The following is a 65,304-nucleotide window of genomic DNA, read 5'->3' on the forward strand; positions in this document are numbered from 1 at the left end:
CTCAATTGAGAACATCAACAAATTCCCTGAAAAGATGCATTCTTAATGTTTATATTTAAAATGCATAACATGCCTAACATAATCAGCTTTGTGCCAGTCTAGATATCCCACTGTCATTCAATTTTGCTGCTCAATTCCGAGAATTGCCATAGCCATCCTTTCACTTCTCATAATTGAATGTCTAATATGCAACTCACTCTCTTCCCAGAATTGGCTACACAGGTCTCCTATTCACTCAGGTCCCTAAGTTAACTAAAGAAATCAGAAACCACCCACCAAAGCAGCCTGGAGAAAAATAATAAATAATCCCTAAAATTCTCTCTCTCTTTTTCTTTTTCTTTTTCTCCTTCCCTCCTTCTTCCCTTCCCTCCCCCTTCAGATTCCTTTGCCTTTACACTCTCTTACAAAGTTCTTACTGTCACACCACTTTCTATTCCACGCACCACTAAGAAAAAACAAAAAATGTTGCCTTCTATAAATGCTGCAGTTCAAAACTGCTGCCTTTCTTCTTAAACCCCTATGCTATGAACCAAAACTACTCATTTCCTTGATGATTAGCTTTCTATTTGTCACTAATTGAATTTTCCACAAGCATCAATTTAATCTGGTATTTCCAACTTTCTTTTAGCAATAACACAATTTGTTGGGGTAGGGTGGGAGACAGAAAGAGGATAGAAATCTAGCACTTAACTAAATAATCTGTAAAGTACCGTGTTCCAGGAAACAGGAAAGCACCTCAACTTTGTCAGACGATATCTTTTTCCAATTCTATGGCTGGCAAATAGCTTGAATCCATACTGGCCTGACCAAATTTTAATCTGACTTCAGGTAAAATAAATTATTTTCAATTACTGGATATATTTTAGAAGTGTCTTGGAGGAGGTTAAAAGAGAGTGATCCCGACAGAGGGATCCTATGGGAGAGGACAAGAAAAATAAAGAAATTGGGTAATTTATTCTTTTAATTTCATTTATCTATATCTTTGATAAAGGTTCAATTTTGTTAAATATAAAAAATATTCTTTCATTTATTAACTGCTTCCAATCTCTGAAATCTTCATATTAAAAGGACCCTGAATTTTAAGTGATTTCTAATGGAAACCAAATGGCAATAAACTTGAAGAAAGGATAGAATGGTATAGTCATTAAAAGGCTACTGAAAAAAATATGAAATACTTTTATTGAAATGACCATTCACATTGCCAGAATCTTTAGCCTTCCAGTAAATTTATAGCTCTGATTCCTGTTTCCAAATTTAGATTTTTATCAGCACCAACAGGCAATGTAGCCATAGGAGTCACATAGCACATTGGGTATGTAGTTGAAATTTATTTTCCTATCACTTAAAGTTCTATCATAAAAAATAATATTTAGAAACAAAATAATATCAAATGATATTGACTAAAACCTCACTTTATAACTTATGTTTGTGCAGTAACCTGTTTAGAACACATTGGACTTTTTTGTTCAAAATCAAATCTTTTTTTTTTTTTTTTTTGTGGTTTTTGGGTCACACCTGGCAGTGCTCAGGGGCCACTCCTGGCTCTATGCTCAGAAATTGCTCCCGGCAGGCACGGGGGACCATATGGGACGCCGGGATTCGAACCGATGACCTTCTGCATGAAAGGCAAACGCCTTACCTCCATGCTATCTCTCCGGCCCCTCAAAATCAAATCTTAATCCTGATGTTCATGTTTCTATGTTGGGTGACATTGGTGATTTTACTCAACCTCTCTGACCCTCCAGTTTATTATCTTTAAGTCCTGCATATAGATAGTGTAATGATCGAGTTGAGTAAACATCTAGGAATGATGCAATATGATAGGGAGCACAAAACAAATAAGAATCTTAGCATACTCTGAATAAAAAAACAAAAACGAAAAGAACTAAAATGGCAAATTACTATCAAGAAAATCTGGTGGGGCATCTTCACAGTGTAGATATTTCAGGCATAGGATCATATAAATCAAGATGTCATGGAAACCAGGAAATTAAAATGTTTTCATTTCAATAGAACCAGGTGAGTGTTTTTAGATAATCTGATTCCTCTTTGTTGTTGCTTTTTGTTTTGGTTTATTTGGTTTGTTTTGAGGCCACAACCCAGGAGCACTCAGAGATTACTCCTAGTTCTAGGCACAGGAATTTCTTCTGGCAGGTTCTGAGCTGCCAGAGATCAAATTCAGGTTGGTTGTGTGCAAGGCAAATGCTCTATCCACTGTACTATCACTCCAGCCCCTGATTACTCTTTGTTTTTAATTAATTTATTAGCATGCCTTACCATAAATGCAAAATATTAATTCATTAGTGTGGTATTCTTTATATATTCTATATATAGCCCACCACCATGCTTATCTATAAATCAAAAGTACATTTCTGTAATTATAATAATAGTAAATTAAGAATATATTTGTATGAATTGGGGTGAAAGAATGGGTGTTAAACATCATCTGACCACAATTCCTCTATCAACAATTTTAACTGCGTGTCTCATGGTGATAATTAATAATTAATATTGATTAATAATTAAGTTATAATAAATGGATAATTGTTCATAATAATTGATACGTAAAATAAAATAAATGAAATTTTAAAATGTCATTCTATATAGGAAAATTTATTAAAGCCACAAAATATGCAATACTTTGAAATTTAGTTAGAACTGGAAAACTCTTCTCTGGAAAATGTATGTGAATGGAAAAGTTGGCATGGAGATTTGGCACCATTCATGTACTATGGAATAATTTTCACTGTTACCTTGTTATACGAAACTGCATTTTAGCTGGTTCCTTGATGGAAGGGTTGAAAAAGTCACTCTACATTCTAAAAGCTTTTCAATTCCAAATCTCCTTGAGCAGATTCTTTTAAAATCCTTTTACAAGAAAATGATCAAATAAAGCAAACCAGGAACATTTTCCATATATGACTGACGCGGTATTTCACATGCTTTACTCTTTGATGTCTCATCAATTTTTCATCAGAAAAAAAGATCATCCCTTTAGATTTTCTTTTGGGGTCTTTTTTGGGGGGTCTATAAGCAAAAAGACTTCAAAAATTATAGGCCAACGATAATAAAATAATAAAAATCAGAAGCATGTTTCAAATGAAAACTGGAAAAAGGAAATTATATAAGTTCTCTGCTTATTTTGATTATAATCAAAGTTTTTAAAGTACCAGAGAGATAATTTAGAAGTTAAGGTCTTTCCTTTGAAAGCTGCTAACCCTATCTCAATATTTAGCACCACATATTGTCCCTTCAACACTGCCAGGAATTAACCCTGACAACTACCAAGTGCCACGCCCCAAACAAAAACCCTCACAAAGATATTAAAAATGAAAGTTTGCCAATACAGAGTGGTCTTTCATAGAACAATCAAAATACCCAAATTTACTCGAATACAAAAATAGTCAGACTTTGGAAATACTATTAATGCTAATTAGTTAGCGTTAGTGATATTACTATTAATGCTATTAACTTTTGGTGCATAATTAGGTTATTAAATATTAGAAACCTATCATGATAAAAAAAACTGGGCATAGTATACCTATATACAGCAATATGTTCAAAATATTAAAATATTGACAGACCATGAGATCAATGGAATAGACTTGAGTATTCAGAGAATGTTCCCCATACATAAAATCAATTAATCTTTGTTGAAAGGACAAGAAATGCCAAATGGAGCAAGGAAAACCTCTTCAAAAGGTGATGCTGGGACAATTGGTCAGCCACAAGCAAAAATACCATGCACATCCATCTAACACCATCCATCTAACACCATGCAAAAAGGTCAAATTAAAATGGATTACTGATTAAAGACCTTGATATCAGACACGGAACCATAAGGTATATAGAAGAAAATGAATGTAAAATACTTTATGATATTGAGAATAAAGGCATCTTTTAGGAGGAAACACCACTGTCCAAGCAAGTGGAAGCAGAGATAAACAATGAGAAGTTTCTGCAACTCAAAAGAAATGGTGACTAGGACACAAAGGCCACCACAGAATGGGAAAAAACTATTCACACAATAATACCCATCAGATAATTGGTTAACATCTAAGATATACAAGATACTGACAGACCTTAACAAGAAAAAAAATCTAACCTCATCAAAAAATGAGGAGAAGAAATGAACATTTTTTCAAAGAAGAAATACAGATAGCTATAAGCACATAAAAAAATTGCACCACATCACTAATCAAAATAACAGTGAGGTACCCTTTCACTTCACAGAGTCTGGCACACATCACAAAGAACAAGAACAACCACTGCTGGCCTGGACATGGGGAGAAAGGAACTCTTATTTGCTGCTGGTGGGAATGCTGTCTAAGCCAGCCTTTTTTGGAAAACAATATGGAGATTCCTTAAAAAAAAACTAGACATTGAGCTCCCATATGATCCAGCAATACCACTCCTAGGGATATACACTTGGAGCACAAAAGATAATACAATAATACCCTCTGCACTTCTATGTTCATATGTCCGACAACAGATGAGCGGTTAAAGAAACTGTGATACATATACAGCCATATTATGCAGCCATTATAAAATATTAAGTCACAAATTTTCCTATACATGGATGGACATGGAAAATACTATGCTGAGTGAAGTAAATCAGAGGAAAGAGATAGACATAATAGTCTCATTTATCTGTGGCATTGAAAGTAATAAAAGACATTATTGTAATAAAACCAAGAGACAATAGAGATGAGGGATGGAAGGACCAGCCCACAATATGAAATTTACCACAAAGAGTGTTAAGTGCAGATAGAGAAATAACTACAACTATCATAATAAGGGTAGTGACAGAGATAATTAGAATGCCTGTCTCAAAGACAGGCAGGGATTATGGAAAAAGGAAGATTGTGGGCTTTGGTGGTAAAATAGTTGCACTAGTGAAGGGAGGGTATACTTTTTCTGACTGAAACCCTACTACAAACATGTTTGTAATAACGGTGCTTAAATAGAGATATCATTATAATTAAAAAATAAAATATTACAATTTTGGAGCTGGATTAATAGTACAAGTGAGTAGGGCACTTGTCTTGTACATGGCCAACTGACTTTTGATTCCTAGCATCCCATTTGGTCTCCCAAGTACTGCCACAAGTACAGACCCGAGTTAGGAGTAATCACTGAGCATCACTGAGTGTGGCTCAGAAACAAGCAAACCATCAAATAAATAATTAAATAAAATATTATATTTTTGGTATCTTAGGGGCTATATCCAAAAACAGGGCCTACTGATGGCTTTTTGCTCAGTGATTACCCTAGTATTGCTCAGACAATCATATAGATTATATATGGTACCTAGGATCATATAAAGATCAGCTGCATACACAACACTTTAACCCCTATACTCTCCCCACCCCCCCAAAATTTGTCCCAAATTAGGACCTTATTAATAAATTACATTCTTTTTTTTTTTTTTTTTTTTTTTTTTTTTTTTTGGTTTTTGGTTTTTGGGCCACACCCGGTGACGCTCAGGGGTTACTCCTGGCTATGCGCTCAGAAGTCGCTCCTGGCTTGGGGGACCATATGGGACGCCGGGGGATCGAACCGCGGTCCGTCTCCTAGGCTAGCGCAGGTAAGGCAGGCACCTTACCTCGAGCGCCACCGCCCGGCCCCAATAAATTACATTCTTAATAGATTATTCTACACTAAAAAGGGAACCCAAGCACACTATTGGGATTATCAATTGACGTGGCCACTATAGTAAAACTTCTAGAGATTCTTCATAAAATTATAGCAAAGTCTTCCTAAAACTCAATTACCAAAAGATTTGTAACTCATAGTTATTTAACTAAAAAAAATTTAAGTAATGTTTGCCACAGAAACAGGCTGAGGGAAGAAGGGAATGAAGAAGGCAGGAGGAAAACTGGGCACATTAGTGGTGGAAAATGTGCACTGGTAAAGGGTTTTGGACATTGTTGGACTGAAACTCAATCATGAACAACTTTGTGTATCTCACAGGGTTTCAATAAATAAATAAATTTATTAAATGTAATAAATAAAATTTTATTAAAAGTTTTAATTTTAATGAAAATTAAAACAAAGCTATAATATGATCTCACAAGTAAAGAGCCAAAGGAAATTAAATCACCCTGTCATAAATATATCTGTCATAATAGCTAAGTATGGAAAATGTAAATTTTGATCAACAGATTCTGACCAGAGTGGTTTTGAAGTGCTTGTGAAGAGGTTGTATGTACAATGGGGAATTCCTCTGTCTATGTTTTCCCTAAGCTATAAAAATTTTTTCAAGTGAATTTATCTACAGTAGGAGATGTCAACATAAATCCATATTAAATATTTATTACCAATAAAATAATCTTAGTTCAATTAAATGCTCTTAATATATTATGTAAAGGAGTTTTCCAAAACACATGGTGACAACATGCCTTCTTTAATGTTAATTAAAACATTAGGATTCTTGGAGCTGGCGACATACAGCAGACAGAAGGTAGGGCCTTACTTGCATTGCATATAGTCCACCTAAATTTGACCTTGAGCATCCCATACGGTTCCCTGAGGATCGCCAAGAGTAAACCTTAAGTATCACCAGGTGTGGACTGAAAAAAAAAATAGAACTTATGTTCTCTAGCCAGCCTCACCCTTCATTTCCTAGAAATATGTCAACACCAGACTTCCAAAAAGAAGCTAGAGGAATAGTATTTCACTAAGTCAGCTCAATAGAGAAAGTACCTAAGGGCTATTACTTTCAATAGCCAGCAGAATTTATATCTTTACTTTGATGAACTTGAATAGTATGTTATTAAACCCTCCCTGGAAAAAATATTTCTTTCTCTCTACATAGCACATATTTATTTTTCTCCTCTTACTTTATCAGCAGCCATGCACCTCCATGATTGATCTCAACAGCAAATGGTAGCATGTGTTTTTCCAGAAGCTGTATAATATGTCTCCTGTTAAATCTGGCACGGGCATCAAAGGACCACAATCACCCTAAGGAAGAAAAAACAACCAAACCAGCCAGGGAAGATATTTATAGCAACATTTAAATTTTTTTAATTTGTAATAACTTAAAAATTAAATGGCCTCAATAATATAGAGCATTTCCAAATAGTTGAGTGTGGAATGATCTCCTGCCTAAGGCTGTAAATCCTGACTCCATGCCTTGGGCTTGCTCACACATGATTATGTAATCTTTATTGCCATCTTCTGAGGGATTTGCTTTTATATACAAATAAGTAGCACTCTATCAGTGTAACTCCTCTCCCTTAAAGAGTCTAAAGAAAGCCTGGAGCCTTTTCCTTGAGTCTCCAGTGAGGAAAGCTGATCTAAGGCGATAACCAGTTTAACTTAGCCTGGGTCTCTGAGACAGTAAGAGCAGGGAGCATTTAGAAAATGACAAATAAAAATCATATGCACAAAACAAATAACTCCTTATCCATTTAAAAAGCAGAAACTGAGCAAGAGATATACCTCAATGGGCTAAGGGCATGTTTTGTGGGCAGGAGATAGGGGTTTGATCCTCAGCACCACATAGCTATAATTCCACTCTTAGATTTCTGTTTGTGGTATAAGGCTTTGAACATGGAAGACATGAGATAGATACCACTGGAAATATTAATCTTTAAAACTGACATCAATCAAGTCCACTGCCCACATAAACAAGTCTGGAGGCCTTTTCATTATGGTACAACCAGAACAGAGAGCATTATGAAGAACAAGTAATATGTCATGTCTTTATTATCACACAGCAGAGCACAGTTATTCAACAGGCAGACCTGAGATCATCATTTGGTTCCCTAATCACTACTAGAAATTTTCCCTTAGAAAACAGCTGGGTGTAAGTCCTGAGCACTACAGAGTGTGACCCAAAACAAAACAAAACTAAAAGTTCATCTAAGCCACATAGAACTCAAGAACAGATACCTCAAGATATAAAGAGGAGTGAACATATTTACCCTAGAGTTATTAAGGTTTTGAACATTTTTATGACAGAAAACCGATTTAAGAAAATGCATATTTACCTTCTTGACACTTGGTTTTCACTTGGTTTTCTCTGATCACAGAGAAAGCCTGAGTACTCAACATAACTGTAACCATCTATTTTCACATACCAGAAGGGAAGCTCAAAGAGAAAAGACAAAACCCAGCATCTATGATCCCAAGGACAGAGTTAGAGGGAAAGATGTAAAAATTATCTAGCTCAGACTTGGGTTTTAGGGAGGAGCCTATGTTTGTGGCTAAGCTTTGGCTCTTAAACAAAACATATAAAGAAAATACTATAGTGAAGGAGAGATTGAAGCATTGGAAGCAACTAGGCTTGAGTACTCAGAAAACCAAACCGGTTTTGCCCACACCCAGTAGCTTCAACTTCTTTTATAATAAGGAATGCAACCATGTACTCAAGTGTTCACTTATGCAACAAATATTATTGAATGTGCGTCATGTGGTGAATAGACTGTTCAACAATAGCTACACCCATGAATAAAATAGATAGTCTGAGCTTTCCACTACAAAGTTAAGTCTATTGTGAAAGCAACAATTGAAAAAAAAAAAAAACCAAACTCAAATCTTTTATTCTAAATTACATGAAGTATTATAAAGGAAAAGGTCAAAGTTGGAATGCTGCACTGGTGAAGAGGGTGTTCTCTTTTTATATAACTAAAACCCAACTACCAACATACCTGTAATCATAGTGCTTAAATAAAGATATTTTTAAAAAATAATCTCTGGGGAAAAAGAAAAGAAAAGGATAAAAGTAAAATCTTTTTCTCAACTAATAAAAAATAATTCAATACACACATACATAAAAGTAGTTCCAGGTCACCAACTACTTTAAATTATGAGATCAAAATTACTTTTCTCTAGAAATATATCAGAAGATATATCAAGTAAAGAAAATTTAAAGTCATTCTTGGGACCAAAAAAATAGTACAGAAGTTAAGGAGTTTGGCTTTCATGCAGTCAACCCTGCTTACCTTTCTAATGCTTTTACAGCAAATTTCCAGCTCCATAGTTCCTGGAATGCACAGCTGAGGGAAACATGCAAATTTCATAAAATTGCCAGTCCAGTAGGTCCACAGAAGATTCGATGGGAAACTTGTTAGAAGACCATCAAGTTTTATGAATGAAAACAATAACATAAATGGTTCAGATAGCACCATCAGCCCAATATATCCTCAGACAATGACTCTAGTATCATCATTGTGAGATAAACAATTATCACAAATTGACTTCTATTCTTCTATCATTTTCTATCATTCCATTGGCTTTAATATCGGATCTAACAATATGTAGTAAATTTGTGATTGAGAAGAAAGAAAGCTTGAGTGAAGGTGGGAAACTGTGAACATTGGTGGAAGCAAGGTCACGCTGATGGTGGTATAGATGCTGGAACATAAAATGCCTGAAACAACTATCTTAATAAAAATTTGTAAAGCACAGTGTTATAATAAAGAAGATTCTCTGAGGTATAGATGATGTTATATATTACTTTAATAAGTATATATTTGTGGTTTGTACCAGCTCCTCTATTTGTTTATTATATGCCTGTAAAAAGTAATTGGTCTGAAAAAGTAAATTTTCAATTTGGGAAACATATTAGTTCAAAAATAAAGATGCTTTATAAAATTGCTAAAATTAAACACTAAAAGATAATCTTGACTATCTATAAAAGCAGGTATTGATCAGTTAGTAAATTTCTTCAAGAATATATTTTACTTACTCAAAATAATGAAGGAATATCAAAAGAGCATAAAAGCAAATAAAATTAGGTTTTTTTAAAAAAGCCTATAAAATCAGAAATCACTATATTTATATAAAAATATTTTTACTGGGGCCGGCGAGGTGGTGCTAGAGGTAAGGTGTCTGCCTTGCAAGTGCTAGCCAAGGAAGGACAGTGGTTCGATCCCCCCAGCATCCTATATGGTCCCCCCAAGCCTGGGGCAATTTCTGAGCGCTTAGCCAGGAGTAACCCCTGAGCATCAAACGGGTGTGGTCCGAAAAACAAAACAAAAAAAATTTTTTACCTTAATGGTATGTTCTTTTAAATTAGTATTATTCTTTAACCTGCCTTCAGATCACTACTTTATGTTTGAATATGGTCTTCTTTTATATACATTTGGAAAGCTTTCTATTTTTTCTCAGTTTTCAAAACTTATATCCTGAGATAAATGCTCATGAAACTATAAACAGTTATAAACATTATTCTTATCTCTTTCAGCTATCAGTAAAAAAACAAAAAGAAAAACAGGATATTTTCTGTATGAGGCTTAATGAAAAACCTAAAATTTTATTTATTCAAAATCTGTGAAACAATCTAAGAATAAATGAAAAAACTGTTTTTATATAACTCATTTGCTATTGGTTTCTCTACTTTCGCATTTTATAGTTTGAAACACGATCGACTACTAACTGTTCACCCTAACTCTTACAGATATTTTTCCATTTTTAATTTATTTTAGATCTTATCTCACTGAAATATTTGGTTTTCAAGTCTCAGATAATTATGTAAGAAAAAATTTATCAGAGTTCTGCCCTAGACAACCAATTGATATCATCCAAAGTTTAAAGAAAATTACTCCTATACAGAACTATTAAACTCTGGATAAGAATTAGGGTCAAACTTATCCTTGAAGTGGTCTACAATAACTCCTAAAAAACTTCCAAACAAGTGCTTGAATTATACAGATTTACAAAAGTCATTTGCTTGTGGATAAAAACTGAAAAAAAGAAAATAGTTTGTGTACTCTGAAAAAGTATAGCTATCAACATTTATTATTTTCCTCATGAATGAATTTCGAAACTCACTGAAGAAAATAAAAAGATCTCCAAGCACTTGCTAATGCTGTGGTTTATCCCAAGAGTTGTTTCAGATCTGATCATATAATTCTTCATTCCTTTTGTTTGTGACCCAGTTACTCATGCCCACTCAATGTCTTTCGTATTGGATCTTAATAAAGCTTTTCAGCAGGACTTTTGTTCTTAAAGGTTAAAATGTCCCATGAATCACTACCTCACTGAGAAAGAATGCCCTGGTCATAGGAACAAACTCAACCCCCTCCTGGGGGGAAGAGAGTGGGAAGATTTGAACTTAATCTGATTTCTACCCCTAGATGAGAAAAACTTGGTCAATTGTTCTAACTTGAGTCTCTGTCCCAAATATAATTTTTTTGATAGAAGAGCAATTGTCTAATATGCCTTTCTTTAGTCCAAAGAATTTATTGCTGGAGAAAAAAAATGAGTCATTCTAAAACCTGTATGGCCCTCTTCAAAATAAATCCAGTAAGGGTTCTAAGAAATTCAGGCAATCTACAGAGAACAGTTTTCAGTTTTTGAAACCTAACCCCCAAAACAACTGTGACACCTCTTAAAGAAATTTTGCACTTGTGATTTTAAATCTATGTTCTGTAGAATCTTCTTAATGTTTCTCATAAAACTAAATTGAAAGTAAGTAAGGAGATTTAAGGGAGAAAATGGAGTACTTAGCAATACTTAAGGCACAGTGAATATAATAGCACTTAGTATGAAAAAGGTCATGAGTTTAAGGTCATTTTGAAAATTCTCTAATTTAGAAATACTTTATTTTAAAGAAGATTTAATGTGTTTGTTCATTCTAGGAACACCTAATAAAGGTATACAATATTTTAAATAATTTCACAAGTATTTCTAAGGTAGATTGTTACAGTTATTGTCATTCCATTCCCATTCGATCTGTATTTTCCAAGAGGAAGAACTACTTCGCTTTCAGTGCTGATTTGAAACTGTGTTGTATGATTTGGTCACAGAAAAATGAGTGACTATTTCTATTTGTGTAATTTATTTAAGACCCCTCTGTACTCCATTTAATAGAAGACCATGTCCCAGATAATGACTGCTTACAACCGGAATATAGAATTTATAGACACGTGAAGCTTTGTTAATGCCAGCAAAATTATAACCAATAAAAGCATTCAAGTAATATAAACTAGAAAGCAACATTGTTGTTCTAAGACTAAAATTTAGGAATGATTTGCCATAGCAAATGCTAATTATTTTGATTAAAGGCATTGGTGGTGGAAAGGTTGCACAAATATATTTGTAATCATGGTGCTCAAATAAATATATTTTTAAAAATTGAAATAAATAAAGCATCTACAGTTTTATCCCTAACTAGTTTTAAACTGTATAAGATAGCTAAAATAAAAATTTACTAATAGTTTTATAATGACTTTAAATGTAATATGTACTGTTAAATGAAACTACCACTTTAAGAAAAATACCCCATATGCTATATTTCCTCTCATTATGGCAAATATCACTTTTTACATTCCAAAAGCAAATGTTTTACCATTCAAATAAAATAAACAACGCAATAACAAGCTACTGCTTCCCACAAGGAGGATCATTTTCCTTTTGTTCATTAGTCCAAATACTGTTTGAGTATATAAGAAATGCTAATGTATATTCCTATGTTCATTATTATTTTCAGAAATCTTAATGTAGTCAAAATTAAAATTCAGGTTTACTTAATTATACAGTAAGTTTTATCAAAGGTCTTCCAACCAACTGAATGAAATGCTTTTTCAGGAGACAGTCAGTTTTAATTCATGGCCCTAACTGTGCATTTCTCCTCATGTCTTCTAATCTAAGCTTTTTATGCAGCTTCTTTCCTTCTACCCTTCATGATCCCTTGCTGCCTTTCTTTTCTTTTTCTTCTGTTTCCCAGCCAGCCTCTTTTATTCTTCTATTTCAAACCTCAACTCCTTTTAGATGTGAGTGGGTCTGACTATCCAGGTGATATTACCATATGGCATTGGAGGGAGGGGGTAGCCTCACACTGTTGCTTAAATCAGATATTTAAAAGGAACATGTGAAGAGATGCCACAAACATAAAGGAGATCACAAGGAGATGTTATGAAAAATTATATGTCAATAAATTATATGATCTAGGAAAAATGCATGCATTCCTAGAAAGATACAAAACTATCATGAGTGGAAACTGTGAACAGAACTATAACTAGTAAGAAGAATGAATCAAACATCAAAAACCTCTCAAAGAAAACCTCAGAACCTGATGGCTTCTCACATAAATTCTACCTTATGTTTAGAGAATTAAGGTTCGGGATGTACATAAGTGGCAAAGCCTATACACGATATATATGATATTATATAATATGATAGGTATCATAAAAATGATACCTAACACCATAACAATAAAGAATACTGGGTCAGAAGTATAGTTCAATATATTAAGGGTATATTATTCATGTTGGAGTCCTGGATTCTAACCCTAGCATTACATAATTTCTAAGAACTACTGGGGGGTGTACATAAAGCAAACATCTTTTAAAATTTAATTAAAGAATATAAATTCTGGGACAAAGAGATAGTATGGTGATGCTGTGATTGCCTTGCATTTGACTGACATGAGTTGGACATGGAACTTCATATGGCCCCCAAGCACTGCTCAGGAGTGATCCCTGAGCACAGATCCAGGAATAAAACTGAGCACAACTGGGTGTGGCCCTCAAACAAATATATATATGTTCATATACAAACAGTTGTATACCTATGTGTATATAATATGTGTATCTATAGTTAAAATCAACCCCAATTTAAAAAAGATTATTTACGAATTCATTAATAATCATCACTATAATGCCAAAGTCAGAAAAGACACACATAAAAACATTAATAAGCAAAAATAACCAATGTGTATTGAAAAAAATCTTCAACAAAATAGTAGATAATTATATTTCACAGTGCATTGAGATAAATGATAATCATAACCAAGTGAGATTTATTCAGGTGAAACAAAATTGGATCACCGTAATAAAAATCATGAAAATAATACTTGAGAATATAAACTACATGATATTTTTGAGAGATTACAATTTATACTGTTAAATTGAATGACCTAAGTAACAGATTCTTAACATCATGTAATCTTCCAAAATTAAGTAAGAAGGAAATAGAAAATCTGAACAAGACAATCACAAGCAAGAAAATATAAATAGTAATTAAGAATATCCTCACGAACAAAAGCCCTAGTCTAGATGGTTTGACTGGTGAGTTCCATAAATCTTTCAAATAAGATTTTTTTACCTTAACTCCTTAAGCTCTGCCAAAATATTATATAGGAACAGAAATCTTTATTCATAGATTCTATAAAAATAGAATTCTATAAAAATAGATTCTATTAAACTAACATCACATTAATACCCGAAGCATTCAGAGAAAGTGCTAAAAAAGAAAGATTTCAGACCAATTTTTCTGCTGGAATCAAAAATTCTTAAATTAATTCAACAGCATATCAAAAAAATAATCATATACTGTGATCAAATGGTATTCATCCCAGGGAAGAAAGGGTGATTCAATAAATGCAAATGAATTAACATGATTTTCCATGTCAATAAAAGCAGATAAAAATCCTATGATCATATCTATTAATGCAGAAGTGGCTTTCAACAAAATCCAACATCCCTTAATCACAAAAAATCAAAACATCATCAAAATAGGGGTGGAAGAGACTTTCCCCAAATTAGTAATAGATATCCATAACAAACCTGTAATCATTCTCACTGATGAAAATGGAAATTATTCCTTCTGAGATTAGGAACAAGACGTAGATATTCACTGTTTCTACTTTTATCCATTATAGTATTAGATGTCCTAATAACAAAAATCAGGTAAGAAAAAGAAATTCAAGGAATCCAAATTGGAAAAATAGAAGCCCAATTATTATTATTTGCATATGACATGATAATATACATAGAAGACTCTAAAGTGTCCATTAAAAAAAACCCTGTAAATTATAAACAAAAGTCCTTATCAAAGGGTAAGCAAAAGTTGCCAACTACAAAGTCAAGAAACAAAACTGTTGCAATCAGAAACTCAATAAACTAAAGAGAAAGATAAGAGTTTACTCCATTCAAAATGGTGTTCAAAAGCATCAAATACATAGGGAAGCTATAAATCACTTTTAAAAAGTAGACTCTAGGAAACATAAAAATATTCCATGTTTGTGGAAAAAGCAATATTGTCAAAATGACAAAACTATAATAACTAATTCAAAAATAAGCTCTTAAAGGAAACTAAATAGGGGAGTAGGAAAGAATCTGGGAATACCAGTGTAAGGAAGTTGACACTAGTAGAATAATTGGTATTGGAAAATTGCAGGTCTAAAATTCCACTATGAATACTTTTGTAAATTACAGTATCTTAATAAAGATATTAATAAATTTATAAACATCTACTAATGCAGAAATTTGAAGAGGTTACACACCCATTTATAATAAACACATTTATAAAACTAGAGCATAAAAGGCCACCTCAGGGGCCAGAGAGGTAGCATGGAGATAAGGTGTTTGCCTTTCATGCAGAAGGATGGGGGTTTGAATCCTGGCATCCCATATGCTCCCTGTGCCTGCCAGGGGCGATTTCTGAGCATAGAGCCAGGAGTAATCCCTGAGCACTGCCGGGTGTGACCCAAAAACCAAAAAAATAATAAATAAACAAAAAAAAACACCTCAACATAATAAAGATATGAACAATTTTACAGACCCACAATACTATATGAGTACTTTTTATACTAATGAGCAGGACACAAAGCTGTACATGTTTGTTATCACAATTATTAAGTAAAAATTGACTTTAAATTCAGTTTAATGTACTTGAAGGTAAATAAATGAACCAACAAGAAGTCTATATGAATTGAGGAGGTAATCAAATCAACTTTCAATCATTTTATATATAATTCAAATGAGAGCAAGGGGAGAGGAAAGCAGTACTGCTGTACATGTACCAATTTACACATATGTCTGTAGTTCAAATGCCAGGATATGAGATAATTAATTATATCAAAGCTTCTAAAAATCAGTATTTAATTGTCACTCTATTATCACTAGAATTGTCTGAATAAAATACAACAGACATATTTTTCTAACTATTTTGGAGATCTGTAAGCCCAAGATGGAGACAAGTTTTATTTCTCCATAAATCTTTCTCATTGATTCCTCAAAAAACTGGAGATCTATATGATCAAGCTACACCAGTCCTAGGAATATGCACTAGGAATAGAAAAGCACAATACAAAAAATGTCTTCTGCACACCTATTCATTGCAGCATTATTTAAAATAGCCAGAATCTGGAAATAACCAAGATGCCCTTCAAAAGATGAATGGCTAAAGAAACTATGGTACAAATACACAATGGAATATTATGCAGCCATTGGGAGAGATGAAGTCATGAAATGTTCCTATACATGGATGGACATGGAAACTATTATGCTAATTGAAATAAGTCAGAGGGAGAGAGACACAGAATAGTTTCACTTATCTATGGGTTTTTTTTTTTTTTTGGTTTTTTGGGGCCACACCCATTTGATGCTCAGGGGTTACTCCTGGCTAAGCACTCAGAAATTGCCCCTGGCTTGAGGGGACCATATGGGACACAGGGGATCAAACTGCGGTCCTTCCTTGGCTAGCGTTTGCAAGGCAGACACCTTACCTCTAGCGCCACCTCACCGGCCCCTATCTATGGGTTTTAAGAAATATAAAAGACATTATTGTAATAATGCCCAGAGATGAAGGCCAGAAGGACTGGCTTATGATATGAAGCTCACCACCAAGAGGGGTGAATGCACATAGAGAAATAATACACTAACTACTACCATGGCAATGTTAATGAGTGAGAGAACTAAATGGCTGTCTCAAATATAGGCAGGAGATTGTGGGAGGAGGGAGATGGGGGCATTGGTGGTGGGAATGTTGCACGGTGAAGGGGGTGTTCTTTTTATGACTGAACCTCAACTACAGCTACGTTTTTTATAACAGTGTTTAAATAAAGATATTATTTTTAAAAAAAGGAGAGATAAAGTCATGAAATTTTCCTATACATGGGTGAACATGGAAACCATTATGTTGAGTGAAATCAGTCAGAGGGAGAGAGATAAACACAGAATAGACTCCCTCATCTGTGGATTTGGGGAAAAATAAAAGACATTATTGTAATAATACCCAGAGATAATAGAGATGAGGGCTAGAAGGACCAGTTCACAATATGGTTACCTCAAAAAGTGATGAGTACAGTTAGAGAAATAATTACACTAACAACTATCATGACAATATTAATGAGGGAGATAATTAGAATGTTTGTCTCAAATACAGGCCAGAGGTGAAGGAGAAGGACGTGATATGGAGGGCATTGGTAGTGATAAGGTTACACTGGTGAAGGGGTGGGGTGTTCTTTTTATGACTGAAACCCAACTACAAACATGTTTGTAATCATGGTGTTTAAATAAAGATATTATTTTTAAAAATCTTTTTCCTTCATTTTAAGGTCTTTTCTCTGTGAAAATTTATCCTTTTTGTTTTTTTTTTTTTCTAATGGAGGTTATGGAGGAGAATAGTGTGTGCATAACCAAAAGTGCTCAGGGGCTATTTTTGTCTTTGTGCCCAGGAATTCCCCTGATGGTGCATAAAACTCTGGGAACCAGATTGTGGCAAATTGTGTCCAGGTCAACTGTATGCAAGACTTTCCTTCCTATATTATCTCTCCAACAAATGAATCCTTAATGCATCTCACTGTGTGTCTTAAAATCCTCTACGAGAAAGTCAATAGAAGAGTTCAGTGAGATAGGACAGCAAGCTTGCCTAACAAGTGCTCACCCAGGTTGAATCCTCAGCATCCAATAGAGTCCCTTAAGCCCTGCCAGGAGTGATCTCAGAGCACAGAGCCAGTAGTTTGTAGTGTATCACTGCATATAATGCAAAATAAGTAAATAAATAAATCAAATAGAATAAAAAGATAACAGAGTGGTTTATGGCTTACCTGACTTAACCATAATTATTTCTCTTAAAATCATAACTCCAATAGAATTATATTCTGAAGGGAGAGAGGGGTAAAAGAATGAATTTAGGAAGAGTCCAATCAAATCCCTTACATTCACAAATAGTTTACTTTCCTACTATCTGTGCATATATATTAGTCTAAAAATGTTTAAAGGAAAACAGAAGAGCAATGGGAAAATAGTTCAGGTCATATGCTATCAACCAGAAAAAGAGAGAGAGAGAGAGAGAGAGAGAGAGAGAGAGAGAGAATGCAATTGTTTTATGTCCTCAGTCTAACAAGCTACTTCTGATTTAAACCCTATTTTTGAGGCATTCACTATAGGCAATTTCACAAATTATACATTTCTATGGGTAGAGCCTTTTAGTTTGCTTCCCTGGTTAGGTAATTGGTTAACTCCTCTGTTTACTTAGTAGCATAAGAAGAAAAAAAAAACATCAAAAAGCAGGTTGCCAGTGCCAAGTGTAAGTTTGGAAGAATATCTCTATAATTCTGTAAGTTTATTCCCCATATTTCACAACACACTTGAGGACGTATAAATAAAAGAAACCATTTCTTCTAAAGCTCTTTAATATTCTAGTTTCCAGACTTATTCTGAACTATAGATCTGTATGTATTCTTTTTGTTCTTTTTTTTTGATAGATGAGAAAGAGAGAGGGGGGAGGGAGGGACGGAGGGAGGGAGGGGGAGAGAGGGAGAAAGGGAATAGGGAGAGAGGGAGAGGGGAAAGCAGAAAGAAAGAAAGAAAGAAAGAAAGAAAGAAAGAAAGAAAGAAAGAAAGAAAGAAAGAAAGAAAGAAAGAAAGAAAGAAAGAAAGAAAGAAAGAAAGAAAGAAAGAAAGAAAAGAAAGAAAGAAAGAAAGAAAGAAGAAAGAAAGAAAGAAGAAGAAAGAAAGAAAAGAAAGAAAGAAAGAAGAAAGAAAGAAAGAAAGAGAAAGAAAGAAAGAAAGAAAGAGAAAGAAAGAAAGAAAGAAAGAAAGAAAGAAAAAGAAAGAAAGAAAGAAAGAAAGAAAGAAAGAAAGAAAGAAAAGAAAGAAAGAAAGAAAGAAAGAAAAAGAAAGAAAGAAAGAAAGAAAGAAAGAAAGAAGAAAGAGAAAGAAAGAAAGAAAAAGAAAGAAAGAAAGAAAGAAAGAAAGAAAGAAAGAAAGAAAGAAAGAAAGAAAGAAGAGGGAGAGAGGGAGAGAAAGGGGAGAGAGGGAAGGAGAAAGGAGAGGAAGAGGGAGGGAGAGAGGGAAAGAAGTGAGAAAGGAGTGAGAGGAAAGTAGAGGGGGAGGGAGAGAGGAGAGGGAGAGTGAAAGAGGGAGAGCAGAGAGGGATAGAGGAAAAGGAGAGAGAAAGGAGGGAGAGGGAGAGGGAGAGGGAGGGGGATAGGGAGAGGGAGAGGAAGAGAGAGTTTCTCAGATCTGTATGTATTCTTAAATATTTTAAACTCCAAAGGTATTTTGTTTGAAGACCGCACCCAGAGGCACTCTGGTCTTACTCCTGACTGTGCAAAGGGATAGTTCACAGAAGATCATATGCATTGCTGAGATTTAAAATGGTCTAATTTTATGATCATATGCAAGAAAAGGACTGAACTACACTACTAGCTCTCTAGTCACAAGGCATTTTAAATGTTCTAGACAAAATATACTTTAATTTTGTTCCCCTGGAACCAGATGTGGGTTTTTTTCAATATTCATTTTTAATTATTTTTATTTTACATTTAACAGCCATTCATTTTCTCTTTTTAATTTTTTACCTGAATTAAATTTGTAAGAAAATTATATTCTAGAACACTTTGACTAATTTTCTCAGCTGTCACTGACAAGTAAATATTTATAAAGAGACCAGCTGGATAATAGGCAGCATTAACTAAAAACAAAAATATTAAATTCTTGACAAAATATAGCTTATGGGCTGTTTTCTTAATTTTCTCAGTAGTTGAAATAACATTACCTTATAACTTTATTTAACCATGGAAGTGTACACTATTGAGGCTCAACATGTGCACATTCTACATAAAGTTTACTACTTAAAGTCTTATTATGTTAACTGATTGCTGTTCCTTCCTGTTGCCTTTTATTGTTTACTCTTTTTCCTTCCTTCTTGTAACTACTGTTTGATCTTAGAATAAAATTTCTGTTTTTGTTGTATTCAGTTCAGTTGTTTCTTTTACCTACTTGGAAAACATGAGTGACATTATAAGGTTTTTGGCTTTCTCCACGTCTTATTTTCATTGGGAATAGTCAATATCCTACATATCTATGCATATCATTATGGCATGGTTTTAGCTTTTACATAGCTGAATAATAAATACTTTTATATGTGTGTGTATCTGTGTATTTCTTCTTTATCCATTTGTGAGTCAGTAGCCACAGATTAATTTATTTCTTGGTTACTTTAATACTGAAATAAATAGGGGAAGACCTGTATCTGAGTTTTGTTTGATGGTCATATCTTTGTTCAGGGGTTATTTCTGGATCTCAGCTCAGGGAGCATTGTAATGGGGGAGTTGGAGGAAGTATATGAGTGTTGAGTAACATGGTTATATATCCAAGAAAAGAAATATAACCTCTGAAAAATCATATAGTAATGAACCTATTTCTTTTGAACAACTATTCTCAGAGGCTTCATGTTCTGACTTGTTTTAATTTGCAGTTTATAATTTATCTACTTAAACACCATAGTTTTAAGATTGTTCATAATCCAGTTTTATTCCATGGATAAATTTGTTCACAATTCGTACAATGTACACCAACCTTCACCTGTACATATTACTTATCACTAATGTCCTCAGTTTCCTTCTCACCCTCCCTGATGCTCTCTTCCCTCCCACACACAATCCCCTGCCTGCTTATAGGGCAGACATTTGTCTCTTTCTCACTCTCTCTTTCCCTCCATTTTTGACACATAGTTTGCACTGATATTAATGAAGGAGTTCAATGCCTATAACTTTATCTCCTTTCAGCACCATGATCTTGTCCAGAGTGATAAGTTCCAACTACCATTTTCATAGAAGAGCCTTGTCTACTTTAACTGGACTCTCTGCTCTTTATGACAGATTTTCTATTATGAACTGGTCCTCTTACTTCTCATCTTTATTTTCTGGATATCACCACAACACTGTCCTTTATTTTTCTTATATCCCATAGGTGAGATGAGTGAGAATATTCTATGTTTATCATTTTCCCTCTCCTTTTGACTCATTTCACTCAGTCTAAGAGTCTCTATGCCCATTCATATATAAGCAAATTTCATGATTTTATTTTCTCTAACAACTGCATAGTATTCCACTATGTAGATATACCACAGTTTCTTTACCTATTCATTGATTGTCAGGTACCTAGGTTGCTTCCAGATTCTGGCTCTTGTAAATAGTGCTACAATGAACATAACACAGAGGGAATTTTTATATTGTATTTTTTGTTCCTTAATTATATCCATAGGAGTGGTATTGCTGGATCATATGAAAGTTCAATTTCCAGTTTTTTGAGGAATCTCCATATTGTTTTCCAGAAAGGCTGGATTAGAAGTTATTCCCATCAGCAGTGAACAAGAATCCCTTTCTCCCTTAATCCACTTCTGCACTGGTTATTCTTGTTCTTATTGTTGTTTTGATTTGTGTCTCTTCAATGATTAGTGATGTGAAGCATTGTTTCATGTGCCTTTTGGCCATCTGTATTTCTTCTTTGAGGAAATGTCTGTTCATTTCTTCTTTGGAACCAGTGCAGTGTTCTGCACCAGCACCAAGAATCTACCAGAGAAGTCCAAAATACTGCCCTGGTACTAATTTGCTCCAGAGTGGTTCATATGACACCTTGATGACTTGAAAACAGTGAACACTAGCTTTCAGGGAGGATTTCCCTGCCTTGCCACCTAAAAATGAAATAAAACCAGAAGACACCTCATGACTCTCTGACTTTGACATAGGATCTGAGCAAAAACCAAGACCACTAAATACAAGCCTGATTGAGACAACCATAAAGGAGGAGAATTTTTCCTGAAACCATGAATAAAAACTTTGGACTTAGTCAACTTAGTGTGCCTGGAGCCTGTAGTTGGTCTTATGGCAGGATGCTTCATGGGTAGGGACACTGTTTTTCAGTAAAAATGTTTTCTTTTTCTCTTTCCCCAATTTTGGTTGTGCATATCCAAAAAAAATGCTACCTTTTTGATCTTTTAGATTGGGTCACCTTCTTTTTCATAAAACTTTGAGACACAAATTATGAATCACTTTTTTTTTTTTGGTTTTTGTTTTTTAGGTCATACCTGGTGGCACTCAGGGGTTAGTCCTGGCTCTGAGTTCAAAAATCGCCTGCCAGGGTGATATGGGGTGTCATATAGGATTTAAACCACCATCAGTCCTGGATTGGCTGCATGCAAGGCAAATGCCCTACTACTGTGCTATCTCTCCAGCCCCATAAATTATTTTTATAACCTCATATTTCTGCATTTTTTTTGTAAAATTAAGTAGGTGGGGAATAAGGGTGAGGATCAGGGGCTATGTGGTCTCCGGTGCATTCGAGTTGATAAAAAAGGACAAAACTAGATATCCAAGCCAAAGTCAACAACAATGGGATTAAGAAACACAAACTTTAACCATCTAAGTATAGAATGCACTCTGAGAACAATGGTGGAGGGAGGTCGACACTGATGGTAGGATTGGCCCTAATTCAACTATGAAATCCGACTATGAAGAATTTTGTAAATCACAAACCTTTCAATAAAGTAAAATTTAATTTAATTTAAGAAACTTTCTTTCACTCTTAAGATTTTTAATTTGCTGTAAGAGCATTATTTTTGCTTTTGACTTTGGAGCTGTCCAAACTTTTCTCTAAAGTTGTGTCATGGAGCATATTACCTGTTTTCTTCTCTTATGTACACATAATTTTTCAGGTTTTAAATGCAAGACTTCAATCTATTTTTATAATGATGCTAGAAAAAAGTATAGTTATATTCCTTTAAAATGACTATTAAGTCTTCCCAACATCATTACTGAAGGAAATTTTTTATTCTTTTATTTTTACCCCCTCCCTCCCTTCATTCTTTATTATAGGTTCTTAGCTCCTTTTAATTCAATCCTATTTTATTAATCTATGTATTTTATATGCTGTCTAAAGTACTATTATTTTGTAGTACAGTTTAAAGTCATGTATCATGATACTTTCAGGAGTTATTGTGTGTGTATATGTGTTTAATATTCAAAGCAAGGATTTAACCCAAGCCCTATTACAACTAAAATACACATGTTCTACCATTGAGCTATATTCCCAGTTGTGGCACTGTTTTTAATTCAGAATGTATTTTAAATATATATTGGTGGATTGTTTATTTGTTGGTTTATTATTTCTAATGGAAATGCACAAAGCAGTGAAAAACATCTTAGTTCACAGCTTTCTTTTGTTTTTGAGTAGCTATGTACCAAAGATATTCATTTATTTTTAATATAATTAAATCTAGTACATCTTTTAATATGTAAAATATAGTAAAACTGTGTGAAAAATAAAACTAGTGGCACTACAGACAATGATCTGGATTGGACAAGCTAGTTTGCCTGGAGCCTAGAGTTGTTCTTATGCCAATAAACTTCAGGGGTAGGGTCTCCTCAAGGCTTTTCCTTCCCATGTCCCCCATATTTTGGTGGGCCTATGCAAACGATAATTGCCACTCTAACACTGTTTTTACAGTGCTCCTTCGACTCTAAACCTTAAAAAAAAACCACTTAAACTAATATGCATGTGCATGAAAATGTAAAAAACTACTATGCCTTCAAGTTTAAGGACTTACATAAATTTTATGGCTTTAGATTGCTTGGTGTACCACTAAGAAATGTTATAATGTACTACAATCTGGGGACTTGAGGGACAAAGTAATTGTACATGGGTTCAGTTTTATTTTTAATATAATTTTTATTTTAATCATAGTGGCCCACAAATTATTGACAATAATATTTTAGATACATATCAATATAAAATCAGGGGAATTCCCATCATTGAATTGTCCTGCCTCCACCTTCGTTCCTGTCCTACCTCGCATATCCTCCTCCCTCACCCCAGGGTCTGCCAGAATAAGTGGTCCCCTCTGTGCCTAGCTAACTACTTAGTGGTCCTACACCTGTTTGGTGTTGGTACCTCCCTTATTTCCTGCTCTAATTGGGAGGCGGGACTAGATAGTTCAAGTTATGTAGTTTTGTTTGAAGAAGAGAAAAGTAATAAACTGGGGTAAAAGTCTAATATGCCGAAAATGGAAGCTCTCATCCTGGGTTTGAGAGACGAAGGGGGAAAAGGAGGTGGAACACCACAACAGTACAAAAAGAAGTGTCAAATAAAATATCCAGTGAACACTCCAACAATAAAGATAAGCACCACATAAAGGCCATGGTCTTGAGATAAAAAATAAAAAAACATGGCAGAGCACATAAAGGAAGAAAAGAAAAGAAGAAAAATATAAATATGAATGGAGACAACAACTTCAGTAAGCACATCAAAACAAATAAATCAGCAAAAACTAGATAAATAAATTAAAAAAATAAAAAATAATGTTTTGTGCTTTTTTGCCCTTTTTTTTTTCTTCCCTCCTGCACAGGCACAGTAAATATTGGGGTCATTTGAAAAGAAATTCCCTTGGCCTAAGAGAAACAGGGTTTCTCCATCCTTGAAGTATATTGTCATGGGATTAACTATAGACTCCTTTCAGGTTCATTTACTCTCCCCTTGGTGCTTTTGTGGTGTAAGGAAGACTTCTGCTCCGTCCTGGGTGATAAAATCAAACCTCTGTATCTAGAGATCTCGGTATCTGCACAGGTCAGGGAGCGGAACTTTTGATGAAGTCTTTCTTTGTGGTTCTAGAACTTCTGTTCCCTCTGTGTCATTTTAATCCGTTTTCTATGGTTGGTGGTCTTGGTCTTTGCGCTGATCCTAGGATGGAGCCTAGGATAGCGTCTTTCGTTGTGTTTCCAGAAGACCTATTCCATTGCAATTGTCTCAGACAGACCTCTGGAACTAGAGATCATTGTTGTTGTGCAAGTCGTAGCTCAAACCCTAGACTAGGGCTTTTCATTGGTCCCAGATTACATACAGTTCGGTCATGGTTCTATCAGCCAGTCATCTGTAAATTGCGATCTTGGCATTTGGACAAACCAAAGGGTGACAAGTCTTCTAATTTTGTCTTATCGTTAGCTGGTAAGGTAGGATAACCTGCTCTTAGGTCAAGTTGTTCCAGATTCCTCGTTGTCAGAATATCATATTAGAGCTGGCACTTATTTTTCTTAATGTTCTTTGACTGTAAGTTCAAAATGAAGGTGTCAGCAGGGGATATTATTCTGATAACTCTGTTTTGGGTGATTGTCCTTTCACTATAACTTTACTTTGTTCTCTTTCTTTTTCTTTTTTTTTTTTTTTTTTTTTTTTGGTTTTTGGGCCACACCCAGCAGTGCTCAGGGGTTACTCCTGGCTGTCTGCTCAGAAACAGCTCCTGGCAGGCACGGGGGACCATATGGGACACCAGGATTTGAACCAACCACCTTTGGTCCTGGATCGGCTGCTTGCAAGGCAAACGCCGCTGTGCTATCTCTCCGGGCCCACCTTGTTCTCTTTCTTTGCATCATTGTTCACATAATTAAAAATAAATAAAATTTTTTTAAAAAATTAAAAAATATATATAGTAATAAAATAATTTAGAAAATTTTCTAAATAAATATTTTTCACTCAAAGTTAAATGATATTTGGTTTACTAATAAGCATACTAATATTTACTAATAATTTACTAATATTGGTTTACTAATAAACTTACTATGTATACCAATTTAATGTTCTCAAATGTCATAATTTTTAAAGTTTTATAAAATTTATTAACTTTAGGGACCAGAGCAGAGGTGCTAGCTGTAAGGCTTCTGCCTTGCCCACACTAGCCTAGGACAGACCGCAGTTCGATCCCCCAGCATCCCATATGGTCCCACAAGCCAGGAGAATTTCTGAGCGCATAGCCAGGAGTAACCCCTGAGCATCACCGGGTGTGGCCCAAAAATAAAAAAAAAACAGTTATGAACTTTACACCCTAAACTTATTTAAAAAGTCCCAAAGATAAAGTCTTTTTTGGCTTTAATCTTAAAAATAGTGATCTGCATTTAATATACCTTAACATTTTACATTATTCTGAGGGGACAGTGGTGGATCAATGATTGGTGTTGCTCTTGCAGATATATGTCTCAAGTTAGATCCCTAGCATTTTACCACCTGTTTATTGTGATCTGGTTAGCAATCTACTTGAGATTTCCCAATCACAACAAATTCTATAATCATCACACATTCAGTCCACCGAAACTAAAAGAGTTATGAGCAGCATAATCACATCTATGAGCATCACAATTAGGTATGTGCATCCACCAGTCATCACATCAGCAGAAAAAGGAATGGAAGGGGGAAACAGATATATTCAATTACATTGTATATTTCAAGATAAAGACATAGTTCAGAAGTAAAAATATTCGTTGGGTTGGAAGTTAGAATATTATATCAACTATGCCATATAATTAGCTTATCTTTGGGGAAATCAATGAATCTTAAATAAATTTCATTTCTTGGACTGCTTAATCATAATTTTTGCCTCATTTCCCCAGTCATAAAGTATTTTCTGAATATATTTTCAAACCACATGGGTGGAGTCACCTATCAAAAATACCTTGAAAAGTTTATAGTTTAAAGAGGAAAGAGAAATTGGAAATGGTAATAGGATGCAGAATAAAAGTCAAGCAATTGTGGGGCTTCTTTGGCCTTTCTAAAAAAATAAACATTGTTTTGAATTACTGTTAAAACCAATCCCTGATACTGGCACTGTTCCTCGAACCCACGCTCGTTCACAAAGTTGCTAACCAGATCACAAAGAACAAGAACAATCAGTGCTGGCAGAATATTCACTGTTGGTGGGATGCCATCTAGTCCAGTTTTTATGAAAAACAATATGGAGATTCCTCAAAAAACTGAAAATTGAGCTCCCATATCCAGCTATACCACTCCTCAGGATATACCATAGGAACATAAAAATACATTACAAAAATTCCTTCCTCACACCTATATTCTTTGCAGCACTCTTTATAACCAAGATGCCATTCAACATATGAGTGACTAAAGAAACTATGGTACATGTACACAATGGAATATTATGCATCCATCAGGAAAGATGAAGTTATAAAATTCTCCTATACTTTAATATACATGGAATCAATTATGCTGAGTAAAATAAGTCAGAGGGAAATAGACACAGAATAATCTCACTCATCTATGGGTTTTAAGAAAAATTAAGGAAGCTGGATTCCCTGCTTGGGACATCAGGCGGGGAAAAGACACGAATCTAAGCCTGCGCAGAGGGGCCCAACTGTGAGTGTGAACTGTAAATATCTGTCTACTGTCCTCTTGTGTGAAACTCTTGGGAGTGGGGCAAAAGAGCTCCAGAAATCTGCTCTCCCTATCCCGGAGGCCATTTCCAGGGCGGGACTTCAGAACATAAAAACTGGCCGGCAGACTGCTGCAGAAGCTGGATTCCCTGCTTGGGACATCAGGCGGGGAAAAGACCCGAATCTAAGCCTGCGCAGAGGGGCCCAACTGTGAGTGTGAACTGTAAATATCTGTCTACTGTCCTCTTGTGTGAAACTCTTGGGAGTGGGGCAAAAGAGGCTCCATCAGAGCACGGCCGCTCCGCTTCGCTACGCGGCCGTGCGCTCCTTCTAAGAAAAGAACACCATTGCAACAATAAGAAAAAATCACAATAAGAACTGTGCTATATCAGAGAAGCAAGCATTTCTCTCTGGACTGTCTTCTCTGTTGCATGCTCGGGCCTAAGATTTGACCCAGTGTGAGGCTTCATCCACGGAGGACTCCCCTCCCTTAGAGGCAAGTCAGCCCATCCAGAAAGGGAGGAGCCAGAGGAGTGTGCTGCCTACATCATATAGACAATGAATACCACCACAACACGTAGAAAAACCCACAATACAAGTGTGACAATGGGGAAACAACGCAGGCCAGCATCAGACATAGAGAATGAAGATGACAATTCTGAGGACCAGATAATGACTGAACAACTAATCAACCTCTCAGATAAGGACTTTAGACTAGCAATATGGAAGGTGCTCAACAGACTCCAAGAAACCATGGATCGAGTTGAACAGAACACTAATAAGAACCAAGAAAATATGAAGGCAGAAATGACAAAACTCCAAACTGAAATAACATGTCAACTAACAGGACTGAAAAAGTCAGTAAACGAAGTGAATGACAAAATGGATAAGCTCTGGGACAGGGTATCAGAAGCTGAGAATAGACTTGGTGCTGTGGAAGATGAGATACATAACAATTCCATACTGCAGGAGAGATTGGACAAAAAACTTAAAGCAAATGAGCAGACAACGGAAAAATTAGTCAAAGAATGGGAACAGATGAAAATAGAAGTCTATGATAAGATCAACAGAAACAACTTAAGAATCATTGGCGTCCCAGAGACCCAGGAAGAAAATTCCCAGGAAGAATCAATGGTCAAGAACATCATTAAAGAGAAACTTCCAGAGCTAAAGAATATAGGTGATCAAATCCTGCATGCTCGAAGAGTACCAACCAAAAGAGACCCCAGAAAAAACCACCCCAAGACACATCCTAGTCACAATGACAAATCCCACAGATAGAGACAGAATTCTGAAAACAGCAAGATCAAAAGGGGAAATTACATTCAAGCAAGCATCCTTGAGATTTACAGCAGACCTGTCACCAGAAACACTCAATGCCAGAAAGCAGTGGTGGGATATTGTGACAAGACTGAATGAAATGAATGCTTCACCCAGAATACTATACCCAGCAAAACTCACTTTCCGGTTTGACGGAAGAATACATGGTTTCACTGACAAAAAGCAGCTCAGAAACTTTACAGACACAAAACCAGTCTTAAGAGAAAAACTGAAAGACCTAATTTAAGACAAGACTAACCAAAAGACACCAAATTTCGATATAAAGATGGCATTAAATCCCAGGACAATTCTTTCTCTCAACGTCAATGGTCTAAATGCACCAGTCAAGAGACACAGAGTGGCTAAATGGATCAAAAAACTCAATCCAACCTTCTGCTGCCTACAAGAAACACACCTGAATAGTCAGAACAAACATAGACTCAAAATAAAAGGCTGGAGAAAAAATCATCCAAGCAAACAACACCCATAAAAAAGCTGGAGTGGCCATACTAATATCAGATAATGCAAACTTTATACTCAGGAAGGTTGTAAGGGACAAAGATGGACATTTTATATTAATCAAGGGGTATATAGAGCAGGAAGAATTCACTCTCCTAAACATATATGCACCGAATGAGGGGCCAGCAAAATATTTAATACAACTGTTGACAAATCTGAAAAATAATATCAATAACAACACAATAATTGTGGGGGGACCTTAACACGGCTTTGTCAACACTGGATAGGTCAACCAGACTGAAACCCAACAAGAATATACTAGACCTGAGGAGAGAAATGGAAGAAAGAGGCCTAGTGGATATATATAGGACACTCCACCCCCAGAAACCTGGATACACATTCTTCTCCAATGTACATGGGACATTCTCCAGGATAGACTACATGCTGGCACATAAAACATATCTCCATAATATCAAGAGGATAGAAATTTTGCAGACTACCTTTGCTGACCACAAGGCTCTGAAATTATTTGTGAATTCCAAAGGGACTCAGAAGAAAAACTTTAACACCTGGAAGTTAAACAGCCTCATACTCAATAACCAGTGGGTCCGAGATGAAATCAAGGAGGAAATCAAAAGGTTCCTGGAAACAAATGACAATAAAGACACAAACTATCAGAACTTATGGGACACAGCAAAAGCAGTACTGAGAGGAAAATTTATAGCTTTGCAAGCACACATCAGGAAGGAAGAAGGAGCTTACCTGAGTAGCTTAATGACACAGCTAATAGAACTAGAAAGTGCTCAACAAAAGGACCCAAAAATAGGAAGACAGAAGGAAATAACAAAGCTGAGAGCAGAAATCAATGAAGTGGAAACCCAAAAAACAATCCGAAAGATCAACGAAAGCAGAAGTTGGTTCTTTGAAAAAATAAACAAGATTGATAGACCACTGGCAAACCTAACAAAGAAAGAGAGAGAGAGAAACTTGATAACTCGTATAAGGAATGAAAAAGGAGAGATCACTACTGATATGACAGAGATTCAAAGGGTAATCAGAAACTACTTTGAGAAACTCTACGCCACTAAAAATGAGAACCTGGAAGAAATGGATAAATTCTTGGACTCTTATAATCTTCCACGGTTGAAGGAAGAGGATGTAGCATATCTAAACACCCCCATCACCATTGATGAAATCAAAACGGTAATCAAAGGTCTGCCGAAAAACAAAAGCCCAGGCCCAGATGGATTCACTAATGAATTCTTTCAAACTTTCCAAGAGGAACTACTACCAATCCTGGCAAGACTCTTTCATGAAATTGAACAAACGGAAACACTTCCAAATAGCTTTTATGAAGCCAACATCACCTTGATACCTAAACCAGACAGAGATGCTACAAAAAAAGAAAATTACAGACCAATATCGCTGATGAATGCCGATGCAAAGATCTTCAACAAAATCCTGGCAAATAGGATTCAATGCCTCATTAAGAAGATCATCCACTACGATCAAGTAGGTTTCATCCCAGGAATGCAAGGCTGGTTTAACATCCGTAAATCCATCAACATCATACACAACATCAATAACAAAAAAAATAAAAACCACATGATCATATCAATAGATGCAGAGGAAGCATTTGATAAGGTCCAACACCCATTCTTGATCAAAACTCTCAGCAAGATGGGAATGGAAGGAACCTTTCTCAATCTAGTTGAAGCCATCTACCACAAGCCAATGGCAAATATTATCCTCAACGGAGAAAAACTAAAAGCCTTCCCTCTAAATTCTGGTACAAGACAAGGCTGTCCTCTCTCACCACTCCTATTCAACATAGCACTGGAAGTACTTGCTATAGCGATTAGGCAAGAAAAAGAAATCAAGGGAATTCAGATAGGAAAGGAAGAAGTCAAGCTCTCACTGTTTGCAGATGACATGATACTCTACTTAGAAAACCCTAAAGACTCCACCAAAAAGCTTCTAGAAACAATAGACTCATATAGCAAGGTGGCAGGCTACAAAATTAACACACAAAAATCAATGGCCTTTCTATACACCAATAGCAATAAGGAAGAAATGGACATTAAGAAAACAATCCCATTCACAATAGTGCCACACAAACTCAAATATCTTGGAATCAACTTGACTAAAAATGTGAAGGACCTATACAAAGAAAACTATAAAACTCTGCTCCAAGAAATAAGAGAGGACACGCGGAAATGGAAACGCATACCCTGCTCGTGGATTGGCAGGATTAACATCATCAAAATGGCAATACTCCCCAAGGCATTATACAGATTTAATGCTATCCCTCTAAAGATACCCATGACATTCTTCAAAGAAGTGGATCAGGCACTTTTGAAATTCATTTGGAACAATAAACACCCTCTAATAGCTAAAGCAATCATTGGGAAAAAGAATATGGGAGGAATTACTTTCCCCAACTTTAAACTGTACTACAAAGCAATAGTTATCAAAACAGCATGGTATTGGAATAAGGACAGGCCCTCAGACCAGTGGAATAGACTTGAATACTCAGAAAATGTTTCCCAGACATACAACCACCTAATTTTCGATAAAGGAGCAGGAAACCCTAAATGGAGCAGGGAAAGCCTCTTCAACAAGTGGTGTTGGCACAATTGGATAGCCGCTTGCAAAAAATTGAACGTAGACCCCCAGCTATCATCATGCACGAAGGTAAAATCTAAATGGATTAAAGACCTCGATATCAGCCCCAAAACCATAAGATATATAGAACAGCACATAGGCAAGACACTCCAGGACATTACAGGCATCTTCAAGGAGGAAACTGCACTCTCCAAGCAAGTGAAAGCAGAGATTAACAGATGGGAATATATTAAGCTGAGAAGTTTCTGCACCTCAAAGGAAATAGTGCCCAGGATACAAGAGCCACCCACTGAGTGGGAGAAACTATTCACCCAATACCCATCAGATAAGGGGCTAATCTCCAAAATATACAAGGCACTGACAGAACTTTACAAGAAAAAAACATCTAATCCCATCAAAAAATGGGGAGAAGAAATGAACAGACACTTTGACAAAGAAGAAATACAAATGGCCAAAAGACACATGAAAAAATGTTCCACATCACTAATCATCAGGGAGATGCAAATCAAAACAACGATGAGATACCACCTCACACCACAGAGAATGGCACACATCACAAAGAATGAGAACAAACAGTGTTGGCGGGGATGTGGAGAGAAAGAAACTCTTATCCACTGCTGGTGGGAATGCCGTCTAGTTCAACCTTTATGGAAAGCGATATGGAGATTCCTTCAAAAACTGGAAATCGAGCTCCCATATGATCCAGCTATACCACTCCTAGGAATATACCCTAGGAACACAAAAATACAGTACAAAAACCCCTTCCTTACACCTATATTCATTGCAGCACTATTTACCATAGCAAGACTCTGGAAACAACCAAGATGCCCTTCAACAGATGAATGGCTAAAGAAACTGTGGTACATATACACAATGGAATATTATGCAGCTGTCAGGAGAGATGAAGTCATGAAATTTTCCTATACATGGATGTATACGGAATCTATTATGCTGAGTGAAATAAGTCAGAGAGAGAGAGAAAAACGCAGAATGGTCTCACTCATCTATGGGTTTTAAGAGAAATGAAAGACATTCTTGCAATAATAATTTCCAGACACAAAAGTGAAAAGAGCTGGATGTTCCAGCTCACCATAGGAAGCTCACCACAAAGAGTGATGAGTTTAGTTAGAGAAATAACTACATTTTGAATTTTCCTTATAATGAGAATGTATGAGGGAAATGGAGAGCCTGTTTAGAGTACAGGCGGGGGTTGGGTGGGTAGGAGGGAGACTTGGACATTGGTGATGGGAATGTTGCACTGGTGATGGGTGGTGTTCTTTACATGACTGAAACCCAAAAACAATCATGTATGTAATCAAGGTGTTTAAATAAAAAAATTAAAAAAAAAAGAATATTAAAAAAAAAATTCTGCAACCAAAAAAAAAAAAAAAAAGAAAAATTAAGGACATTATTGTAATAAAGCCCTCTTCATTTCTAATTCAGGTTATTAAGTTTCTCTCTCTCTCTGTTTCTTTGTCAGTTTTGCTAGTGTTTTACCAATCTTGTTTACTTTTTTCAAAGAACCAACTTGCTTTCATTGATTGTTCGGATTGTCTTATTAATTTCCACTTCATTGATTTTAGCTCTAAACTTTATTATTTCCTTCTGCCTACCTATTTTTGGTTTTTTTTTTTTTTTTTTTTTTTTTTTTTTTTTTTTGGTTTTTGGGCCACACCCGGTAACGCTCAGGGGTTACTCCTGGCTATGTGCTCAGAAGTTTGCTCCTGGCTTGGGGGACCATATGGGACACCGGGGGATCGAACCGCGGTCCGTCCAAGGTTAGCGCAGGCAAGGCAGGCACCTTACCTTTAGCGCCACCGCCCGGCCCCCCTATTTTTGGTTTTTGTAGTTCATTTTCTAACTTTAAACGCTGTGTCGTTAAGTTTTTTATATAGACCCCTTCTTCCTTTCTGATGTGTGCTTGCAAATCTAAAAATTTTTTTTCTCTCTTTGTTTGTCCCACAAATTCTGATAATTTGTGTCTTCATTGTCATTTCTACTTTATCTCCATGATCCATCTTTATCCTCTCACTATATCTCTGTGTGCCTGTCTGTCTGTCTGTCTGTCTGTTAGTCTCTAACTCTTTCTGTTACTTAAGGTTTCTTTTATAACTTGGTATATTCTTCTGTATACTTTCCTACTTACATCTAGCTATAAAATTAATGCACATTCTTGAGAAATTCTGTTACTATTTGACAATAAGATTTTACTGTGTCTTCCAAGAAAAATTCAAGATCCTTTTCAGAAGTAATGAATTTTATCTATTTAAGGTATTTTGAGTATTCTTAGTGGAAGAGTAGAAGAGGAAAAGATTCATCCATTTAACAATAAGCAATTGTATTTTATAAACAACAGTGACATCTCGTGGTTATATTGTAGAATAGCTAGCTTAGTAGGATTGATGCATAGACTGATATATAAGGCATTTTTTAAGTAGAATGTCACTGAGTAATTAATAATTTCTTATAGTTTAGTATTAATATTCCTGTGTACTGTTTTCTAAATGCCTTCCTCACCTAGTATGGCCCAATGGCCCACTAACTGCTGTTAAGAGGTTTTCATACATGCTCCTTGCAGACCACAACTTCCCTTTTCTATATCTCCAGTAGCTTTGTGGCTATCATGTGATGTTTTAAAAAGCCTCAAATTCCTATGAATATCAAAGTTATGTGCATCAATATTTATTCTGTAGATAAAAAATGTAAGAAACATAACATGATAAATATGATGGCAGAGTAGAAACTCATGCCAGAGCCAAACAGGAGAAAGTATGGAAAGGAAGAAAACTTGCAGTTTTGAGGAATATTAACTGGCATGTGATTACATGTTAGTTCTTCCTGTTAAAGTCACATACTAATCATGATAAAGTAATATTCCTGGGATAAACTTCCTCATCCCAAATAACAAGATAATATACTTTATATACTTTGGGGAGAATTAAATTTAATCATGTACAATAAAATTCTGTCCTACTCACAATCAGAACAATTGTCACCCCTTGATCTGTGCAAAAGCCAAGATCGCTAACTACAGATGACTGGTCGTTACAACCACGACTGGACAGTAAGCATCCTGGGACCAATAACAAAGCTCTAGCCGACGTTTTGGTCTACGATCTATGCAACAAACAAGATCTCTAATGCCAGAGATCTGACTGAGACTATAGCAACTGAACTGGTCTTCTGGAAACATAACGTAAGACTATATCCGTGGCTCCATCCTAGGAGCAGTGCAATGACTGTGACCATCAACTACAGAAGACGGATTAAAACGACACTGAAGGAACAGAACTCCTAGAACCACAACGAAAGGCTTCTTCATAAGCTCCACTCCTTGACCTGTGCAGCTACTAAAATCTCTAGATACAGAGGTCTGATTTTATCATCCACGACGAAGCAGAAGTCTTCCATTCACCACAAAAGCACCAAGGGGAGAGTAAATAAACAGACGAGTCTATAGTCAATCCCATGACACTATTCTTCAAGGGTGGAGAGACCCTGTATCTCCTAGGCCAAGGGAATTCCCTCTCTAATGCCCCCAATTTTTACTATGCCTATGCAGGGAAAAAAAAATGGGGTGGGTACAAAATAGTTTTTTTTTTATCTATTTATTTATTTTTTATTTTTATCTTTTTTGAGTTCTTGTTTTGGTGTGGATATTGAAGTTGATGTCCCCAATCTTATTTTATCTTTCTCTTTCTTTTTGCGCTCTGGCATGGTTTTATTTCAGGACCGAGACTATTAAGTGGTGCTTGCCTTTAGTGCTGTAGTGCTCACTGGATATTTTAATCGATATTTCTTTTTGTTTTGTTCTGGTATTTCAATTCCTTTTTTCCTGTCCTCACTCAAACTGAGGTTGAGAGCGTCTAAGGACTAGACCCATTTTCGGCTTATTTGATTTTCACCCCACTTTATTTCTTTTTCTTTCTTCAAACAAAATCACATAACTTGAACTATCTAGTTCCGCCTCTCAAACATAGGGGGAAATAAGGGAGGGTACCAGGATCAACCAGATATATGATCACTAAGTAGTAAGCTAGACACAGAGAAGACCACTTATTTTAGCAGCCCAATGGGGTGAGGGTAGGGGATTTGGGATGCAGGATGGGAACAGGGGTAGAGGGAGGGCAAATTTGGTGATGGGAATTCCCCTGATTTAATGTTAATATGTACCTAAAATACAATATGGTCAAAATAAAAATTATAAAAAAATAAAAAATATATAAAGTACTTGCAAATAAAAAATTCTGTCCTATGGTAGGTACATATTTTAATACTATTATTAATGATATCTATTCATCTATAACATATAATAAATAACTATTATTACTATTTTTGTACTTTACTAATAATAATGTCCTTGTGTTTTCAATTTGATATTTAAATAGCCAAAACCCTGGTTTCCTTTTTTTTGAAATCAAGTAAAAATATGGAATGCTTCACGAATTTGCATGTCTTCGTTGCGAAGGGGCCATGCTAATCTTCTCTGTATTGTTCCAATTTTAGTATATGTGCTGCCGAAGCAAGCACAACCCTGGTTTCTTAATTTCAGATTGTAAGAAACTATCTTTACTCCTTAATAATAATAACTCATCTCTCCTGATTTCACATGCTTAAATATTGCAAAAACTACTTTCAAATATTTGAAAATGAAATATGAATTATCTATTGTAAAAAAATTTGCATTGTAGTAAATGGTAAGAAATGGTGCAGACTGATATTTGGAAAATAGATTCTTCAACTTGAATTACAGATTGAGATAATAACCTAGACTTGTGGCTAAAGAAACAGGGTTCTTATTAGAAGTAAATTTGTAAACAATTTATCACTGTACTGTAAAGTACTGGCTTGTGTGGCCCTCTTGTGGGAAGAATATGAATCACAATGGCCCTTTTTAATGCGTTTTTATTAAAAACATCACCTGAATATATACACACAGAACGATAGTTGCTGAAAGACTGAAAGGAAGACATTTAAAGCAACATAATAATAGTGGGATATTTCAACACCACCCTGTCACAGTTGATACGGCAACTAGACTAAAATCCAAAAAGAATATACTGCTCTGAAAAAAGAAATGGAAGAGAGTGTCTTAGTATATTTAAAAGATATATATATATATATCTTTTAAGAAAAAAAAAGAATGCGTATCCGGTTTTCTGGGAATGGAAAGCCATATATATGTGGCTTTCCATTCCCAGAAAACCGGATACGCATTCTTTTTTTTTCTTTTTACCCCACACATTTTTTTCTAATGCACATGGATTATTCTCCAAGATAGACCACCTGCTGTCTCATAAAACATACCTCTGTAAAAATCAGGATGACAGAATTTGTACAAACTACCTTCTCTGATAATGATGCACTGAAATTAGAAGTGAATTACAGACACAGAGAAAAAACTGTTCACTACTGAACAGCCAGTAGGTCAGAGACAAATCAAAATATTTTTGGAAACAATTGAGAAGACATGAATTATCAGAATTTTGTGGGGCAGAGCTGAAGTGATACTGAGGAAAAGTTATAGCTTTACAAGCACTTATCTGGAAGGAAGAAGGGGTCTACATAAATAACTTAATGGAACCACTTATAAAGTTGTAAAATAATCAACAAAATTAAGAGGCAGACGGAAGGAAATAATAAAGCTTAGAGCAGAAATTAATAAATTGGAAATCCAAAAAGCAATCTAAAAGATCAATGAGAGCTAGAGTTCATTATTGGAAAAATCAACAAGATAAATAAACCACGAGCAAAAGTCACAAGGAAAGGGAGAGAGAGGAATTTAATAAACCAAATTATAAATGAAAAGGGGGGAGACCACTATGGATACACAGATATTCAAAGGACAATCAGGTAATTTGAGAAACTTTATGCCACACAACAAAAGAACCTGGAATAAATGGATAAATTCTTGATTCCAATAACTTTCCAATTTTGATACAAGATAGTCTGGCATATCTTTACAGACCTGTCACTATTGAGAAAATTAAAATGATAATCAAAAGACTCCCCCTCTCAAAAAAAAGAAGAAGAAGAAGAAGAAGAAGAAGAAGAAGAAGAAGAAGAAGAAGAAGAAGAAGAAGAAGAAGAAGAAGAAGAAGAAGAAGAAGAAGAAGAAGAAGAAGAAGAAGAAGAAGAAGAAGAAGAAACCCAGGCCTGGATGAATACACTATTAAGTTCTTTTAAATATCTGAAGGAAACCTAAGGCCAATCCTTTTCAGTATCTTTCAGGAAACTGAAGAAACAGAAACATCCCCAACTAGTTTTTAAAAAGCTTATATTACACTAATACCGAAAGTAGACAGAGATTACACAAAAAAGAGAACTACAGACTAAAGTCCCTGATGAAATATCCTCAACATAATTTTACCAAATAGGATCCAATGTCTCATTAAGATCATACACCATGACCAAATAGGATTCATTTCAGAGATGCAAGGATGGTATGACATATACAAGCAAATAATGTAATACATGATATTAGCAAAAGAAAAAGAAAAAACATATGATCATATCAATAGATGAAGAGAAAGCATTTGATAATGTTCAACACCCTTTTATGATAGAAACTCTCAACAAGATGTGAATGGAAGGAACTTTTCTCAATATAGTCAGGCCATTTACAAGCCCATGATAGACATTATTGTCAATGGGGAAAAACTAATAGTCTTTTCTGTAAAATCTGGCATAAGACAAGGCTGCCTCACTTGATAAACCTATTCAACATCATACTGAATTACTTGCCATAAGAATCAGGCAAGAAAAAAGATATCAACGGCATTCAGATAGAAAAGGAAAGAGCCAAGTTCTCACTGTTTGCAGATGACATACTGTATAAAATCCTAAAGACTCTACCAAAAAGCTTCTAGAAATAAATATAGTATAGCAAAATGGCAGGTTACAAAATTAACATGTAAAAATAAATGAATTTCTTATATGCAATTAATGATAGAGAAGAAATAGACATTAAAAAATGATCCCATTTACAATATTACTACAGAAACTCAAATACATTGGATTCAACTAAACTAGAGAGGTAAAGGACCTATACAAAGAAATAGACATTAAAAATAATCCCATTTATAATAATACTACAAAAACTCAAATACATTGGATTTAACAAAACTAAAGAGGTGAAGGTCCGTAACAAATAAAACTACAAAACACTGCTTCAAGAAGTAAAAGAGGACACAGGAAATGGAGACACATACCCTATTCATGGATTGGGAGGATTAACATTTTCAGTGATATATTCTAAATTCCATTGAACTTTTTTTTTAAGTACCTAAAATTCCAACTCTACAGTTGGAACAAAAGTTAGATAGATTCTTTTCTTAAAGAAGAGAGGTGATGATCACAATTTTAATTTTGTTTGCTTGCTTGTTTGTGTCTTTGTTTGAGACACCTGCCAGTTCTTAGTAACTTCTGGCAGTCCTAGTGGATCAATGTTGGAACATGCAAACCATACAGATGAGCAGTATTTATTTGTTGACAAGAAAATCATAATAAAGGTTTGCTCCACTAAAGAAGATATCTGACTCAAGAGTAAAGATAGCAATGTCACTATGTACTTCAAATATTACTGTGAAAGATTTGTAATTCACTTTGGTCACAACAAAAAATATTTTTAAAAAAAGAGTAGAGATAGTAGATTCAAAGAGACTGTAAAACTTACATGAAAGACCACAAATGTAGTCATTAACCTATTTCTGTAGTCATCTCTTGTAAATAATCTTAATAAATCTTAAACAAAAGCAGAAGTCAAGAATCATGAAGATTGAAATAATTTGTATTAATCAGGGTTTCTGAACATGTTTAGTTGAACAAAATATATAAACTTACTGTTTTTTTTTTTAATCAGGGGAGAGCGCAAACACAGTCTCCCACTACCACAAATTATGCAATCGAGTTTCCCACATTTGGGGAAATTCCAGGGGTCAGCACATCTGGAGTGCAATGGATAAGCTTCGCCCTGGGGAAACTACCTTCATGATTATAGTATCTCCCCTGCCAGGTAAGTATAAAACTTATTGTTTATATAAATGGCTTTTACTCCTTAAGAAATAATGCAACTTAGCACATGACCTCAGAAAGTGGTCAGTATATAAGTAGCTACTTGTCCAAGTGTGCTACGAATACAATTAATGTATGAATTTGTGAATGTGTCCTGGTTTATAGCAACTGCACAGCACCTTCCCTTGGATAAGTGATTTGTTTTCTAAGTTATTTTGATGCCTTGTTGACCCAGACTCCTGATTGATGCTTCCAGATTTAGCTAATGTCTAAAGTTAGCAAAAACATTTATCCTGGAATGTTCCTTCCATATATGAAAGAGCTAATCCTGAAATTTAGAAAGAACTTCAACAGCATGCAGGTCAAGCCCTAAGCTCATGATTGAGCAACCCCAACTTCAGTCAACTAGAGACAGCCTTATCCTCCAAAATTTAGTGAAATTATTATTTTAAGCCTGTTTGTCGTGTTTGACTTACTTTTCCTGTGGAATCCTAATAAAAGCCCTAATGAATTGATTTTCCTGCTTCCTGACCAATCCTGGTACTTCCTTTAACATCCCCATGTGGAGTGGCATGTCTGTGCTTCTAGAAATTTAAAAATGTAAACTTCTTTCATGATAGTAATTTCCATATGATATGTCTGGCTAGACCTAATTACAATAAATCCTAGGTGCATTTTACAACACCCCAATCCTATTAACGATTTAATAAAAGTGGTTTCTTTTAGTAGATATACTTTTAATCTAATTTTCAATAATATTCAGAGGTTCTCTTAAAATACATCTTTCTTATCAAGTGAGATTTTAGGAAGAGGATTCAAGCCATATTCAGTAAATTTAGAGGACCATAAGATTCCAGATCTAACTGGGGTCATCTGTATATAGTGAGTGTACTTACCTCCTCTACCATTAAAGTAGAGGATAAAAGTCAGAGGATAGAGGAGAGGAGAGGAGAGGAGAGGAGAGGAGAGGAGAGGAGAGGAGAGGAGAGGAGAGGAGAGGAGAGGAGAGGGGAGGGGAGGGGAGGGGAGGGGAGGGGAGGGGAGGGGAGGGGAGGGAGGGGAGGGGAGGGGAGGAGAGGAGAGGGGAGGAGAGGAGAAGAGAGGAGAGGAGAGGAGAGGAGAGGAGAGGAGAGGAGAGGAGAGGGGAGGGAAGGGGAGGGGAGGGGAAGAGAGGAGAAGAAGAGAAGAGGAGTAGAGAAGAGAAGAGAAGAGAAGAGAAGAGAAGAGAAGAGAAGAGAAGAGAAGAGAAGAGAAGAGAAGAGAAGAGAAGAGAAGAGAAGAGAAGAGAAGAGAAGAGAAGAGAAGAGAAGAGAAGAGAAGAGAAGAGAAGAGAAGAGAAGAGAAGAGAAGAGAAGAGAAGAGGAGAGAAGAGGAGAGGAGAGGAGAGGAGAGGAGAGGAGAGGAGAAAAGAGGAGAGGAGAGGAGAGGAGGAGAGGAGAGGAGAAGAGGAGAGGAGAGGAGAAGAAAAGAGGAGAGGAGAAGAGGAGAGGAGAGAATAAGAGGAGAGGAGAGGAGAGGAGAGGAGAGGAGAGGAGAGGAGAGGAGAGGAGAGGAGAGGAGAGGATAAGAGGAGAGGAGAGGAGAGAATAAGAGGAGAGGAGAGGAGAGGAGAGGAGAGGAGAGGAGAGGAGAGGAGAGGAGAGGAGAGGAGAGGAGAGGAGAGGAGAAAGAAATAGGGACCTAGAAGCAGGATATTACTGTCTATGGGTTAACATCACATATTACTGATTAAGGTCTGGCACCACATAGATACATGTTAACTATCCTCAGAAAGAGAGACCATAAAGAAATTATCTGAGAACTAACTTCTGTCTAACACACAAGCTGCACTTAATCTTAAGGAAAGACATATTTTAAGTTTTTTATCTTATTAATTTATTTTATTTTTTATCTTATTAATTTAAAGAAATTTAAAAGAGAGAGGAAAAACCTCTCCCCACTAGAATTCTATCTGAAAAGCCACAACTTTTGCGAGGCTTTCTTCTGTCCTTCTGGCTCTCTTGCCTCTATCAAACTAGTTGCTCTGAGATCATGGATTCATCTCGTGGCTCTGAATCTGCAGTGATGGTAACAAGAACCTGTTTGCATTAACAGCGCCATACTTTCTCTCTATTCTCTCTTTATACAATCTCTCCAACCCAAAATACATTTATGAATGCCCAAAAACCTGAGATATTGCATATCAGTTATATCAATGTAATCTTTAATAGTTGATATTATGAAACATTATGAAATAAGAACAACATTGTTCTGGAGAAATACATTTCCTTCATCTAGAATTTTGTAAATAAGTATAACAGAAGTTAAACCAAGTGGATTCTAAACTAAACCAGAATCTATTAAATAAAAAGAGAGCCTACAAAATGCGGAAAATAAATTCCCACCATACATTAAAGCACTCACAAAGCTCAATCATAAATAAACCCATCAAGAAATAGAAAGAAGTTAAATGAATACTTTCTCAAAGAGGACTGGTTTGGCAAGGTTTCTTTGGTTTTTGTTGTTGTTGTTGTTGTTTTGTCATATTTCAGGCTCTGTGTTTGATTACTGTCCACAGTAACAAAATAAAAAAATTTAAAAAAGTAAGAATTAGTATCATGTAGACATTAGGACTATCAAACAGATAGAATAGCAGTGCAGGGCAATGATTAAGAGAGTAGGTTTTAGAGTAGAGAAGTTGGCTTTGCACTTTAATAGTTGCATTAAATTTCTAATGTTATTTTAAGTTTTCTAACCTTTAATTCCCTCTTTTTTCTCCCATTCTCCCCTGCTACTTTTTTAATGGAACTCATAAGCTAATGATTAAATGAAATAATGTGTGTTTGAAGTTTCTGGAAAATATATTTACAGTGCATATCAAAATGATTCTCAGAATAGAAACTTAGCACGGAAGAAACTGCTCACTCAATCATACTAAATGTTCTCTTAACTATTGCTAACATTTTGTTCTAATGTGCAAATAACTAATGGAAAACAATTAGTCACCGTTAGAATTTCTTACTTTACTAGGAAGAAAAGTAAACATGAAGAGACTATACTGGGTCAAGATACAAAATTATGCAAAGGCAGAGTCAGATTCCTGCCCTGACCAAAGACCCTAGTCTCCTTAGAGATCTGCTATTCTTTCATTTCTCTTGAAGGATAGACTTCACTTGGGAAGTATCCTTAAAAGAGTTCTGTGGTTTTATCCCAAATGCTCTTGGGTCTGGAAAAGTACTTTGAATTCTCATGTCTAATATTCTGAATTTCTGTTAAAGATGAAATCTTTGCTGAGTTAAGTTCCATAGAGTTCTTACAGGTTCCAATTTGGAACCAACCCTAAATCTTTTGTGGCTTCAAGTTTGTCTTGGCAAAACAGTTCCAGAGTGGGCGAATTTTAAATGTTTTTTTTTTTTTTAGAGTCACTAAAAAAACATTCACTTAGGCTCACACCAAAATAAACTAACCACTCTATTCCCATGGATTTTAGAGGTACAAAGATTAGAGTTCTGGGGAAATGTAGGCAGAGCCTACTGAAAATTTGATTGAAAACTTGATTCTTAAAGCAAAAGAAGACATATATCATTAATAAGTACTTTCTTAAAAAATGTTTTTTTTTAATTTTGTATTACTCTAAGCACCCAACATGTTAAGGGTGATTTGATTGTATATGTACTTTGTACTGATACTGAAGATCTGATGATAAAATTACCATTTTTCTGTATATAAATAGCCCATATAAACTTCCAATATTGAAAAATCTAAATTTTTATTGAAACAATAATGACAATTTTAATTTAATGACTGAAGAATCATAATACTCAACACTGACAACTACTAATGTCTTTTAGTCACTATGCAATATAATTTATCTGATAAATCTATTTTAGACAACTGAAATACTAAGATGCTTTCCCACAATATTTTTTATTTTCTCCATATTTTATATTCTTTTTTATATCTATGAATCATATATTATTTTGAATTTTTATCCTTAAGAATTTTTTATATCTCTGGGCCAGAGAGATAGCACAGCAATAGGGCTTTTGCCTTGCATGCTGCCAACCCAGTTTGATTCCTAGCATCCTATGTAGACCCCAGTCAGCCAGGGGTGATTTCTGAGTGCAGAGCCAGGAGCAACCTCTGACTGAGCACAGCTGGATGTGGCTTAAATACAAATAAATAAATAAATAAATAAATAAATAAATAAATAAATAACGTTTATTTTAAAAAGAATTTTGAGACCTCAAACTTCTTTTTTCACAATTCTTTCAAAAAAAAGTGTGAAACGTTACCAATGAAATTTTTTCTTTGAAGGAAGTCTGGCTCAAAATATTTAAAGTTAAACTGAATATAAAGTTCAGTGATTAAATGCATGCTTTAGATACGTGAGGCCCTAAGGTTATTCCCCAGCACCAAAAATATGGATATGGCTTATCATGTTGACATTGTGTAGCATGATGATAAATTTTAATGTTAATAACTATAAAAATTAAACAAATATATCAATATATTATTTTATATTTTTGAATCATATAATTTTTGATATTCCTTATTCAACTTAAGTGCCTTTATAATTAGGTTTACCACTTTTCCTGATAGATATTTGTATGTCTTCTTTGGAGATGTGACTATTTCCTATACCTATTTTTTTCCAATTGTTTCCTTTCTAGGTTCTTAGTTGTATGACTTTTTATAATAAATTATAGATTTTTGCCTTTACCATATATATAGTTTGAAGATATTTTCTCCCATTCTGCATGTTAACTTCTCATTCTGTTGTTGTTGTTGTTGTTGTTTTGCTGTCCAGGTACATTGTTCTTGACTGTAGGCCCATTTGTTTATGTTCACTGTTGTTCATTATGTATTTGATGTCCTTCCAAAACTAGCATTGCTAAGACCAAAGCCAAGTATTTCTTCTCAGCATTTTTATATATTTCATATTTTATGTTTACACTATCCCTTTTTAAAAAGTTTACCATTTTTTATTCTGGAGAATATCATGTTAAGTAAAGTTAGAAAAAGAGGGACAAACACAAACTCCTTTTTCTCATATGTGTAATATAAAGAAGCAAAGTAGAGGTATAATAAGTAACCAAAGACAACAGAAACTAGGTAGGCAGGAGGGGAAAGGTGTGAAAGAGAAAGTTTAGGATGAAGGAGACACTAGTATAATATTGGAGAGAAGTGGGTACTGTGGGAAGGGAGTTGTGCTGGACTGTTATGCATGAAGCCCGATCATTAAGTGCATTGTAAATCAGTATGCCTAATTTTTTAAATAATACTAAATATATGCTACTTTATCATTTTATCTTTAAATAAGCCTTCTACCCCCTCTCTTAATACTACAATAATAAAGAGGACTATACTCTTCCTTTATCTCTTTGTTCTTTTTCATTGTTCTCTTTTAATTCCAAATGATCTGTCCTTACTACATAGATTCCTTATTCTGGTTTAATATATGATTTGCTTTAATTCATTGTACATTTTATTTTATTTTACATGTTGTGATTTACAAAGTCTTTCATGGTTAGATTTTAGACATAAAATGAATAAGGCCCAATCTCAACACCAGTGGTCGACTTCCACCAATGTTCGCCAAGTGCATCCCATACCACCTCCCCCTTTTCCCTAGCCAGCCAGTACAACAGGCCCATTTTAATTTTAGATTGTTAAAGTTTGAGTTTCTAGATTCTGTTGTTGTTGCCTTTGGCTTGAATATTTAGTTCTGTCCTTTAACAGTACCACTGCACCTGAGACCACTTGGCCCCTGGTTCCTATCCTTTCATATTTGTGTTTCTCTTCTTCTACTCAGTTTCTTTCCTTCTCCTCACTATACTCTGAAGCCAAAGAATTTGAGAAAATTTCCATTTATGCATTGTATTTCTCCATTACGTTATTCTAAAAAACACATATAACTGATATCATTCAGTATTTATCCTCCTTATTCTGGCTTACTTCATTTTACATAATATATTTTCTAATTCCATCCATATTGGGAAAAATTGTATGATTTCATAATTCCTTACAGATAGGTAGTATTCCACTGTATAAATGTATCACATCTTCATGATCCACTTATCTGTTGTTGGAAATCTAGGTTGACTGCAAGTCTTAGCTGCAGTGAATAACAGTGTGTATATATCCTTTTGAATGAATGTTTTTCTGTACTGCAGATAGATATGAAGAAGTGGGATTGCTAGGCCATGTGCCAGCTCAATTTTGAATTTACAGAGAACCCTCCATACTATTTTCCATAAGGGCTGGACCAGGCAGCATTTCCACCTTTCTCAGCACATAGTTTCTTTCTAACCACATAGTTTCTTTCTCATCACATCCCCACCAACATATCATTATTTTTGTTGTGTCCCATCCTTACAAGGTGTAAGATGATATTTCATTGTTAATTAGATTTGGATTTCCATAATAATAAGTGATGATGTGCACTTTTCATATACCTGTTGGCCATCAGTTGGTCTGCCTCGGAGAAGTGTCTGTTCATTTTCTCTCTCCATTTTTGATGGGGTTTTTAGGTTTTTTTTGGAGTTAAACTTTGTGAATACTTTGTAAATCATAACCAAGTATTGTCAGATCTCCCCCAATATTGAAATAAATAAAAGATATTATAAAATAAAAGGATATCCTCTCTAATCTAAGAAGGTATTTCCACACTATCCAACAGATGAAGTGGTAATATACAAAATACATAAAATACAACAAGAACAACAAAGCTAATACCCCCAAAGAGAACATATGGCAGGCTAGATGGCATTTGAAAAATGTTTATCACATTACTGTAATGTTCAGATTACATCAGGAAAATGTAAATTAAAATAACAATGAGATCACCTCACACCAATAAAAATGGCATAGGTAAGACTGGAGGGAAAAGAATGTTGATGGGGATGTGATGACAAAGGAACTCTCTTCCAACTGTCAGTGGGAATGTCATCTAGTATGGCTTCTGGGGAAAAAACATGAAGATGGCTCAACAAATTAAGAAAAGAGCTTCCATATGATCCAACACTTTTATTTCTTGGCATCTACCCAGAAAACAAACACAAAAATCAAACCTCAAAAATATGTATACACACCTCTGTTCATGTTTACATTGCTGTACCCCAAACATGGAAACAATTTGAAGATGAAAGAAAGGGTGAATGAATAAAGAATTAGTGGTAGATATAGATACATTGAAATGTTATGCAATTATAATAATTGATGAAATCTTGCATTTTGCTGCATCTTGAATGGAACTGAAAGGCATCATGTTAACCAAAATATGTCAGGCTGGAGAAGGTCAAATAAAAACACTCTCTCATCCATGCTCTCTTGAGAAACAATACAAGGAAATATGCAATATCAAATAACCTTTGAAAAGTAATTTACCTTTCATCTTAGGCAGTTTGGTGATAGTAACAGTATAGTAACTGCATCAAAACCATGAATATTAACATTTTTAACCATATTACCTAAAGTATGAAAAAATATATTCCTCAATGTTCTTCTCATAACTAACAAACTATAGCATAATGGTTCTAATTGAATCCCCTTTTCCCCAAAATCTATTCTTTCTACCCATAGAAACATAGCGTTATGTTAATTTTGTCAGATACCATTGTGCCTCTCTCTCTCATTCTCAGAAAATTAGTAGAGGTAGCCTAAAGAAAGGGTTCATTGATTGCAATAATCTGAACTTGCTTATCTCTTTCTTTATTTCCGCATGAACTCTCTGTTCTACTTAGGTTGTAAAATAATTTAATTTTGCATTCCTAAAATTATGAGCTTGTCCTCCTCCACACATATCTATCCACTTATTGAAATCATAACTATCCTCTGCGGACTAACCTCAGCACTCTCCTCTGTAAGGTGGAAACCACTTTAAGTCCAAGTGTTCTTTTCAGCTGCTAGAAAAATTATCCTGTGCAATACACATTTAGCTTTCTATCTTATTGTATGCATTAGAACTCTTATGGAACAATTAATAACTATGTATCAAAATGATGTATACACAAAATATATGTATATAAGACACCTTAAAATGTTACTACTGTTCATTAGCACTATGATGTGATGGAAAATTCTGCATTTCTAGAATTAATTTTTAAAGTAAAATAATAAATAAAGGCTTGCATCTGGCTAACTTAGGTTCAGTTTTTGACACTTAATATGGTCCCCCAGCACTGCCATCAGTGATCCTTGATTGCAGAACAACAGTAATCCATGAATACACCCAGGTGTGGCCTAAATTAATCAATATAGGAAAATTATAGTTACCAATTAATGAAGTGTAGAGAGGTACCATGTTGATGCTGTTGAAATGGATAGCTTGCAATGATTGCTATATGGCCCATAGTTAATCTAACCCATAGAATGATGAATATCAATAGCAAATGGTACAATTATGTGAAATAAGTAAAACTACAGAGATACATTACAATATATAAATATATCAAAATAACACATTGTAAGGTCTCTAGAGAGATAGTACAGTAGGTTAGACACTTATATGTTGTGACCAAGGTTTGATTCCCCAATATATCAGATAGTTCTCTGTAAAACATCAAGACTAATTCCTGAGTACAGACTCAGGAATGTGGCCCAAAAACACTTTAGAAAAAGAGTAAAACATGGTACACATTAAATTTACCTAACATTGCATTTAAAATGTATTGGATAAAAATAAACCATGCTATCAGATAGAAACTATGAGAAACAGGGCAGACATTTCTTAAAATATTAAACATAACTCCAATATTATAAATATAACTATTTATATAAGTATAGCAATTTATTTATAAAACTCTCATTTATTATATAAATATATGTTTGTGTATTTATTATTTATATAACCATAACATGCTATCATATAGAAACTATAAGAAATAGTACAGAAGTCTTTTAAAATATTATAAATATAACTCCCACATTACTATATAACTCCTATAAATATTTATTTACTTATTAATATGAACTTTTATTTTGTTTAGACCATAAAATGAAGTAATAGAACTTATCTGTCTGCTAGGATAACCCAAAGTCTCAAGCTTTAACAGTGCTCTTAACGTACAAGTATCAACCAAAGATGGTCTAACAGAAGGCGTCTAACCACAGCACACACTCATGAAGTTATTTTCTTCATGTGTACCATAAAAATCACAGCACACCTTTATACACCTGTAAAAGCTATAAAGAGAACCATTTATCCTCATATAAACATTCTAGAATAATTCATAAAGCACATTCATCAGTCTTAGTAAAAATATCTGGGTACTGGCCAGCAAAATATTTAATACAACTGCTGACAAATCTGAAAAATAATATCAACAACAACACAATAATTGTGGGGGACCTAAACACGGCTTTGTCAACACTGGACAGGTCAACCAGACTGAAACCCAACAAGAATATACTAGACCTGAGGAGAGAAATGGAAGAAAGAGGCCTAGTGGATATATATAGGACACTCCATCCCCAGAAACCTGGATACACATTCTTCTCCAATGTACATGGGACATTCTCCAGGATAGACTACATGCTGGCACATAAAACATACCTCCATAAGATCAAGAGGATAGAAATTTTGCAGACTACCTTCGCTGACCACAAGGCTCTGAAATTATTTGTGAACTCCAAAGGGACTCAGAAGAAACACTTTAACACCTGGAAGTTAAACAGCCTCATGCTCAATAACCAGTGGGTCCGAGATGAAATCAAGGAGGAAATAAAAAGGTTCCTGGAAACAAATGACAATAAAGACACAAACTCTCAGAACTTATGGGACACAGCAAAAGCAGTACTGAGAGGAAAATTTATAGCTTTGCAAGCACACATCAGGAAGGAAGAAGGAGCTTACCTGAGTAGCTTAATGACACAGCTAATAGAACTAGAAAATGCTCAACAAAAGGACCCAAGAACAGGAAGACAGAAGGAAATAACAAAGCTGAGAGCAGAAATCAACGAAGTGGAAACTCAAAAAACAATCCGAAAGATCAACGAAAGCAGAAGTTGGTTCTTTGAAAAAATAAACAAGATTGATAGACCACTGGCAAACCTAACAAAGAAAGAGAGAGAAAGAAACTTGATAACTCGTATCAGGAATGAAAAAGGAGAGATCACTACTGATATGACAGAGATTCAAAGGGTAATCAGAAACTACTTTGAAAAACTCTACGCCACTAAAAATGAGAACCTGGAAGAAATGGATAAATTCTTGGACTCTTATAATCTTCCACGGTTGAAGGAAGAGGATGTAGCATATCTAAACACCCCCATCACCATTGATGAAATTAAAACAGTAATCAAATGTCTGCCGAAAAACAAAAGCCCAGGTCCAGATGGATTCACTAATGAATTCTATCAAACTTTCCAAGAGGAACTACTGCCAATCTTGGCAAGACTCTTTCATGAAATTGAACAAACAGAAACACTTCCAAATAGCTTTTATGAAGCCAACATCACCTTGATACCTAAACCAGACAGAGACGCTACCAAAAAAGAAAATTACAGACCAATATCACTGATGAATGCAGATGCAAAGATCCTCAACAAAATCCTGGCAAATAGGATTCAATGCCTCATTAAGAAGATCATCCACTACGATCAAGTAGGTTTCATCCCAGGAATGCAAGGCTGGTTTAACATCCGTAAATCTATCAACATAATACACAACATCAATAACAAGAAAAATAAAAACCACATGATCATATCAATAGATGCAGAGAAAGCATTTGATAAGGTCCAACACCCATTCTTGATCAAAACTCTCAGCAAGATGGGAATGGAGGGAACCTTTCTCAATATAGTGAAGGCCATCTACCACAAGCCAGTGGCAAATATTATCCTCAATGGAGAAAAACTGAAAGCCTTCCCTCTAAATTCTGGCACAAGACAAGGCTGTCCTCTCTCACCACTCCTATTCAACATAGCACTGGAAGTACTTGCTATAGCGATTAGGCAAGAAAAGGATATCAAGGGAATCCAGATAGGAAAGGAAGAAGTCAAGCTCTCACTGTTTGCAGATGACATGATACTCTACTTAGAAAACCCTAAAGACTCTATCAAAAAGCTTCTAGAAACAATAGACTCATATAGCAAGGTGGCAGGCTACAAAATTAACACACAAAAATCAATGGCCTTTCTATACACCAACAGTAATAAAGAAGAAATGGACATTAAGAAAACAACCCCATTCACAATAGTACCACACAAACTCAAATATCTTGGAATCAACTTGACTAAATATGTGAAGGACCTATACAAAGAAAACTATAAAACTCTGCTCCAAGAAATAAGAGAGGACACACGGAAATGGAAACACATACCCTGCTCATGGATTGGCAGGATTAACATCATCAAAATGTCAATACTCCCCAAGGCATTATACAGATTTAATGCCATCCCTCTAAAGATACCCATGACATTCTTCAAAGAAGTGGATCAGACACTTTTGAAATTCATTTGGAACAATAAACACCCTCGAATAGCTAAAGCAATCATTGGGAAAAAGAATATGGGAGGAATTACTTTTCCCAACTTTAAACTGTACTACAAAGCAACAGTTATCAAAACAGCATGGTATTGGAATAAGGATAGGTCCTCAGATCAGTGGAATAGGCTTGAATACTCAGAAAATGTTCCCCAGAGATACAACCATCTAATTTTTGATAAAGGAGCAGGAAATCCTAAATGGAGCAGGGAAAGCCTCTTCAACAAGTGGTGTTGGCACAATTGGATAGCCACTTGCAAAAAATTAAACTTAGACCCCCAGCTAACATCATGTACAAAGGTAAAATCCAAATGGATTAAAGACCTCGATATCAGCCCCAAAACCATAAGATATATAGAACAGCACATAGGCAAAACACTACAGGACATTACAGGCATCTTCAAGGAGGAAACTGCACTCTCCAAGCAAGTGAAAGCAGAGATTAACAGATGGGAATATATTAAGCTGAGAAGCTTCTGCACCTCAAAGGAAATAGTGCCCAGGATACAAGAGCCACCCACTGAGTGGGAGAAACTATTCACCCAATACCCATCAGATAAGGGGCTAATCTCCAAAATATACAAGGCACTGACAGAACTTTACAAGAAAAAAACATCTAACCCCATCAAAAAATGGGGAGAAGAAATGAACAGACACTTTGACAAAGAAGAAATACGCATGGCCAAAAGACACATGAAAAAATGTTCCACATCACTAATCATCAGGGAGATGCAAATCAAAACAACGATGAGATACCACCTCACACCCCAGAGAATGGCACACATCACAAAGAATGAGAATAAACAGTGTTGGCGGGGATGTGGAGAGAAAGGAACTCTTATCCACTGCTGGTGGGAATGCTGTCTAGTTCAACCTTTATGGAAAGCGATATGGAGATTCCTCCAAAAACTGGAAATCGAGCTCCCATACGATCCAGCTATACCACTCCTAGGAATATACCCTAGGAACACAAAAATACAATACAAAAACCCCTTCCTTACACCTATATTCATTGCAGCTCTATTTACCATAGCAAGACTCTGGAAACAACCAAGATGCCCTTCAACAGATGAATGGCTAAAGAAACTGTGGTACATATACACAATGGAATATTATGCAGCTGTCAGGAGAGATGAAGTCATGAAATTTTCCTATACATGGATGTACATGGAATCTATTATGCTGAGTGAAATAATTCAGAGAGAGAGAGAAAAACGCAGAATGGTCTCACTCATCTATGGGTTTTAAGAAAAATGAAAGACACCCTTGTAATAATAATTTTCAGACACAAAAGAGAAAAGAGCTGGAAGTTCCAGCTCACCTCAGGAAGCTCACCACAAAGAGTGATGAGTTTAGTTAGAGAAATAACTACATTTTGAACTGTCCTAATATTGAGAATGTATGAGGGAAATGTAGAGCCTGTTTAGGGTACAGGCGGGGGTTGGGTGGGGAGGAGGGTGATTTGGGACTTGGGTGATGGGAATGTTGCACTGGTGATGGGTGGTGTTCCTTTTATGACTGAAACCCAAACACAATCATGTATGTAATCAAGGTGTTTAAATAAAAAAAAAAAATTAAAAAAAAAAATATCTGGGTACTAATAAAATGAAATAAAATGCATTAAAAATGCTTTTGGTTAGGGCCGGAGAGATAGCATGCATGCTTTTCATACAGAAGGACAGTGGTTCGAATCCCGGCCTCCCATAAGGTCCTCTGTGCCTGCCAGGGGCGATTTCTGAGCATAGAGCCAGGAGTAACCCCTGAACGCTGCCCAAAAAAAAAAAATGCTTTTGGTTAAAATCATGAGTTGGGATACATTTTCTTTCTCTTTAAATTCTCTACATTGTACTTTATTGTTATGTTTTAACATTTTTTAATTCCGAAAAATAAAAGGCAGTGATAGTTGTACAGTGTTGTCAAGATAGTCAATTATTTAAAAAAAAAGAAAGAAAGAAAACGCTGTACATTTAAAAGAGAAAAATTGTTCTGTCCATTATATCTAAAGTTGTTATTTTGACAGAAGTCAACTTTTGTCTAAAAATAATGTATTTATGTAATATGGTTTTAAAAATGATCAGAGTTGTATTTCATCCATCAAATTTAACCACCCTTAACAATGTAACTTTTCAGCTATCAATGTTCCCAATTTCTCTACTCCCAAAATCCCTCCCTGTCTTTGAGATAGGCATTCTATTTCTCTATCTCACTATTCTGTCCTAAATATAGTATCATGTCATCAGCAAACAGTGAAAGCTTGAATTCTTCCTTTCCTATCTGGATGCCCTTGATCTCTTTTTCTGGCCTAATCACTATGGCAAGAACTTACAGCATTATGTTTAATAGGAGTGCTGAAAGAGGGCAGCTTGATCATGTGCCAGATTTTAGAGGAAAGGCTTTTAGTTTTTCTCCATTGAGAATAATATTTGCCATTGGCTTGTGGTAGATGTCCTTGACTTCCCATCTTGATGAGAGATTTTATCAAGAATACCTATGACATTCTTCAAAGAAGGAGATCAAATACTTCTGAAATTCATTTGGGACAAAAAAAAAAAAAACCCACGGATAGTTACAGCAACCCTTGGGAAAAGGATTTTGGGAGGCAGAGCTTTACCCAAATTTAAATTGTATTACAAAGAAATAGTCATTAAAACAGCATGGTATTAGAATAAAGACACCCTCAGATCAGTGGAATAGACTTGAGTATTCAGAGAATGTTTCCCAGACATACTATCAATTAATCATTGACAAAGAGGCTATATATGCAAAACGGAGCAAGGAAAGTCTCTTCAACAAGTGGTGTTTGGACAACTTGTCAACCACATGCAAAAAAAGCAAATTCAGACCTCCATTTAACACCATGCACAAAGGTCAACTCCAAATGAATTAAAGACCTTGGTATCAGACCTGAAATCATATGGCATATAGAACAACATGTAAATAGAAAAACTTCATAACATTGAGACTAAAGGCATTTTCAAGGAGGAAACATCACTCTTCAAATAAGTGGAAGCGGAGTTAAACTGATGGAACTATGTTAAGATGAGAAGCTTCTGCACCTTAAAGGAAATGGTGCCTAGCATACAAACCCCACCCACAGAATGGGAGAAATTATTCACCCAACACCCATCAGATAAGAGGCTAATATCTAAGATATACAAGGTGCTGACAGAACTTAACAAAAAAAAAATATCTAACCTCATCAAAAACTGGGGAGAAGAAATGAACATACACGTCCTCAAAGATGAAATACAAATGGCCAAAAGACACATGAAAAAATGTTCCACGTCACTAATCATCAGGGAGATGCAAATCAAAACAACAATGAGGTGCCACCTCACACCACAGAGACTGGCACACATCACAAAGAACAAGAACAATCAGTACTGGCAGGGATGTGTTAGGAATGCTGTCTAGTCTAGCCTTTATGGAAAACAATATGGTGATTCCTCAAAAAACTGGAAATTGAGCTCCCATATTATCCAGGTATGCCATTCCTAGAGATATATCCTAGGAATACAAAAACAAAATACAAAAATGCATTTTGCACACCTATATTCATTGCATCACTATATACAACAGTCAGAATCTGGAAACAGCCAAGATGCCGGACAACATATGAGTGGCTAAACAAACTGTGGTATATATACACTATGGAATATTATATAGCCATAGGAGAGATGAAGTCATGAAATTTTCCTACACATGGATGGATATGGAAACTATCATGCTGAGTGAAATAAGTCAGAGGGAGAGGGATAGACACAGAATAGACTCATCTATGGGCTTTAAGAAAAATAAAAGACAGTATTGTAAGAATGCCCAGTTAGAACAGAGAGGAGGGCTGGAAGGAGCAGCTTACAATGTGAAGTTTACTATAAAGAGTGTGAGTACAGTTGGAGAAATTACTACACTAACAACTATTGTAACCATATTTTATTTTGTTTTGTTTTGTTTTTGTTTTTTCAGGCCACACCCGTTTGATGCTCAGGGGTTACTCCTGGCTAAGCGCTCAGAAATCGCCCATGGCTTGGGGGGACCATATGGGACGCCGGGGGATCAAACCACAGTCCTTCCTTGGCTAGTGCTTGCAAGGCAGACACCTTACCTCTAGTGCCACCTCGCCGGCCCCAATCATAACAATGTTAATGAATGAGAGAAGTAGAATGCCTGTCTCAAATACATGCAGGGCATGGGGGAGGAGGGTTATGGGGGTATTGGTAGTGGGAGTGTTGCACTGGTAAGGGAGGGTGTTCTTTTTATGACTGAAACCCAACTAAAATCATATTTGTAAACTTGGTTCTTAAATAAATATTATTTTTAAAAACAAGATATGTTTGATGACCTATTAGCAGCAGTACTGTAAATCATAGTGCAATAAAAATATAAGTATACACAAAAAAAATACATATAAGGCACTCCTTGTAGTAGCAGACAGGTAAGTGAGAGGAAAATGGGGAGTTGGGAGGATTTGTGTAGAGGTAGTAGACACTGGTGAGAGTTTTAGCATTGATACGTATGCCTGAAACCCAATCATAAATAACTTTGTAATTTTATAGTGACTAAATTTTTTTTAAAAAATTAAGTACTCTGTGTAGAGGAGTGGAGATGGCTCAATGAGTTTTCTTTGCTCACGGTGTTTTCTAAGTGCAACCTGACATGAAGAACATAGTGTGCTTCCTTTGAAAATTTACTGTTATAATCAGATATTACAGTATGATTAGAAAATAAGCTTAGTAATATAGTTGAGAAATTGTGACCGTTGAGGATAGAAGCCACACATGAATTTGGTACAGTTGAAGAGAGCATGAGTTTACTGAGGTAAGTCTCAAGTATTTTACTGTCATGACTTTATGATTTTATTAAACTTATTATATATTTATAAACTTATTTTCTATAAAATGCAGATGTTCAGTACTTTGATTTTTATTAGTAGAAATATCTAGAGATGCTATGAAGTTAGTATAGCAAGTGTAAAAATGTTTAATATGACCATTTTCTATAAAGGTAATTGATTTCTGAAAATAAAAGAAAATATTATACCTATATCATTCCTCCCTTCTCAGGTGCTAAAAATATCTGTAATTTGTTCAAACTAGTTTCTTTCTGGCAGATCTTCTATCTATAAGTATTGATTTTTCAGACACCAGTGAGGTAATAATTCTGCTGTATAGTTTAAAGCCAAATTTTTGGCAATTATCTTAATATAGATATTATATTCTATGTCCTACCAACTGAGATTAATTGATCTCTAAACAGAGCCCAGCAGTGACATAGTTGTACATTAAACTCATGAGGACATGTGTTTTATTATTGGTATTGCCCCACATGCCACATGCTATCCAAGTGACACTTCCATCAGCACAACAACCAAGTGTGCATTTTCTGGCACACCACAACTAAAACTGTAAATCTCCAATTTCCATTGACACTAAAACCAAAGGAGTGATATTACACCAGGTAGGACACTTGCCTTGCACATTACCAAACTGGGTTTGATCCCAGCAACTCAAGATCACCTAAGTCTGCCAAGAATGACCCCTGAGCACAAAGCCAAGAGTAAGCCCTGAGCACTACTGGTGTGACCCCCAAAATAAAGAGAGACTACAATTAAAGAGTGCACAAGAAATATAACTAAAGTATACAAGCCACCTCCAAAGTTCAAGCCACAACTGAAAAAAAAATGTCACAATTAGATGTGTCACATCTGATGATGATGGGAACCCCATTCATCATAGCAACAAAATAGAGGAAGGGGGGACCTTGACGCTATTGAAATGAAATTATATATATAGATATATATATATATATGTATATATAACAAAATCTTAAAAAAGCTAACATCCTGAACTGCCATTCAGAGAAAAAGCATATTATGCTCAATGTAATTTTAATGATGACTAGTTTTTAAGCTATTTTATATTTTAATAGCTATTAGTTTTTATATGTAAAAACTCTAAAATATTGTCATGAATGAAGAAATATTTCTTAAATTGATGGCTGTCAAAAGCTACTACATCAGTGTTTTACAGAGATAATTATCGAGGTTTTTTGGGTTTGGGTTTTGTTTTTAAATAATATCTTTATTTAAACACCGTGATTATGAACATGACTGTGGTTGGGCTTCAGTCACAAAAAGAACACCCCCTTCACCAGTACAACATTCCCACCTCCAATGCCTTCCATATCCCTCCTCCAACACCCTAGGCCTGTATTCGAGATAGAGGTTTTAATCAATTATAGTAAAGTCAATGACAGAATAGGAATAAAACACGCAGTCCCCCAAACTCCATGCATGGAACCTGCTAGGCTTCATCTCATATATTCTATTTGTTGAATTTGTATTAATTTCATATCTAAGCTCTGAATAATTTAAAAAAATGTAAATTTAGTGATAAAATCTAAATAGTTGAAGTGTAGTATGCAGAAACATTAAGGAGGCAAGTTGAAATGCTGCAAAAATGTTCAGAAATGGTTAGGAATGTAAAGAATTCTTGATTGTGAGAAGTAAAATGTTACATATTTGTCAAAATTTTCTTCTATAAGAATTAAATTGTAAACAAGATGGCAAATTTTGAAAGAACTGGAGAAATGGAAGAAAATTCTCAAAAATATAGGTAAGCTTTACTTTAATTTTACATGTTTAATTGATGCTTTTCTCAAATTAAAGCAACAAATTTAAAGTTTTTAAAGATATAAGACTATTTGCATTTTATTGGGCATCAGCCTAATTGTTATTGTTAAATCATTTTAGAAAAGCACCCAAAGACAGTTATGGGATTTGTGGATTTTGTACTCTGGATATCTTCTACTGAATTTTCTGAAGATTCACAATATATAGAGGGAAAGAAAACTTCAAAATAATTTTAATTCAGTTCTTTACAGATCCTTCACTCTACATGATGCATTTAATAAAATGTAGGATTCTGATTTTTTTCACTGACTGTGTATGGTTATGTAAAATGAAAATGGTCTAAAATCTATTTTTACTGCTTACTATAATAATTGTGTCAAATTTGGGTATGTAAGGGGCAAAACTTGAAAGGATCCTTCAGACTACTTTGGTTCATTAATGCTGATATATATATATATATATATATATATATATATATATATATAACTATAAAGGATGATTTACTATGCTTTTCCATCTGCTCTTCTCTCTCAATGCTGTTAGGAGTTAAAGAACTACCTGAGCCCTAATTTGAACACTTTTGATGAGATTTTATAGGAAACATGGTTTCTAAAACAAAATTTAAAAAGAATAGAACTTCTTTTATTATAAAGCTCTAAAGTTTGTATTTGGCGAAGTGGCAGGGATCGAGGGACTTTCAGTCGTTTTTGTCACAGTCATTTGAAAGAAAACTAGCCCAGTAATATAAATAGATCATTAACTTCTGGTGAGATAAGAATAAGTGACTTATCATTTACAAATCTGATAGAAAAACATACTATTTAGCTGAAGAGAGGAATTGGATATTCATTTCTCCTTGATTTTTTTTTTACCAAAGTTACTTTGGATCTATCCACACTTTTGTTTTAGGGATGTGTGCCTTTTGTGGAATTATAAGGAGTATTTAGCATATTTAGCATATTTGCCAGAAGTCAGTGAATAAAATTTAACATTTTCATCTGTGCCTCTTTGGAGTATAAACTATGACTTTGAGAATTTAATAAGACAAAATTAATAGCACACATAACATATCTAATGTATATTTTTTTAAAAAAATAGCTTTCATTCAAAGCTCTCAGTAGTTTGAGAAATTTGTTACAAAGCTTAATAATTATAATTTATTATCTATACACCACTAAGAAAATAATATTAGAGTATTATAATTATATTATATTATTATATGCTATGTAATAATATATACTATATTATAATTCTATTATAGAGAAATAAATAATATTATTTATGATACTAGAAATATTAATAATAAAAGAAAAATAACAGTTGTTAGTAAAAATGTAAAATTTTGAACTCTTTTTTATTGTATAAAAGAAAAATTTATTCATCATTCTATTTTTATGTATTTTTAATCATTTTATTTAAACACCTTGATTACAAACATGATTGTGGTTGAGTTTCAGTCATGTAAAGAACACCCCCCATCATCAGTGCAACATTCCCATCACCAATTGATAATGGCTTATGGGAATTTAAAATTATGCCCTATTATGAACAACAATATAATGGTTCCTTAAAAAATTAAAGTTAGAAGAACCAGAGATGTATCTCAGTGTGATAGAACACTTTTCAGCTGTGTAACAAAAGATGAAGCACATAAAAAAGGAGGAAGAAGAGAACAGGTAGGAGAAAGAGGAAGAGGAGAAGAAGGAGAAGGAGAAGTAGAAGGAGGAGGAGAAGGAAAAGTAGAAGAAAGAGGAGAAGAAGGAGGAGGAGGAGGAGAAAGAGAAGAATAGCAGGAGAAAAAAAAAGCCATCTAGATCCCATGGACAGGCTTAGGGAAGAAAATAGCTACAGCACAGTTGAACCTGAAAATGTTATGCCAAGTAAAATAAGTTTAGCAAAATATATGCTAATTCTATTGATTTGTCAGATCTCCAAACAGAGAATAAAATAGTGATTCCCAGAGGTTGCGAGGAGGAGGGGGCTTTTGGAGTGATTGTTTATAGAAAACATTTTAATTTTTTCAAGATGGAAAAAATACTATAAATGAATAGTGGCTTTGGTAGCATAATAATATGCATGTATTAATTATGTTATGCATGTACCACTAACTATACTTAAATAGTTGATGGTAGATTATGGGAAAAAAAACCTCAAGTTGTATACCATTGTTCTTACCCTAATTAATGCAGATATATTGAATAAATTAAATTTTAGTGACTATGTAAAATATCAAGTTATATCAAATGTGATCTTCACATTTTACATATTTATTTTCCAGGAATATAGAAGAACAAACACCATTGAAAGTAAGAAAGAAAGTTGTTGGACCTATTGAGATAGTAAGTAAGATTAGTTAGAAATTATATATTTCAGAAAATTTCAAGAAATTTTAGTATTGCAAAATACTATTGTTTACAATTATTTATAAGAAAGATGAAAAGTAAATAATTTAATAAAATGCTATTTTCAGTAAAAAAAAAGCAGCCTACAAGTTATACATAAGAGATAAGGAAAAAAATAACAATGCACATATAATAATTCCATATTTTTATTTGTTTTTATATATGTATACATACAGTTGTATGTGAATGTCATGCAAACATGTTACAGGAGATTATGGACAAATGGTGGAGACATTTTTTTTTTGTTTTTTCGGCCACACCCAGTGACACTCAGGGGTTACTCCTGGCTATGTGCTCAGAAATCGCTCCTAGCTCGGGGGACCATATGAGACACTCAGAGGATCGAACCAAGGTCCATCCTAGGCTAACGCGTGCAAGGCAGATGCCTTACCACTTTGCCACTGTTGCGGCCTCAAATGGTGGAAAAAATTGAGAAATTTATGTTATTTAATGTTTATACCAGTTTTCATTGTTAATATATTTTATTAATTGATGTTATTGTTTTTAAAGTTTTATCATTTCTTATCAAATAAATAGCAATTTTCTAAATATTAGATAATCCTCTGGATCAGCAAGACTATAATCACAATGGTTTAGGATTATGTTCAACATTTAGGGTTCCAGTGCCATGATTGAATGGGAGTGAAACCTGTGTAGGTTTAATGCAAACAGGAACTTTACGATGTACCATGTACTATTTCTTGCCTAGCTGTTCCTGTTTTTCCATGTAAAACTCTTAAATACTTGCGAACTATCAGAGCTTGAACAGCTTTTTCAAGATGCCTATTCTAGGAGGAGGTGGAGGAGTAAAAAATCTTATTTGTAGTGTCAGTATCCTACTATGACAGCTGTCCCATAAATATGTGCTATTGCATAGGTAAATGGTAAAACAAGAAAACTCTTGTCTTTGTTAAAAATATATATTAACTTTCTTTTAATATTATTCAAATCAATAAAATACAATTTTATTTCAATATCTTATATCTTGAACTCTCAGTAAGCTAAAAATCTATTTTCAAGTTTTGTTCATATCTTAGCTTGGAAATAGGACTGTGAAAACTAAAGATCAAAGTATTCAGTATTTGAAGGCTAGTTTCTCTTTTTTTATATGTCAACATCTTGCAATTATTATAAAACTTAACTAACAGAATAGATGTTGTTCTGGGTATAAAATTTATGATTAAATTTATTTGATTAACTATTTTTATTTTAGACAGCTAACCTTGAGAAATAAAAATTTGATTATCAAATAGATTTTCTGTAAGTTCTAGGGTTGTTTTAAATACCTTGATTAATTCTATATGAAAGGAATACGCCTTATAAAAGTTTTTTAACCATGCCCATCTCACCTGACTTGTGTCAAACAATTTGTACTGATTTTGTGCCTTATTTTTAACAATGTTTTGAGTCTATCAGAAATACTTAAGAATGGGGACTTTGGAAAATGGAGAAATAATGCAGTCTGGGGTTTATTACCTTGAGGACAACCTAGGTTCACCCCATATAATACCCTAAGCCACAGCAGGAGTGTCCCATGAGAGAGCCAGGGCTAAATCCCTGAGCATCACTGGATGTGGCCCAAATATAATTAAGAATGGGGCTTTTCAACAAACTTAAATCACTAGAACCAAACTACAAGACCAAATATTAAAATGTGTCTTCCACAATCATTTCTCTCAATGTCAATGGACCTGTTAATGTCAATGCACCTGTTAAGATTCATAGAATGACAAAATGGATCAAAAAACTAAATGCAATGTTTTGCTGCCTACACAAAATTATCTAAAGTCAGAATAAACAGACTCAAACTCAAAGGTTGGAGGACAATCATTTAAGCAACTACTCTCTTTTGGGGGGGGGGTTGGGGGGAGCCACACCCATTTGACGCTCAGGGGTTACTTTTGGTTATGTGCTCAGAAATTGCTCCTGGCTTGGGGGGACCATATGGGACGCTGGGGGATAGAACCACGGTCCGTCCTCCGCTAGCGCTTGTAAGGCAGACACCTTACCACGCCACCTTCCCACCTTCCCGGTCCCGCAACTACTCTCTTATAAAGGCAGGAGTGGCCATTGTGATTTCAGATGACACAAACTTTAGACATAAGAACATTATAAAGGACAAGGATGGACATTTCCTAATAATTAAGATATATATGTACAACAGGAAGAAATTACATTTCTAAGCATATATGCACTCAGTGACAGACCATAAATTTTTTAAAACAGCTTCTGAAAAACTTAAAGGATGATATCAGTAACAACATGATAATAGTGGGAGACTTCAAAACTGCTTTGTCACCACTTAAAAGGTCAACTAGGCTGAAACCTAACAAGAATATACTAGCACTGAAAGGAACAATGAAGAAATTGGTCTAGTATAAATATATATAGGGCTCTTCACCTCCAGAGAAATAGACATTCTTCTCCAATGCACTCATTGGAGCAATGACTCATTCTCCAAAAACGACCACAGGCTAGCCCATAAAACATACCTATTTAAGATATCTTAAGATGATAGAAATTGTACAAACCACCTTCTCATATCATGCAGCACTGAAATTAGAAGTGAAAAACTGACAGACACACGGGAAAAATTTTAAGATTTGGAAATTAAACAGCTCACAGTGGAACAACCAGTGGATCAGAGATGAAATCAAAGAGAAGAAGGTCATTAATTTTTGCTTGTTAATTTTGATCATCAAGGCAATATACAAATACAAATTTTGATTATCAAGGCAATACAAATCAAAACAACAATGAGGTATCATCTCACACCATAGAGACTGGCACACATCACAAAAAATACAAAAGTAAAATCAATGTTGGCAGTGATGTGGGGAGAAAAGAATTCTCATTCACTTCTGCTGGGAATGCTGTGTAGTCCAGCCTTTTAAAAAACAATATAGATATTGCTCAAAATAATTAAAAATCGAGTTCCCATATGATCCAGGTATACCATTCTTAGGGAAATACCTTAGGAACACAGAAACACAATACAAAAATGCATTTTTCACATCTATGTTCATTGCAGCACCACTATGTACAATAGTCAGAGTCTGGAAACAACTCAGATGTCCAACAACAGATGAATGGCTAAAGAAGCTGAGGTACATTTATACAATGGAATACTGTGCGACCATCAAGAAAATAAAATCATGAAATTTTCCTAAACATGAATGGACATGGAATTATTATGCTGAGTGAAATAATTCAGAAAGAGAGATATAGGCACAAAATAGTCTTACTCAAGTGTGATATTAAAAAAAAACTATATGATAATAATACAAAGAAACAATAGAGATGAGGGCTAGAAGGACTAGACCATGATACATAGCTCATAACAGAAAGTGGTGAGTGTAGTTAGAGAAATAACAACAACTATCATTATAATGGTAGTGAGTGAGAGACATAGAATGCCTGTCTTGAATACAGGCAGTGGGTGGGGAAGGAGATAGATAAGCGATATTGGTAGTGGGAATGTTGCACTGGTAAATGGAAGGTGTTCTTTTTTATAACTGAAACACAACTTCAAACATGTTTGTAATCATGGTTCTTCAATAAAGATACTTTTTTAAAAATAAAAAAAGAGACGGGGCCAGAGAGATAGCATGATGGTAGGGCATTTGCTTTGCATGCAGAAGGACAGTGGTTCAAATCCCAGCATCCCATATTGTCCCCTGAGCCTGCCAGGAGCGATTTCTGAGCATAGAGCCAGGAGTAACCCTTGAGCGCTGCCAGGTGTGACCCAAAAACAAACAAAAACAACAACAACAAAATAAAATAAGAAAACAAATTAAAATAAATAAATAAATAAATAAAAATTTTAAAAAAGGAAATCAAAAGATTACAGGAAACAAAAGAGAATGAAGACACAATTAACCAGAATCTTTGGGCACAGGAAAAATTTGTACTAAGGGAGAATTTATAGCTTTGCAAGAATCTATTAGAAAGGAATAAGGGACCTACATAAATAACAATGTCACAGCTTAAAAAACTGGAATGTGAACAATAAAATGATCCAAAAATAGGTAGGCAGAAGGAAATAATAAAGCTTAGAGCAGAAATCAATGAATGGGAAACTAAAAAACAATCTGAAAGAACAATGAAACTAAGAGTTAATTCTTTGGAAATATAAACAAGATTGATAAATGACTAGCAAAACTAGCAAAACAAAGAAATGGAGAGAGATGAACTTAATAAATCGAATCAGAAATGAAAATGGACAGAAAAATAAAAACCGGCTATCCTTTGCAAAAGCTGGCTCCCTGTGTGTGACACCAGGCGGGGAAAATCCGCGAAAGTACACCGGCCCAGTGGGGCTCAGCTGTGAAAGACTGTGAGTGTGACCTGTCTATGTCTGTCTACTGTCCTCTTGCGTGAAACTCTTGCGAGTGGGGCAAAAAGAGCCTCCAGAAACCTCGCTCGCCCAGACGCCATTTTCATGGAGGGACTTCAGAGCATAAAAACCGGCTATCCTTTGCAAAAGCTGGCTCCCTGTGTGTGACACCAGGCGGGGAAAATCCGCGAAAGTACACCGGCCCAGTGGGGCTCAGCTGTGAAAGACTGTGAGTGTGACCTGTCTATGTCTGTCTACTGTCCTCTTGCGTGAAACTCTTGCGAGTGGGGCAAAAAGAGCCTCCAGAAACCTCGCTCGCCCAGACGCCATTTTCAGGGAGGGACTTCAGAGCATAAAAACCGGCTATCCATTGCAAAAGCTGGCTCCCTGTGTGTGACACCAGGCGGGGAAAATCCGCGAAAGTACACCGGCCCAGTGGGGCTCAGCTGTGAAAGACTGTGAGTGTGACCTGTCTATGTCTGTCTACTGTCCTCTTGCGTGAAACTCTTGCGAGTGGGGCAAAAAGAGCCTCCAGAAACCTCGCTCGCCCAGACGCCATTTTCATGGAGGGACTTCAGAGCATAAAAACCGGCTATCCTTTGCAAAAGCTGGCTCCCTGTGTGTGACACCAGGCGGGGAAAATCCGCGAAAGTACACCGGCCCAGTGGGGCTCAGCTGTGAAAGACTGTGAGTGTGACCTGTCTATGTCTGTCTACTGTCCTCTTGCGTGAAACTCTTGCGAGTGGGGCAAAAAGAGCCTCCAGAAACCTCGCTCGCCCAGACGCCATTTTCAGGGAGGGACTTCAGAGCATAAAAACCGGCTATCCATTGCAAAAGCTGGCTCCCTGTGTGTGACACCAGGCGGGGAAAATCCGC

At 35.2% G+C, this 65,304-nt stretch overlaps 2 non-coding genes across 2 annotated transcripts; both read right to left on the bottom strand.

Annotated features, from left to right (window-relative positions):
* Positions 1-36,002: 36,002 nt before the first annotated feature.
* Positions 36,003-36,109, bottom strand: LOC126026697 (U6 spliceosomal RNA). Its single transcript, XR_007501920.1, has one exon. It is a non-coding gene; the product is annotated as a U6 spliceosomal RNA (small nuclear RNA).
* Positions 36,110-39,437: 3,328 nt separating this feature from the next.
* LOC126026823 (U1 spliceosomal RNA) lies at positions 39,438-39,601 on the bottom strand. The gene has a single exon (XR_007502037.1). It is a non-coding gene; the product is annotated as a U1 spliceosomal RNA (small nuclear RNA).
* Between the last annotated feature and the right edge of the window lie 25,703 nt (positions 39,602-65,304).

The sequence above is a fragment of the Suncus etruscus genome, chromosome 13 (assembly GCF_024139225.1).
Source record: "Suncus etruscus isolate mSunEtr1 chromosome 13, mSunEtr1.pri.cur, whole genome shotgun sequence".
NCBI lineage: Eukaryota > Metazoa > Chordata > Mammalia > Eulipotyphla > Soricidae > Suncus > Suncus etruscus.